This window comes from Lemur catta, chromosome 12, assembly GCF_020740605.2.
Source record: "Lemur catta isolate mLemCat1 chromosome 12, mLemCat1.pri, whole genome shotgun sequence".
NCBI classification, from domain to species: domain Eukaryota; kingdom Metazoa; phylum Chordata; class Mammalia; order Primates; family Lemuridae; genus Lemur; species Lemur catta.
The window spans coordinates 96,463,097-96,531,751 of NC_059139.1; positions in this window are offsets into that span (position 1 = coordinate 96,463,097).

Genomic DNA, 68,655 nt, shown 5'->3' on the forward strand with positions numbered 1-68,655 from the left:
GTTAGTGTTAGGGTTAGCATCAGCCCTAGGATAGTGTAAATGTTAGGGTTAGGGTTAGCATCAGGCCTAGGAGAGTGTTAGGGTTAGGGTTAGCATCAGCCCTAGGATAGTGTTAGGGTTAGGGTTAGCATTAGCCCTAGGATAGTGTTAGGGTTAGGGTTAGGGTTAGCATCAGGCCTAGGATAGTCTTAGTGTTAGGGTTAGCATCAGCCCTAGGATAGTGTTAGGGTTAGGGTTAGGGTTAGCATCAGCCCTAGGATAGTGTTAGGGTTAGGGTTAGCATCAGCCCTAGGATAGTGTTAGGGTTAGGGTTATGGTTAGCATCAGCCCTAGGATAGTGTTAGGGTTAGGGTTAGCATCAACCCTAGGATAGTGTTAGGGTTAGGGTTAGGGTTAGCATCAGCCCTAGGATAGTGTTAGGGTTAGGGTTAGCCTCAGCCCTAGGAGAGTGTTAGGGTTAGGGATAGGGTTAGCATCAGGCCTAGGATAGTGTTAGGGTTAGGGTTAGGGTTAGCATCAGCCCTAGGATAGTGTTAGGGTTAGGGTTAGCATCAGGCCTAGGATAGTGTTAGGGTTAGGGTTAGCATCAGCCCTAGGAGAGTCTTAGGGTTAGGGTTAGGGTTAGCATCAGCCCTAGGATAGTGTTAGGGTTAGGGTTAACATCAGCCCTAGGATAGTGTTAGGGTTAGGGTTAGGGTTAGCATCAGCGCTAGTATAGTGTTAGGTTTAGAGTTAGCATCAGACCTAGGATGGTGTTAGGGTTAGGGTTAGCATCAGGCCTAGGATAGTGTTAGGGTTATGGTTAGCATCAGCCCTAGGAGAGTGTTAGGGTTAGGGTTAAGGTTAGCATCAGCCCTAGGATAGTATTAGGGTTAGGGTTAACATCAGCCCTAGGATAGTGTTAAGGTTAGGGTTAGGGTTAGCATCAGCCCTAGGATAGTGTTAGGTTTAGGGTTAGCATCAGACCTAGGATAGTGTTAGGGTTGGGGTTAGGGTTAGCATCAGCCCTAGGATAGTGTAAATGTTAGGGTTAGGGTTAGCATCAGGCCTAGGAGAGTGTTAGGGTTAGGGTTAGCATCAGCCCTAGGATAGTGTTAGGGTTAGGGTTAGGGTTAGCATCAGCCCTAGGATAGTGTTAGGGTTAGGGTTAGCATCAGCCCTAGGATAGTGTTAGGGTTAGGGTTAGGGTTAGCATCAGGCCTAGGATAGTGTTAGGGTTAGGGTTAGCATTAGCCCTAGGATAGTGTTAGGGTTAGGGTTAGGGTTAGCATCAGCCGTTGGATAGTGTTAGGGTTAGGGTTAGCCTCAGCCCTAAGATAGTGTTAGAGTTAGGGTTAGGGTTAGCATCAGCCCTAGGATAGTGTTAGGGTTAGGGTTAGGGTTAGCATCAGCCCTAGGATAGTGTTAGGGTTATGGTTAGGTTTAGCATCAGCCCTAGGATAGTGTTAGGGTAAGGGTTAGGGTTAGCATCAGGCCTAGGATTGTGTTAGGGTTACGGTTAGAATCAGCCCTAGGATAGTGTTAGGGTTAGGATTAGGGTTAGCATCAGCCCTAGGATAGTGTTCGGTTTAGGGTTATGGATATCATCAGGCCTAGGATATTGTTAGTGTTAGGGTTAGCATCAGCCCTAGGACAGTGTTAGGGTTAGGGTTAGGGTTAGCATCAGCTCTAGGATAGTGTTACGGTTAGGGTTTGGGTTAGCATCAGCCCTAGGATAGTGTTAGGGTTAGGGTTAGGGTTAGCATCAGCCCTAGGATATTATTAGGGTTAGGGTTAGCATCAGCCCTAGAATAGTGTTAGGGATAGGGTTAGGGTTAGCACCAGGCCTAGGATAGTGTTAGTGTTAGGGTTAGCATTAGCCTTAGGATAGTGTTAGAGGTAGGGTTAGGGTTAGCATCAGCCGTAGGATACTGTTAGGGTTAGGGTTAGCCTCAGCCCTAGGATAGTGTTAGAGTTAGGGTTAGTGTTAGCATCAGCCCTAGGATAGTGTTAGGGTTAGGGTTTGGGTTAGCATCAGCCCTAGGATAGTGTTAGTGTTAGGGTTAGCATCAGCCCTAGGATAGTGTCAGCGTTAGGGTTAGGGTTAGCATCAGCCCTAGGATAGTGTTAGGTTTAGGGTTAGGGATATCATCAGGCCTATGATATTGTTAGGGTTAGGGTTAGCATCAGCCCTAGGATAGTGTTAGAGTTAGGGTTAGGGTTATCATCAGCCCTAGGATAGTGTTAGGGTTAGGGTTAGGGTTAGCATCAGCCCTAGGATAGTGTTAGGGTTAGGGTTAGGGTTAGCATCAGCCCTAGGATATTATGAGGGTTAGGGTTAGCATCAGCCCTAGAATAGTGTTAGGGATAGGGTTAGGGTTAGCACCAGGCCTAGGATACTGTTAGTGTTAGGGTTAGCATTAGCCTTAGGATAGTGTTAGGGTTAGGGTTAGGGTTAGCATCAGCCGTAGGATGGTGTTAGGGTTAGGGTTAGCCTCAGCGCTAGGATAGTGTTAGAGTTAGGGTTAGTGTTAGCATCAGCCCTAGGATAGTGTTAGGGTTAGGGTTTGCGTTAGCATCAGCCCTAGGATAGTGTTAGTGTTAGGGTTAGCATCAGCCCTAGGATAGTGTTAGCGTTAGGGTTAGGGTTAGCATCAGCCCTAGGATAGTGTTAGGTTTAGGGTTAGGGATATCATCAGGCCTATGATATTGTTAGGGTTAGGGTTAGCATCAGCCCTAGGATAGTGTTAGGGTTAGGCTTAGGGTTAGCACCAGGCCTAGGATAGTGTTAGTGTTAGGGTTAGCATCAGCCTTAGGATAGTGTAAGGGTTAGGGTTAGGGTTAGCATCAGCCGTAGGATAGTGTTAGGGTTAGGGTTAGCCTCAGCCCTAGGATAGTGTTAGAGTTAGGGTTAGGGTTAGCATCAGCCCTAGGACAGTGTTAGGGTTAGGGTTAGGGTTAGCATCAGCCGTAGGATAGTGTTAGTGTTAGGGTTAGCATCAGCCCTAGGATAGTGTTAGGGTTAGGGTTAGGGTTAGCGTCAGCCCTAGGATAGCATTAGGGTTAGGGGTAGGGTTAGGTTTAGCGTTAGCATCAGCTCTAGGATAGTGTTAGGGTTAGGGTTAGGGTTAGCATCAGCCCTAGGATAGTGTTAGGGTTAGGGTTAGGGTTAGCATCAGCCCTAGGATAGTGTTAGGGTTAGGGTTAGAATCAGCCCTAGGATAGTGTTAGGGTTAGGGTTAGGGTTAGCATCAGCCCTAGGATAGTGTTAGGGTTAGGGTTCGCATCAGCCCTAGGATAGTGTTACTGTTAGGTTTAGGGTTAACATCAGCCCTAGGATTGTGTTAGGGTTAGGGTTAGCATCAGCCCTAGGATAGTGTTAGGGTTAGGGTTAGGGTTAGCATCAGCCCTAGGATAGTGTTAGGGTTAGGGTTAGCATCAGCCCTAGGATAGCGTTAGGGTTAGGGTTATGGTTAGCATCAGCCCTAGGATAGTGTTAGGGTTAGGGTTAGCATCAACCCTAGGATAGTGTTAGGGTTAGGGTTACGGTTAGCATCAGCCCTAGGATAGTGTTAGGGTTAGGGTTAGCCTCAGCCCTAGGAGAGTGTTACGGTTAGGGATAGGGTTAGCATCAGGCCTAGGATAGTGTTAGGGTTAGGGTTAGGGTTAGCATCAGCCCTAGGATAGTGTTAGGGTAGGGTTAGCATCAGGCCTAGGATAGTGTTAGGGTTAGGGTTAGCATCAGCCCTAGGAGAGTCTTAGGGTTAGGGTTAGGGTTAGCTTCAGCCCTAGGATAGTGTTAGGGTTAGGGTTAACATCAGCCCTAGGATAGTGTTAGGGTTAGGGTTAGGGTTAGCATCAGCCCTAGTATAGTGTTAGGTTTAGAGTTAGCATCAGACCTAGGATGGTGTTAGTGTTAGGGTTAGCATCAGGCCTAGGATAGTGTTAGGGTTATGGTTAGCATCAGCCCTAGGAGAGTGTTAGGGTTAGGGTTAAGGTTAGCATCAGCCCTAGGATAGTATTAGGGTTAGGGTTAACATCAGCCCTAGGATATTGTTAAGGTTAGGGTTAGGGTTAGCATCAGCCCTAGGATAGTGTTAGGTTTAGGGTTAGCATCAGACCTAGGATAGTGTTAGGGTTAGGGTTAGGGTTAGCATCAGCCCTAGGATAGTGTAAATGTTAGGGTTAGGGTTAGCATCAGGCCTAGGAGAGTGTTAGGGTTAGGGTTAGCATCAGCCCTAGGATAGTGTTAGGGTTAGGGTTAGCATTAGCCCTAGGATAGTGTTAGGGTTAGTGTTAGGGTTAGCATCAGGCCTAGGATAGTCTTAGTGTTAGGGTTAGCATCAGCCCTAGGATAGTGTTAGGGTTAGGGTTAGGGTTAGCATCAGCCCTAGGATAGTGTTAGTGTTAGGGTTAGCATCAGCCCTAGGATAGTGTTAGCGTTAGGGTTAGGGTTAGCATCAGCCCTAGGATAGTGTTAGGTTTAGGGTTAGGGATATCATCAGGCCTATGATATTGTTAGGGTTAGGGTTAGCATCAGCCCTAGGATAGTGTTAGAGTTAGGGTTAGGGTTATCATCAGCCCTAGGATAGTGTTAGGGTTAGGGTTAGGGTTAGCATCAGCCCTAGGATAGTGTTAGGGTTAGGGTTAGGGTTAGCATCAACCCTAGGATATTATTAGGGTTAGGGTTAGCATCAGCCCTAGGATAGTGTTAGGGTTAGGCTTAGGGTTAGCACCAGGCCTAGGATAGTGTTAGTGTTAGGGTTAGCATCAGCCTTAGGATAGTGTTAGGGTTAGGGTTAGGGTTAGCATCAGCCGTAGGATAGTGTTAGGGTTAGGGTTAGCCTCAGCCCTAGGATAGTGTTAGAGTTAGGGTTAGAGTTAGCATCAGCCCTAGGACAGTGTTCGGGTTAGGGTTAGGGTTAGCATCAGCCCTAGGATAGTGTTAGTGTTAGGGTTAGCATCAGCCCTAGGATAGTGTTAGGGTTAGGGTTAGGGTTAGCGTCAGCCCTAGGATAGCATTAGGGTTAGGGTTAGGGTTAGGTTTAGCGTTAGCATCAGCTCTAGGATAGTGTTATGGTTAGGGTTAGGGTTAGCATCAGCCCTAGGATAGTGTTAGGGTTAGGGTTAGGGTTAGCATCAGCCCTAGGATAGTGTTAGGGTTAGGGTTAGCATCAGCCCTAGGATAGTGTTAGGGTTAGGGTTAGGGTTAGCATCAGCCCTAGGATAGTGTTAGGGTTAGGGTTAGCATCAGCCCTAGGATAGTGTTAGGGTTAGGGTTAGGGTTAACATCAGCCCTAGGATAGTGTTAGGGGTAGGGTTAGCATCAACCCTAGGATAGTGTTAGCGTTAGGGTTAGGGTTAGCATCAGCCCTTGGATAGTGTTAGGGATAGGGTTACGGTTAACATCAGCTCTAGGATAGTGTTAGGGTTAGGGTTAGGGTTAGCATCAGCCCTAGGATAGTGTTAAGGTTAGGGTTAGGGTTATCATCAGGCCTAGGATAGTGTGAGGGCTAGGGTTAGCATCAGACTTAGGATAGTGTTAGGGTTAGGGTTAGGGTTAGAATCAGCCCTAGGATAGTGTTAGGGTTAGGGTTAGGGTTAGCATCAGCCCTAGGATAGTGTTAGGTTTAGGGTTATGGATATCATCAGGCCTAGGATATTGTTAGTGTTACGGTTAGCATCAGCCCTTGGACAGTGTTAGGGTTAGGGTTAGGGTTAGCATCAGCCCTAGGATAGTGTTAGGGTTAGGGTTAGGGTTAGCATCAGCCCTAGGATAGTGTTAGGGTTAGGGTTAGGGTTAGCATCAGCCCTAGGATATTATTAGGGTTAGGGTTAGCATCAGCCCTAGAATAGTGTTAGGGATAGGGTTAGGGTTAGCACCAGGCCTAGGATAGTGTTAGTTCTAGGGTTAGCCTCAGCCCTAGGATAGTGTTAGAGTTAGGGTTAGTGTTAGCATCAGCCGTAGGATAGTGTTAGGGTTAGGGTTTGGGTTAGCATCAGCCCTAGGATATTATTAGGGTTAGGGTTAGCATCAGCCCTAGAATAGTGTTAGGGATAGGGTTAGGGTTAGCACCAGGCCTAGGATAGTGTTAGTGTTAGGGTTAGCATTAGCCTTAGGATAGTGTTAGGGTTAGGGTTAGGGTTAGCATCAGCCGTAGGATAGTGTTAGGGTTAGGGTTAGCCTCAGCCCTAGGATAGTGTTAGAGTTAGGGTTAGTGTTAGCATCAGCCCTAGGATAGTGTTAGGGTTATTGTTTGGGTTAGCATCAGCCCTAGGATAGTGTTAGTGTTAGGGTTAGCATCAGCCCTAGGATAGTGTTAGCTTTAGGGTTAGGGTTATCATCAGCCCTAGGATAGTGTTAGGTTTAGGGTTAGGGATATCATCAGGCCTAGGATATTGTTAGGGTTAGGGTTAGCATCAGCCCTAGGATAGTGTTAGGGTTACGGTTAGGGTTAGCATCAGCCCTAGGATAGTGTTATGGTTAGGGTTAGGGTTAGCATCAACCCTAGGATATTATTAGGGTTAGGGTTAGCATCAGCCCTAGGATAGTGTTAGGGTTAGGCTTAGGGTTAGCACCAGGCCTAGGATAGTGTTAGTGTTAGGGTTAGCATCAGCCTTAGGATAGTGTTAGGGTTAGGGTTAGGGTTAGCATCAGCCGTAGGATAGTGTTAGGGTTAGGGTTAGCCTCAGCCCTAGGATAGTGTTAGAGTTAGGGTTAGGGTTAGCATCAGCCCTAGGACAGTGTTAGGGTTAGGGTTAGGGTTAGCTTCAGCCCTAGGATAGTGTTAGTGTTAGGGTTAGCATCAGCCCTAGGATAGTGTTAGGGTTAGGGTTAGGGTTAGCGTCAGCCCTAGGATAGCATTAGCGGTAGGGTTAGGGTTAGGGTTAGCGTTAGCATCAGCTCTAGGATAGTGTTAGGGTTAGGGTTAGGGTTAGCATCAGCCCTAGGATAGTGTTAGGGTTAGGGTTAGGGTTAGCATCAGCCCTAGGATACTGTTAGGGTTAGGGTTAGCATCAGCCCTAGGATAGTGTTAGGGTTAGGGTTAGGGTTAGCATCAGCCCTAGGATACTGTTAGGGTTAGGGTTAGCATCAGCCCTAGGATAGTGTTAGGGTTAGGGTTAGGGTTATCATCAGCCCTAGGATAGTGTTAGGGTTAGGGTTAGCATCAGCCCTAGGATAGTGTTAGGGTTAGGGTTATAGTTAGCATCAGCCCTAGGATAGTGTTAGGGTTAGGGTTAGCATCAACCCTAGGATAGTGTTAGGGTTAGGGTTAGGGTTAGCATCACCCGTAGGATAGTGTTAGGGTTAGGGTTAGCCTCAGCACTAGGAGAGTGTACGGTTAGGGATAGGGTTAGCATCAGGCCTAGGATAGTGTTAGTGTTAGGGTTAGGGTTAGCATCAGCCCTAGGATAGTGTTAGGGTTAGGGTTAGCATCAGGCCTAGGATAGTGTTAGGGTTAGGGTTAGCATCAGCCCTAGGAGAGTGTTAGGGTTAGGGTTAGGGTTAGCATCAGCCCTAGGATAGTGTTAGTGTTAGGGTTAGCATCAGCCCTAGGATAGTGTTAGGGTTAGGGTTAGGGTTAGCATCAGGCCTACGATAGTGTTAGGGTTAGGGTTAGCATTAGCCCTAGGATAGTGTTAGGGTTATGGTTAGGGTTAGCATCAGCCGTAGGATAGTGTTAGGGTTAGGGTTAGCCTCAGCCCTAAGATAGTGTTAGAGTTAGGGTTAGGGTTAGCATCAGCCCTAGGATAGTGTTAGGGTTAGGGTTAGGGTTAGCATCAGCACTAGGATAGTGTTAGTGTTAGGGTTAGCATTAGCCCTAGGATAGTGTTAGGGTTAGGGTTAGGGTTAGCATCCGCCCTAGGATAGTGTTAGGGTTAGGGATAGGGTTAGCATCAGCCCTAGGATAGTGTTAGGGTTTTGGTTAGGTTTAGCATCAGCCCTAGGATAGTGTTAGGGTAAGGGTTAGGGTTAGCATCAGGCCTAGGATTGTGTTATGGTTACGGTTAGAATCAGCCCTAGGATAGTGTTAGGGTTAGGATTAGGGTTAGCATCAGCCCTAGGATAGTGTTAGGTTTAGGGTTAGCATCAGACCTAGGATAGTGTTAGGGTTAGGGTTAGGGTTAGCATCAGCCCTAGGATAGTGTTAGGGTTAGGGTTAGCATCAGCCCTAGGATAGTGTTAGGGTTAGGGTTAGGGTCAGCATCAGCCCTAGGATAGTGTTAGGGTTAGGGTTAGCATCAGCCCTAGGATAGTGTTAGGGTTAGGGTTATGGTTAGCATCAGCCCTAGGATAGTGTTAGGGTTAGGGTTAGTATCAACCCTAGGATAGTGTTAGGGTTTGGGTTAGGGTTAGCATCAGCCCTAGGATAGTGTTAGGGTTAGGGTTAGCCTGAGCCCTAGGAGAGTGTTAGGGTTAGGGATAGGGTTAGCATCAGGCCTAGGATAGTGTTAGGGTTAGGGTTAGGGTTAGCATCAGCCCTAGGATAGTGTTAGGGTTAGGGTTAGCATCAGGCCTAGGATAGTGTTAGGGTTAGGGTTAGCATCAGCCCTAGGAGAGTCTTAGGGTTAGGGTTAGGGTTAGCATCAGCCCTAGGATAGTGTTAGGGATAGGGGTAACATCAGCCCTAGGATAGTGTTAGGATTAGGATTAGGGTTAGCATCAGCCCTAGTATAGTGTTAGGTTTAGAGTTAGCATCAAACCTAGGATGGTGTTAGGGTTAGGGTTAGCATCAGGCCTAGGATAGTGTTAGGGTTATGGTTAGCATCAGCCCTAGGAGAGTGTTAGGGTTAGGGTTAAGGTTAGCATCAGCCCTAGGATAGTATTAGGGTTAGGGTTAACATCAGCCCTAGGATAGTGTTAAGGTTAGGGTTAGGGTTAGCATCAGCCCTAGGATAGTGTTAGGTTTAGGGTTAGCATCAGACCTAGGATAGTGTTAGGGTTAGGGTTAGGGTTAGCATCAGCCCTAGGATAGTGTAAATGTTAGGGTTAGGGTTAGCATCAGGCCTAGGAGAGTGTTAGGTTTAGGGTTAGCATCAGCCCTAGGATAGTGTTAGGGTTAGGGTTAGCATTAGCCCTAGGATAGTGTAAGTGTTACGGTTAGGGTTAGCATCAGCCCTAGGATAGTGTTAGTGTTAGGTTTAGCATCAGCCCTAGGATAGTGTTAGGGTTAGGGTTAGGGTTAGCATCAGCCCTAGGATAGTGTTAGGGTTAGGGTTAGCATCAGGCCTAGGATAATGTTAGGGTTAGGGTTAGCATCAGCCCTAGGAGAGTGTTAGGGTTAGGGTTAGGGTTAGCATCAGCCCTAGGATAGTGTTAGTGTTAGGGTTAGCATCAGCCCTAGGATAGTGTTAGGGTTAGGGTTAGGGTTAGCATCAGGCCTACGATAGTGTTAGGGTTAGGGTTAGCATTAGCCCTAGGATAGTGTTAGGGTTTTGGTTAGGGTTAGCATCAGCCGTAGGATAGTGTTAGGTTTAGGGTTAGCCTCAGCCCTAAGATATTGTTAGAGTTAGGGTTAGGGTTAGCATCAGCCCTAGGATAGTGTTAGGGTTAGGGTTAGGGTTAGCATCAGCCCTAGGATAGTGTTAGTGTTAGAGTTAGCTTTAGCCCTAGGATAGTGTTAGGGTTAGGGTTAGGGTTAGCATCCGCCCTAGGATAGTGTTAGTGTTAGGTATAGGGTTAGCATCAGCCCTAGGATAGTGTTAGGGTTATGGTTAGGTTTAGCATCAGCCCTAGGATAGTGTTAGGGTAAGGGTTAGGGTTAGCATCAGGCCTAGGATTGTGTTAGGGTTACGGTTAGAATCAGCCCTAGGATAGTGTTAGGGTTAGGATTAGGGTTAGCATCAGCCCTAGGATAGTGTTAGGGTTAGGGTTAGCATCAGGCCTAGGATAATGTTAGGGTTAGGGTTAGCATCAGCCCTAGGAGAGTGTTAGGGTTAGGGTTAGGGTTAGCATCAGCCCTAGGATGGTGTTAGTGTTAGGGTTAGCATCAGCCCTAGGATAGTGTTAGGGTTAGGGTTAGGGTTAGCATCAGGCCTAGGATAGTGTTAGGGTTAGGGTTAGCATTAGCCCTAGGATAGTGTTAGGGTTATGGTTAGGGTTAGCATCAGCCGTAGGATAGTGTTAGGGTTAGGGTTAGCCTCAGCCCTAAGATATTGTTAGAGTTAGGGTTAGGGTTAGCATCAGCCCTAGGATAGTGTTAGGGTTAGGGTTAGGGTTAGCATCAGCCCTAGGATAGTGTTAGTGTTAGGGTTAGCTTTAGCCCTAGGATAGTGTTAGGGTTAGGGTTAGTGTTAGCATCCGCCCTAGGATAGTGTTAGGGTTAGGGATAGGGTTAGCATCAGCCCTAGGATAGTGTTAGGGTTATGGTTAGGTTTAGCATCAGCCCTAGGATAGTGTTAGGGTAAGGGTTAGGGTTAGCATCAGGCCTAGGATTGTGTTAGGGTTACGGTTAGAATCAGCCCTAGGATAGTGTTAGGGTTAGGATTAGGGTTAGCATCAGCCCTAGGATATTGTTCGGTTTAGGGTTATGGATATCATCAGGCCGAGGATATTGTTAGTGTTAGGGTTAGCATCAGCCCTAGGACAGTGTTAGGGTTAGGGTTAGGGTTAGCATCAGCCCTAGGATAGTGTTAGGGTTAGGGTTAGGGTTAGCATCAGCCCTAGGATAGTGTTAGGGTTAGGGTTAGGGTTAGCATCAGCCCTAGGATATTATTAGGGTTAGGGTTAGCATCAGCCCTAGAATAGTGTTAGGGATAGGGTTAGGGTTAGCACCAGGCCTAGGATAGTGTTAGTGTTAGGGTTAGCATTAGCCTTAGGATAGTGTTAGGGTTAGGGTTAGGGTTAGCATCAGCCGTAGGATAGTGTTAGGGTTAGGGTTAGCCTCAGCCCTAGGATAGTGTTAGAGTTAGGGTTAGTGTTAGCATCAGCCCTAGGATAGTGTTAGGGTTAGGGTTTGGGTTAGCATCAGCCCTAGGATAGTGTTAGTGTTAGGGTTAGAATCAGCCCTAGGATAGTGTTAGCGTTAGGGTTAGGGTTAGCATCAGCCCTAGGATAGTGTTAGGTTTAGGGTTAGGGATATCATCAGGCCTGTGATATTGTTAGGGTTAGGGTTAGCATCAGCCCTAGGATAGTGTTAGAGTTAGGGTTAGGGTTATCATCAGCCCTAGGATAGTGTTAGGGTTAGGGTTAGGGTTAGCATCAGCCCTAGGATAGTGTTAGTGTTAGGGTTAGGGTTAGCATCAACCCTAGGATATTATTAGGGTTAGGGTTAGCATCAGCCCTAGGATAGTGTTAGGGTTAGGCTTAGGGTTAGCACCAGGCCTACGATAGTGTTAGTGTTAGGGTTAGCATCAGCCTTAGGATAGTGTTAGGGTTAGGGTTAGGGTTAGCATCAGCCCTAGGATAGTGTTAGTGTTATGGTTAGGCTTAGCATCAGCCCTAGGATAGTGTTAGGGTAAGGGCTAGGGTTAGCATCAGGCCTAGGATTGTGTTAGGGTTACGGTTAGAATCAGCCCTAGGATAGTGTTAGGGTTAGGATTAGGGTTAGCATCAGCCCTAGGATAGTGTTCGGTTTAGGGTTATGGATATCATCAGGCCTAGGATATTTTTAGTGTTAGGGTTAGCATCAGCACTAGGACAGTGTTAGGGTTAGGGTTAGGGTTAGCATCAGCCCTAGGATACTGTTAGGGTTAGGGTTAGCATCAGCCCTAGGATAGTGATAGGGTTAGGGTTAGGGTTAGCATCAGCCCTAGGATAGTGTTAGGGTTAGGGTTAGCATCAGCCCTAGGATAGTGTTAGGGTTAGGGTTAGGGTTAGCATCAGCCCTAGGATAGTGTTAGGGTTAGGGTTATGGTTAGCATCAGCCCTAGGATAGTGTTAAGGTTAGGGTTAGCATCAACCCTAGGATAGTGTTAGGGTTAGGGTTAGGGTTAGCATCAGCCCTAGGATAGTGTTAGGGTTAGGGTTAGCCTCAGCCCTAGGAGAGTGTTAGGGTTAGGGATAGGGTTAGCATCAGGCCTAGGATAGTGTTAGGGTTAGGGTTAGGGTTAGCATCAGCCCTAGGATAGTGTTAGGGTTAGGGTTAGCATCAGGCCTAGGATAGTGTTAGGGTTAGGGTTAGCATCAGCCCTAGGAGAGTCTTAGGGTTAGGGTTAGGGTTAGCATCAGCCCTAGGATAGTGTTAGGGTTAGGGTTAACATCAGCCCTAGGATAGTGTTAGGGTTAGGGTTAGGGTTAGCATCAGCCCTAGTATAGTTTTAGGTTTAGAGTTAGCATCAGACCTAGGATGGTGTTAGGGTTAGGGTTAGCATCAGGCCTAGGATAGTGTTAGGGTTATGGTTAGGATCAGCCCTAGGAGAGTGTTAGGGTTAGGGTTAAGGTTAGCATCAGCCCTAGGATAGTATTAGGGTTAGGGTTAACATCAGCCCTAGGATACTGTTAAGGTTAGGGTTAGGGTTAGCATCAGCCCTAGGATAGTGTTAGGTTTAGGGTTAGCATCAGACCTAGGATAGTGTTAGGGTTAGGGTTAGGGTTAGCATCAGCCCTAGGATAGTGTAAATGTTAGGGTTAGGGTTAGCATCAGGCCTAGGAGAGTGTTAGGGTTAGGGTTAGCATCAGCCCTAGGATAGTGTTAGGGTTAGGGTTAGGGTTAGCATCAGCCCTAGGATAGTGTTAGGGTTATGGTTAGGTTTAGCATCAGCCCTAGGATAGTGTTAGGGTAAGGGTTAGGGTAAGCATCAGGCCTAGGATTGTGTTAGGGTTACGGTTAGAATCAGCCCTAGGATAGTGTTAGGGTTAGGATTAGGGTAAGCATCAGCCCTAGGATAGTGTTCGGTTTAGGGTTATGGATATCATCAGGCCTAGGATATTGTTAGTGTTTTGGTTAGCATCAGCCCTAGGACAGTGTTAGGGTTAGGGTTAGGGTTAGCATCAGCCCTAGGATACTGTTAGGGTTAGGGTTAGCTTCAGCCCTAGGATAGTGATAGGGTTAGGGTTAGGGTTAGCATCAGCCCTAGGATAGTGTTAGGGTTAGGGTTAGCATCAGCCCTAGGATAGTGTTAGGGTTATGGTTAGCATCAGCCCTAGGAGAGTGTTAGGGTTAGAGTTAAGGTTAGCATCAGCCCTAGGATAGTATTAGGGTTAGGGTTAACATCAGCCCTAGGATACTGTTAAGGTTAGGGTTAGGGTTAGCATCAGCCCTAGGATAGTGTTAGGTTTAGGGTTAGCATCAGACCTAGGATAGTGTTAGGGTTAGGGTTAGGGTTAGCATCAGCCCTAGGATAGTGTAAATGTTAGGGTTAGGGTTAGCATCAGGCCTAGGAGAGTGTTAGGGTTAGGGTTAGCATCAGCCCTAGGATAGTGTTAGGGTTAGGGTTAGGGTTAGCATCAGCCCTAGGATAGTGTTAGGGTTATGGTTAGGTTTAGCATCAGCCCTAGGATAGTGTTAGGGTAAGGGTTAGGGTAAGCATCAGGCCTAGGATTGTGTTAGGGTTACGGTTAGAATCAGCCCTAGGATAGTGTTAGGGTTAGGATTAGGGTAAGCATCAGCCCTAGGATAGTGTTCGGTTTAGGGTTATGGATATCATCAGGCCTAGGATATTGTTAGTGTTTTGGTTAGCATCAGCCCTAGGACAGTGTTAGGGTTAGGGTTAGGGTTAGCATCAGCCCTAGGATACTGTTAGGGTTAGGGTTAGCTTCAGCCCTAGGATAGTGATAGGGTTAGGGTTAGGGTTAGCATCAGCCCTAGGATAGTGTTAGGGTTAGGGTTAGCATCAGCCCTAGGATAGTGTTAGGGTTAGGGTTAGGGTTAGCATCAGCCCTAGGATAGTGTTAGGGTTAGGGTTAGCATCAGCCCTAGGATAGTGTTAGGGTTAGGGTTATGGTTAGCATCAGCCCTAGGATAGTGTTAGGGTTAGGGTTAGGGTTAGCATCAGCCCTAGGATAGTGTTAGGGTTAGGGTTAGCATCAGGCCTAGGATAGTGTTAGGGTTAGGGTTAGCATCAGCCCTAGGAGAGTCTTAGGGTTAGGGTTAGGGTTAGCATCAGCCCTAGGATAGTGTTAGGGTTAGGGTTAACATCAGCCCTAGGATAGTGTTAGGGTTAGGGTTAGGGTTAGCATCAGCCCTAGTATAGTGTTAGGTTTAGAGTTAGCATCAGACCTAGGATGGTGTTAGGGTTAGGGTTAGCATCAGGCCTAGGATAGTGTTAGGGTTATGGTTAGCATCAGCCCTAGGAGAGTGTTAGGGTTAGGGTTAAGGTTAGCATCAGCCCTAGGATAGTATTAGGGTTAGGGTTAACATCAGCCCTAGGATAGTGTTAAGGTTAGGGTTAGGGTTAGCATCAGCCCTAGGATAGTGTTAGGTTTAGGGTTAGCATCAGACCTAGGATAGTGTTAGGGTTAGGGTTAGGGTTAGCATCAGCCCTAGGATAGTGTAAATGTTAGGGTTAGGGTTAGCATCAGGCCTAGGAGAGTGTTAGGGTTAGGGTTAGCATCAGCCCTAGGATAGTGTTAGGGTTAGGGTTAGCATTAGCCCTAGGATAGTGTTAGGGTTAGGGTTAGGGTTAGCATCAGGCCTAGGATAGTGTTAGTGTTAGGGTTAGCATCAGCCCTAGGATAGTGTTAGGGTTAGGTTTAGGGTTAGCATCAGCCCTAGGATAGTGTTAGGGTTAGGGTTAGCATCAGACCTAGGATAGTGTTAGGGTTAGGGTTAGGGTTAGCATCAGGCCTAGGATAGTGTTAGGGTTAGGGTTAGCATTAGTCCTAGGATAGTGTTAGGGTTAGGGTTAGGGTTAGCATCAGCCGTAGGATAGTGTTAGGGTTAGGGTTAGCCTCAGCCCTAAGATAGTGTTAGAGTTAGGGTTAGGGTTAGCATCAGCCCTAGGATAGTGTTAGGGTTAGGGTTAGGGTTAGCATCAGCCCTAGGATAGTGTTAGTGTTAGGGCTAGCATTAGCCCTAGGATAGTGTTAGGGTTAGGGTTAGGGTTAGCATCCGCCCTAGGATAGTGTTAGGGTAAGGGATAGGGTTAGCATCAGCCCTAGGATAGTGTTAGGGTTATGGTTATGTTTAGCATCAGCCCTAGGATAGTGTTAGGGTAAGGGTTAGGGTTAGCATCAGCCCTAGGACAGCGTTAGGGTTAGGGTTAGGGTTAGCATCAGCCCTAGGATAGTGTTAGGGTTAGGATTAGGGTTAGCATCAGCCCTAGGATAGTGTTCGGTTTAGGGTTATGGATATCATCAGGCCTAGGATATTGTTAGTGTTAGGGTTAGCATCAGCCCTAGGACAGTGTTAGGGTTAGGGTTAGGGTTAGCATCAGCCCTAGGATAGTGTTAGGGTTAGGGTTAGGGTTAGCATCAGCCCTAGGACAGTGTTAGGGTTAGGGTTAGGGTTAGCATCAGCCCTAGGATATTATTAGGGTTAGGGTTAGCATCAGCCCTAGAATAGTGTTAGGGAGAGGGTTAGGGTTAGCACCAGGCCTAGGATAGTGTTAGTGTTAGGGTTAGCATTAGCCTTAGGATAGTGTTAGGGTTAGGGTTAGGGTTAGCATCAGCCGTAGGATAGTGTTAGGGTTAGGGTTAGCCTCAGCCCTAGGATAGTGTTAGAGTTAGGGTTAGTGTTAGCATCAGCCCTAGGATAGTGTTAGGGTTAGGGTTTGGGTTAGCATCAGCCCTAGGATAGTGTTAGTGTTAGGGTTAGCATCAGCCCTAGGATAGTGTTAGCGTTAGGGTTAGGGTTAGCATCAGCCCTAGGATAGTGTTAGGTTTAGGGTTACGGATATCATCAGGCCTATGATATTGTTAGGGTTAGGGTTAGTATCAGCCCTAGGATAGTGTTAGAGTTAGGGTTAGGGTTATCATCAGCCCTAGGATAGTGTTAGGGTTAGGGTTAGGGTTAGCATCAGCCCTAGGATAGTGTTAGGGTTAGGGTTAGGGTTAGCATCAACCCTAGGATATTATTAGGGTTAGGGTTAGCATCAGCCCTAGGATAGTGTTAGGGTTAGGCTTAGGGTTAGTACCACGCCTACGATAGTGTTAGTGTTAGGGTTAGCATCAGCCTTAGGATAGTGTTAGGGTTAGGGTTAGGGTTAGCATCAGCCGTAGGATAGTGTTAGGGTTAGGGTTAGCCTCAGCCCTCGGATAGTGTTAGAGTTAGGGTTAGGGTTAGCATCAGCCCTAGGACAGTGTTAGGGTTAGGGTTAGGGTTAGCATCAGCCCTAGGATAGTGTTAGTGTTAGGGTTAGCATCAGCCCTAGGATAGTGTTAGGGTTAGGGTTAGGGTTAGCGTCAGCCCTAGGATAGCATTAGGGTTAGGGTTAGGGTTAGGTTTAGCGTTAGCATCAGCTCTAGGATAGTGTTAGGGTTAGGGTTTGGGTTAGCATCAGCCCTAGGATAGTGTTAGGGTTAGGGTTAGGGTTAGCATCAGCCCTAGGATACTGTTAGGGTTAGGGTTAGCATCAGCCCTAGGATAGTGTTAGGGTTAGGGTTAGGGTTAGCATCAGCCCTAGGATAGTGTTAGGGTTAGGGTTAGCATCTGCCCTAGGATAGTGTTATGGTTAGGGTTAGGGTTAGCATCAGCCCTAGGATAGTGTTAGGGTTAGGGTTAGCATCAGCCCTAGGATAGTGTAAGGGTTAGGGTTACGGTTAGCATCAGCCCTAGGATAGTGTTAGAGTTAGGGTTAGCATCAACCCTAGGATAGTGTTAGGGTTAGGGTTAGGGTTAGCATCAGCCCTAGGATAGTGTTAGGGTTAGGGTTAGCCTCAGCCCTAGGAGAGTGTTAGGGTTAGGGATAGGGTTAGCATCAGGCCTAGGATAGTGTTAGGGTTAGGGTTAGGGTTAGCATCAGCCCTAGGATAGTGTTAGGGTTAGGGTTAGCATCAGGCCTAGGATAGTGTTAGGGTTAGGGTTAGCATCAGCCCTAGGAGAGTGTTAGGGTTACGGTTAGGGTTAGCATCAGCCCTAGGATAGTGTTAGTGTTAGGGTTAACATCAGCCCTAGGATAGTGTTAGGGTTAGGGTTAGGGTTAGCATCAGCCCTAGTATAGTGTTAGGTTTAGAGTTAGCATCAGACCTAGGATGGTGTTAGGGTTAGGGTTAGCATCAGGCCTAGGATAGTGTTAGGGTTATGGTTAGCATCAGCCCTAGGAGAGTGTTAGGGTTAGGGTTAAGGTTAGCATCAACCCTAGGATAGTATTAGGGTTAGGGTTAACATCAGCCCTAGGATAGTGTTAAGGTTAGGGTTAGGGTTAGCATCAGCCCTAGGATAGTGTTAGGTTTAGGGTTAGCATCAGACCTAGGATAGTGTTAGGGTTAGGGTTAGGGTTAGCATCAGCCCTAGGATAGTGTAAGTGTTAGGGTTAGGGTTAGCATCAGGCCTAGGAGAGTGTTAGGGTTAGGGTTAGCATCAGCCCTAGGATAGTGTTAGGGTTAGGGTTAAGGTTAGCATCAGCCCTAGGATAGTGTTAGGGTTAGGGTTAGGGTTAGCACCAGGCCCAGGATAGTGTTAGTGTTAGGGTTAGCATCAGCCTTAGGATAGTGTTAGGGTTAGGGTTATGGTTAGCATCAGCCGTATTATAGTGTTTGGGTTAGGGTTAGCCTCAGCCCTAAGATAGTGTTAGAGTTAGGGTTAGGGTTAGCATCAGCCCTAGGATAGTGTTAGGGTTACGGTTAGGGTTAGCATCAGCCCTAGGATAGTGTTAGTGTTAGGGTTAGCATCAGCCCTAGGATAGTGTTAGGGTTAGGGTTAACATAAACCCTAGGATAGTGTTAGGGTTAGGGTTAGGGTTATCATCATTCCTAGGATATTGTTAGGGTTAGGGTTAGCATCAGCTCTAGGATAGTGTTAGGGTTAGGGTTAGGGTTAGCATCAGCCCTAGGATAGTGTTAAGGTTAGGGTCAGGGTTATCATCAGGCCTAGGATAGTGTGAGGGCTAGGGTTAGCATCAGACTTAGGATAGTGTTAGGGTTAGGGTTAGGGTTAGAATCAGCCCTAGGATAGTGTTAGGGTTAGGGTTAGGGTTAGCATCAGCCCTAGGATAGTGTTAGGTTTAGGGTTATGGATATCATCAGGCCTAGGATATTGTTAGTGTTAGGGTTAGCATCAGCCCTAGGACAGTGTTAGGGTTAGGGTTAGGGTTAGCATCAGCCCTAGGATAGTGTTAGGGTTAGGGTTAGGGTTAGCATCAGCCCTAGGATAGTGTTAGGGTTAGGGTTAGCATCAGCCCTAGGATATTATTAGGGTTAGGGTTAGCATCAGCCCTAGAATAGTGTTAGGGATAGGGTTAGGGTTAGCACCAGGCCTAGGATAGTGTTAGTGTTAGGGTTAGCATTAGCCTTAGGATAGTGTTAGGGTTAGGGTTAGGGTTAGCATCAGCCGTAGGATAGTGTTAGGGTTAGGGTTAGCCTCAGCCCTAGGATAGTGTTAGAGTTAGGTTTAGTGTTAGCATCAGCCCTAGGATAGTGTTAGGGTTAGGGTTTGGGTTAGCATCAGCCCTAGGATAGTGTTAGTGTTAGGGTTAGCATCAGCCCTAGGATAGTGTTAGCGTTAGGGTTAGGGTTAGCATCAGCCCTAGGATAGTGTTAGGTTTAGGGTTAGGGATATCATCAGGCCTAGGATATTGTTAGGGTTAGGGTTAGCATCAGCCCTAGGATAGTGTTAGAGTTAGGGTTAGGGTTATCATCAGCCCTAGGATAGTGTTAGGGTTAGGGTTAGGGTTAGCATCAGCCCTAGGATAGTGTTAGGGTTAGGGTTAGGGTTAGCATCAACCCTAGGATATTATTAGGGTTAGGGTTAGCATCAGCCCTAGGATAGTGTTAGGGTTAGGCTTAGGGTTAGCACCAGGCCTAGGATAGTGTTAGTGTTAGGGTTAGCATCAGCCTTAGGATAGTGTTAGGGTTAGGGTTAGGGTTAGCATCAGCCGTAGGATAGTGTTAGAGTTAGGGTTAGGGTTAGCATCAGCCCTAGGACAGTGTTAGGGTTAGGGTTAGGGTTAGCATCAGCCCTAGGATAGTGTTAGTGTTAGGGTTAGCATCAGCCCAAGGATAGTGTTAGGGTTAGGGTTAGGGTTAGCGTGAGCCCTACGATAGCATTAGGGTTAGGGTTAGGGTTAGGGTTAGCGTTAGCATCAGCCCTAGGATAGTGTTATGGTTAGGGTTAGGGTTAGCATCAGCCCTAGGATAGTGTTAGGGTTAGGGTTGGGGTTAGCATCAGCCCAAGGATACTGTTAGGGTTAGGGTTAGCATCAGCCCTAGGATAGTGTTAAGGTTAGGGTTAGCATCAGCCCTAGGATAGTGTTAGGGTTAGGGTTAGGGTTAGCATCAGCCCTAGGATAGTGTTAGGGTTAGGGTTAGCATCAGCCCTAGGATAGTGTTAGGGTTAGGGTTAGGGTTAGCATCAGCCCTAGGATAGTGTTAGGGTTAGGGTTAGCATCAGCCCTAGGATAGTGTTAGGGTTAGGGTTATGGTTAGCATCAGCCCTAGGATAGTGTTAGGGTTAGGGTTAGCATCAACCCTAGGATAGTGTTAGGGTTAGGGTTAGGGTTAGCATCAGCCCTAGGATAGTGTTAGGGTTAGGGTTAGCCTCAGCCCTAGGAGAGTGTAGGGTTAGGGATAGGGTTAGCATCAGGCCTAGGATAGTGTTAGGGTTAGGGTTAGGGTTAGCATCAGCCCTAGGATAGTGTTAGGGTTAGGGTTAGCATCAGGCCTAGGATAGTGTTAGGGTTAGGGTTAGCATCAGCCCTAGGAGAGTGTTAGGGTTAGGGTTAGGGTTAGCATCAGCCCTAGGATAGTGTTAGTGTTAGGGTTAACATCAGCCCTAGGATAGAGTTAGGGTTAGGGTTAGGGTTAGCATAAGCCCTAGTATAGTGTTAGGTTTAGAGTTAGCATCAGACCTAGGATGGTGTTAGGGTTAGGGTTAGCATCAGGCCTAGGATAGTGTTAGGGTTATGGTTAGCATCAGCCCTAGGAGAGTGTTAGGGTTAGGGTTAAGGTTAGCATCAGCCCTAGGATAGTATTAGGGTTAGGGTTAACATCAGCCCTAGGATAGTGTTAAGGTTAGGGTTAGGGTTAGCATCAGCCCTAGGATAGTGTTAGGGTTAGGGTTAGGGTTAGCATCAGCCCTAGGATAGTGTTAGGGTTAGGGTTAGCCTCAGCCCTAGGAGAGTGTAGGGTTAGGGATAGGGTTAGCATCAGGCCTAGGATAGTGTTAGGGTTAGGGTTAGGGTTAGCATCAGCCCTAGGATAGTGTTAGGGTTAGGGTTAGCATCAGGCCTAGGATAGTGTTAGGGTTAGGGTTAGCATCAGCGCTAGGAGAGTGTTAGGGTTAGGGTTAGGGTTAGCATCAGCCCTAGGATAGTGTTAGGGTTAGGGTTAACATCAGCCCTAGGATAGTGTTAGGGTTAGGGTTAGGGTTAGCATCAGTCCTAGTATAGTGTTAGGTTTAGAGTTAGCATCAGACCTAGGATGGTGTTAGGGTTAGGGTTAGCATCAGGCCTAGGATAGTGTTAGGGTTATGGTTAGCATCAGCCCTAGGAGAGTGTTAGGGTTAGGGTTAAGGTTAGCATCAGCCCTAGGATAGTATTAGGGTTAGGGTTAACATCAGCCCTAGGATAGTGTTAAGGTTAGGGTTAGGGTTAGCATCAGCCCTAGGATAGTGTTAGGTTTAGGGTTAGCATCAGACCTAGGATAGTGTTAGGGTTAGTGTTAGGGTTAGCATCAGCCCTAGGATAGTGTAAGTGTTAGGGTTAGGGTTAGCATCAGGCCTAGGAGAGTGTTAGGGTTAGGGTTAGCATCAGCCCTAGGATAGTGGTAGGGTTAGGGTTAGGGTTAGCATCAGCCCTAGGATAGTGTTAGGGTTTGGGTTAGGGTTAGCACCAGGCCCAGGATAGTGTTAGTGTTAGGGTTAGCATCAGCCTTAGGATAGTGTTAGGGTTAGGGTTAGGGTTAGCATCAGCCGTAGGATAGTGTTTGGGTTAGGGTTAGCCTCAGCCCTAAGATAGTGTTAGAGTTAGGGTTAGGGTTAGCATCAGCCCTAGGATAGTGTTAGGGTTAGGGTTAGGGTTAGCATCAGCCCTAGGATAGTGTTAGTGTTAGGGTTAGCATCAGCCCTAGGATAGTGTTAGGGTTAGGGTTAACATAAACCCTAGGATAGTGTTAGGGTTAGGGTTAGGGTTATCATCATTCCTAGGATATTGTTAGGGTTAGGGTTAGCATCAGCTCTAGGATAGTGTTAGGGTTAGCGTTAGGGTTAGCATCAGCCCTAGGATAGTTTTAAGGTTAGGGTTAGGGTTATCATCAGGCCTAGGATAGTGTGAGGGCTAGGGTTAGCATCAGACTTAGGATAGTGTTAGGGTTAGGGTTAGGGTTAGAATCAGCCCTAGGATAGTGTTAGGGTTAGGGTTAGGGTTAGCATCAGCCCTAGGATAGTGTTAGGTTTAGGGTTATGGATATCATCAGGCCTAGGATATTGTTAGTGTTAGGGTTAGCATCAGCCCTAGGACAGTGTTAGGGTTAGGGTTAGGGTTAGCATCAGCCCTAGGATAGTGTTAGGGTTAGGGTTAGGGTTAGCATCAGCCCTAGGATAGTGTTAGGGTTAGGGTTAGGGTTAGCATCAGCCCTAGGATATTATTAGGGTTAGGGTTAGCATCAGCCCTAGAATAGTGTTAGGGATAGGGTTAGGGTTAGCACTAGGCCTAGGATAGTGTTCGTGTTAGGGTAAGCCTCAGCCCTAGGATAGTGTTAGAGTTAGGGTTAGTGTTAGCATCAGCCCTAGGATAGTGTTAGGGTTAGGGTTAGGGTTAGCATCAGCCCTAGGATATTATTAGGGTTAGGGTTAGCATCAGCCCTAGAATAGTGTTAGGGATAGGGTTAGGGTTAGCACCAGGCCTAGGATAGTGTTAGTGTTAGGGTTAGCATTAGCCTTAGGATAGTGTTAGGGTTAGGGTTAGGGTTAGCATCAGCCGTAGGATAGTGTTAGGGTTAGGGTTAGCCTCAGCCCTAGGATAGTGTTAGAGTTAGGGTTAGTGTTAGCATCAGCCCTAGGATAGTGTTAGGGTTAGGGTTTGGGTTAGCATCAGCCCTAGGATAGTGTTAGTGTTAGGGTTAGCATCAGCCCTAGGATAGTGTTAGCGTTAGGGTTAGGGTTAGCATCAGCCCTAGGATAGTGTTAGGTTTACGGTTAGGGATATCATCAGGCCTAGGATATTGTTAGGGTTAGGGTTAGCATCAGCCCTAGGATAGTGTTAGAGTTAGGGTTAGGGTTATCATCAGCCCTAGGATAGTGTTAGGGTTAGGGTTGGGGTTAGCATCAGCCCTAGGATAGAGTTAGGGTTAGGGTTAGGGTTAGCATCAACCCTAGGATATTATTAGGGTTAGGGTTAGCATCAGCCCTAGGATAGTGTTAGGGTTAGGCTTAGGGTTAGCACCAGGCCTATGATAGTGTTAGTGTTAGGGTTATCATCAGCCTTAGGATAGTGTTAGGGTTAGGGTTAGGGTTAGCATCAGCCGTAGGATAGTGTTAGGTTAGGGTTAGCCTCAGCCCTAGGATAGTGTTAGAGTTAGGGTTAGGGTTAGCATCAGCCCTAGGACAGTGTTAGGGTTAGGGTTAGGGTTAGCATCAGCCCTAGGATAGTGTTAGTGTTAGGGTTAGCATCAGCCCTAGGATAGTGTTAGGGTTAGGGTTAGGGTTAGCGTCAGCCCTAGGATAGCATTAGGGTTAGGTTTAGGGTTAGGGTTAGCGTTAGCATCAGCTCTAGGATAGTGTTAGGGTTAGGGTTCGGGTTAGCATCAGCCATAGGATAGTTTTAGGGTTAGGGTTAGGGTTAGCATCAGCCCTAGGATACTGTTAGGGTTACGGTTAGCATCAGCCCTAGGATAGTGTTAGGGTTAGGGTTAGGGTTAGCATCAGCCCTAGGATAGTGTTAGGGTTAGGGTTAGCATCAGCCCTAGGATAGTGTTAGGGTTAGGGTTAGGGTTAGCATCAGCCCTAGGATAGTGTTAGGGTTAGGGTTAGCATCAGACCTAGGATAGTGTTAGGGTTAGGGTTATGGTTATCATCAGCCATAGGATAGTGTTAGGGTTAGGGTTAGCATCAACCCTAGGATAGTGTTAGGGTTAGGGTTAGGGTTAGCATCAGCCCTACGATAGTGTTAGGGTTTGGGTTAGCCTCAGCCCTAGGAGAGTGTTATGGTTAGGGATAGGGTTAGCATCAGGCCTAGGATAGTGTTAGGGTTAGGGTTAGGGATAGCATCAGCCCTAGGATAGTGTTAGGGTTAGGGTTAGCATCAGGCCTAGGATAGTGTTAGGGTTAGGGTTAGCATCAGCCCTAGGAGAGTGTTAGGGTTAGGGTTAGGGTTAGCATCAGCCCTAGGATAGTGTTAGGGTTAGGGTTAACATCAGCCCTACGATAGTGTTAGGGTTAGGGTTAGGGTTAGCATCAGCCCTAGTATAGTGTTAGGTTTAGAGTTAGCATCAGACCTAGGATGGTGTTAGGGTTAGGGTTAGCATCAGGCCTAGGATAGTGTTAGGGTTATGGTTAGCATCAGCCCTAGGAGAGTGTTAGGGTTAGGGTTAAGGTTAGCATCAGCCCTAGGATAGTATTAGGGTTAGGGTTAACATCAGCCCTAGGATAGTGTTAAGGTTAGGGTTAGGGTTAGCATCAGCCTTAGGATAGTGTTAGGTTAGGGTTAGCATCAGACCTAGGATAGTGTTAGGGTTAGTGTTAGGGTTAGCATCAGCCCTAGGATAGTGTAAGTGTTAGGGTTAGGGTTAGCATCAGGCCTAGGAGAGTGTTAGGGTTAGGGTTAGCATCAGCCCTAGGATAGTGTTAGGGTTAGGGTTAGCATTAGCCCTAGGATAGTGTTAGGGTTAGGGTTAGGGTTAGCATCAGGCCTAGGATAGTGTTAGTGTTAGGGTTAGCACCAGCCCTAGGATAGTGTTAGGGTTAGGGTTAGGGTTAGCATCAGCCCCAGGATAGTGTTACGTTTAGGGTTAGCATCAGACCTAGGATAGTGTTAGGGTTACGGTTAGGGTTAGCATCAGGCCTAGGGTAGTGTTAGGGTTAGGGTTAGCATCAGCCCTAGGATAGTGTTAGGGTTAGCGTTAGGGTTAGCATCAGCCCTAGGATAGTGTTAGGGTTAGGGTTAGGGTTAGCATCAGCCCTAGGATAGTGTTAGGGTTAGGGTTAGCATCAGCCCTAGGATAGTGTTAGGGTTAGGGTTAGGGTTAGCTTCAGGCCTAGGATAGTGTTAGGGTTAGGGTTAGCATTAGCCCTAGGATAGTGTTAGGGTTATGGTTAGGGTGAGCATCAGCCGTAGGATAGTGTTAGGGTTAGGGTTAGCCTCAGCCCTAAGATAGTGTTAGAGTTATTGTTAGGGTTAGCATCAGCCCTAGGATAGTGTTAGGGTTAGGGTTAGGGTTAGCATCAGCCCTAGGATAGTGTTAGTGTTAGGGTTAGCATTAGCCCTAGGATAGTGTTAGGGTTAGGGTTAGGGTTAGCATCCGCCCTAGGATAGTGTTAGGGTTAGGGATAGGGTTAGCATCAGCCCTAGGATAGTGTTAGGGTTATGGTTAGGTTTAGCATCAGCCCTAGGATAGTGTTAGGGTAAAGGTTAGGGTTAGCATCAGGCCTACGATAGTGTTAGGGTTAGGGTTAGGGTTAGCATCAGCCCTAGGATAGTGTTCGGTTTAGGGTTATGGATATCATCAGGCCTAGGATATTGTTAGTGTTAGGGTTAGCATCAGCCCTAGGACAGTGTTAGGGTTAGGGTTAGGGTTAGCATCAGCCCTAGGATAGTGTTAGGGTTAGGGTTAGGGTTAGCATCAGCCCTAGGATAGTGTTAGGGTTAGGGTTAGGGTTAGCATCAGGCCTAGGATAGTGTTAGGGTTAGGGTTAGCATTAGCCCTAGGATAGTGTTAGGGTTATGGTTAGGGTTAGCATCAGCCATAGGATAGTGTTAGTGTTAGGGTTAGCCTCAGCCCTAAGATATTGTTAGAGTTAGGGTTAGGGTTAGCATCAGCCCTAGGATAGTGTTAGGGTTAGGGTTAGGGTTAGCATCAGCCCTAGGATAGTGTTAGTGTTAGGGTTAGCTTTAGCCCTAGGATAGTGTTAGGGTTAGGGTTAGGGTTAGCATCCGCCCTAGGATAGTGTTAGGGTTAGGGATAGGGTTAGCATCAGCCCTAGGATAGTGTTAGGGTTATGGTTAGGTTTAGCATCAGCCCTAGGATAGTGTTAGGGTAAGGGTTAGGGTTAGCATCAGGCCTAGGATTTTGTTAGGGTTACGGTTAGAATCAGCCCTAGGATAGTGTTAGGGTTAGGATTAGGGTTAGCATCAGCCCTAGGATAGTGTTCGGTTTAGGGTAACGGATATCATCAGGCCTAGGATATTGTTAGGGTTAGGGTTAGCATCAGCCCTAGGATAGTGTTAGAGTTAGGGTTAGGGTTATCATCAGCCCTAGGATAGTGTTATTGTTAGGGTTAGGGTTAGCATCAGCCCTAGGATAGTGTTAGGGTTAGGGTTAGGGTTAGCATCAACCCTAGGATATTATTAGGGTTAGGGTTAGCACCAGCCCTAGGATAGTGTTAGGGTTAGGCTTAGGGTTACCACCAGGCCTAGGATAGTGTTAGTGTTAGGGTTAGCATCAGCCTTAGGATAGTGTTAGGGTTAGGGTTAGGGTTAGCATCAGCCGTAGGATAGTGTTAGGGTTAGGGTTCGCCTCAGCCCTAGGATAGTGTTAGAGTTAGGGTTAGGGTTAGCATCAGCCCTAGGACAGTGTTAGGGTTAGGGATAGGGTTAGCATCAGCCCTAGGATAGTGTTAGTGTTAGGGTTAGCATCAGCCCTAGGATAGTGTTAGGGTTAGGGTTAGCGTTAGCGTCAGCCCTAGGATAGCATTAGGGTTAGTGGTAGGGTTAGGTTTAGCGTTAGCATCAGCTCTAGGATAGTGTTAGGGTTAGGGTTAGGGTTAGCATCAGCCCTAGGATAGTGTTAGGGTTAGGGTTAGTGTTAGCATCAGCCCTAGGATAGTGTTAGGGTTAGGGTTAGCATCAGCCCTAGGATAGTGTTAGGGTTAGGGTTATGGTTAGCATCAGCCCTAGGATAGTGTTACGGTTAGGGTTAGCATCAGCCCTAGGATAGTGTTAGGGTTAGGGTTATGGTTAGCATCAGCCCTAGGATAGTGTTAGGGTTAGGGTTAGCATCAACCCTAGGATAGTGTTAGGGTTAGGGTTAGGGTTAGCATCAGCCCTAGGATAGTGTTAGGGTTAGGGTTAGCCTCAGCCCTAGGAGAGTGTTAGGGTTAGGGATAGGGTTAGCATCAGGCCTAGGATAGTGTTAGGGTTAGGGTTAGGGTTAGCATCAGCCCTAGGATAGTGTTAGCGTTAGGGTTAGCATCAGGCCTAGGATAGTGTTAGGGTTAGGGTTAGCATCAGCCCTAGGAGAGTCTTAGGGTTAGGGTTAGGGTTAGCATCAGCCCTAGGATAGTGTTAGGGTTAGGGTTAACATCAGCCCTAGGATAGTGTTAGGGTTAGGGTTAGGGTTAGCATCAGCCCTAGTATAGTGTTAGGTTTAGAGTTAGCATCAGACCTAGGATGGTGTTAGGGTTAGGGTTAGCATCAGGCCTAGGATAGTGTTAGGGTTATGGTTAGAATCAGCCCTAGGAGAGTGTTAGGGTTAGGGTTAAGGTTAGCATCAGCCCTAGGATACTATTAGTGTTAGGGTTAACATCAGCCCTAGGATAGTGTTAAGGTTAGGGTTAGGGTTAGCATCAGCCCTAGGATAGTGTTAGGTTTAGGGTTAGCATCAGACCTAGGATAGTGTAAGTGTTAGGGTTAGGGTTAGCATCAGCCCTAGGATAGTGTAAATGTTAGGGTTAGGGTTACCATCAGGCCTAGGAGAGTGTTAGGGTTAGGGTTAGCATCAGCCCTAGGATAGTGTTAGGGTTAGGGTTAGCATTAGCCCTAGGATAGTGTTAGGGTTAGGGTTAGGGTTAGCATCAGGCCTAGGATAGTCTTAGTGTTAGGGTTAGCATCAGCCCTAGGATAGTGTTAGGGTTAGGGTTAGGGTTAGCATCAGCCCTAGGATAGTGTTAGGGTTAGGGTTAGCATCAGCCCTAGGATAGTGTTAGGGTTAGGGTTAGGGTTAGCATCAGGCCTAGGATAGTGTTAGGGTTAGGGTTATCATTAGCCCTAGGATAGTGTTAGGGTTAGGGTTAGGGTTAGCATCAGCCGTAAGATAGTGTTAGGGTTAGGGTTAGCCTCAGCCCTAAGATAGTGTTAGAGTTAGGGTTAGGGTTAGAATCAGCCCTAGGATAGTGTTAGGGTTAGGGTTAGGGTTAGCATCAGCCCTAGGATAGTGTGAGTGTTAGGGTTAGCATTAGCCCTAGGATAGTGTTAGGGTTAGGGTTAGGGTTAGCATCCGCCCTAGGATAGTGTTAGGGTAAGGGATAGGGTTAGCATCAGCCCTAGGATAGTGTTAGGGTTATGGGTAGGTTTAGCATCAGCCCTAGGATAGTGTTAGGGTAAGGGTTAGGGTTAGCATCAGGCCTAGGATTGTGTTAGGGTTACGGTTAGAATCAGCCCTAGGATAGTGTTAGGGTTAGGATTAGGGTTAGCATCAGCCCTAGGATAGTGTTCGGTTTAGGGTTATGGATATCATCAGGCCTAGGATATTGTTAGTGTTAGGGTTAGCATCAGCCCTAGGACAGTGTTAGGGTTAGGGTTAGGGTTAGCATCAGCCCTAGGATAGTGTTAGGGTTAGGGTTAGGGTTAGCATCAGCTCTAGGATAGTGTTAGGGTTAGGGTTAGGGTTAGCATCAGCCCTAGGATATTATTAGGTTTAGGGTTAGCATCAGCCCTAGAATAGTGTTAGGGATAGGGTTAGGGTTAGCACCAGTCCTAGGATAGTGTTACTGTTAGGGTTAGCATTAGCCTTAGGATAGTGTTAGAGTTAGGGTTAGGGTTAGCATCAGCCGTAGGATAGTGTTAGGGTTAGGGTTAGCCTCAGCCCTAGGATAGTGTTAGAGTTAGGGTTAGTGTTAGCATCAGCCCTAGGATAGTGTTAGGGTTAGGGTTTGGGTTAGCATCAGCCCTAGGATAGTGTTAGTGTTAGGGTTAGCATCAGCCCTAGGATAGTGTCAGCGTTAGGGTTAGGGTTAGCATCAGCCCTAGGATAGTGTTAGGTTTAGGGTTAGGGATATCATCAGGCCTATGATATTGTTAGGGTTAGGGTTAGCATCAGCCCTAGGATAGTGTTAGAGTTAGGGTTAGGGTTATCATCAGCCCTAGGATAGTGTTAGGGTTAGGGTTAGGGTTAGCATCAGCCCTAGGATAGTGTTAGGGTTAGGGTTAGGGTTAGCATCAGCCCTAGGATATTATTAGGGTTAGGGTTAGCATCAGCCCTAGAATAATGTTAGGGATAGGGTTAGGGTTAGCACCAGGCCTAGGATAGTGTTAGTGTTAGGGTTAGCATTAGCCTTAGGATAGTGTTAGGGTTAGGGTTAGGGTTAGCATCAGCCGTAGGATAGTGTTAGGGTTAGGGTTAGCCTCAGCGCTAGGATAGTGTTAGAGTTAGGGTTAGTGTTAGCATCAGCCCTAGGATAGTGTTAGGGTTAGGGTTTGCGTTAGCATCAGCCCTAGGATAGTGTTAGTGTTAGGGTTAGCATCAGCCCTAGGATAGTGTTAGCGTTAGGGTTAGGGTTAGCATCAGCCCTAGGATAGTGTTAGGTTTAGGGTTAGGGATATCATCAGGCCTATGATATTGTTAGGGTTTGGGTTAGCATCAGCCCTAGGATAGTGTTAGAGTTAGGGTTAGGGTTATCATCAGCCCTAGGATAGTGTTAGGGTTAGGGTTAGGGTTAGCATTAGCCCTAGGATAGTGTTAGGGTTAGGGTTAGGGTTAGCATCAACCCTAGGATATTATTAGGGTTAGGGTTAGCATCAGCCCTAGGATAGTGTTAGGGTTAGGCTTAGGGTTAGCACCAGGCCTAGGATAGTGTTAGTGTTAGGGTTAGCATCAGCCTTAGGATAGTGTTAGGGTTAGGGTTAGGGTTAGCATCAGCCCTAGGATAGTGTTAGGGTTAGGGTTAGCATCAGCCCTAGGATAGTGTTAGGGTTAGGGTTAGGGTTAGCATCAGCCCTAGGATAGTGTTAGGGTTAGGGTTAGCATCAGCCCTAGGATAGTGTTAGGGTTAGGGTTAGGGTTAGCATCAGCCCTAGGATAGTGTTAGGGTTAGTGTTAGCATCAGCCCTAGGATAGTGTTAGGGTTAGGGTTAGGGTTAGCATCAGCCCTAGGATAGTGTTAGGGTTAGGGTTAGCATCAGCCCTAGGATAGTGTTAGGGTTAGGGTTATGGTTAGCATCAACCCTAGGATAGTGTTAGGGTTAGGGTTAGCCTCAGCCCTAGGATAGTGTTAGGGTTAGGGTTAGGGTTAGCATCAGCCCTAGGATAGTGTTAGGGTTAGGGTTAGCCTCAGCCCTAGGAGAGTGTTAGGGTTAGGGATAGGGTTAGCATCAGGCCTAGGATAGTGTTAGGGTTAGGGTTAGGGTTAGCATCAGCCCTAGGATAGTGTTAGGGTTAGGGTTAGCATCAGGCCTAGGATAGTGTTAGGGTTAGGGTTAGCATCAGCCCTAGGAGAGTCTTAGGGTTAGGGTTAGGGTTAGCATCAGCCCTAGGATAGTGTTAGGGTTAGGGTTAACATCAGCCCTAGGATAGTGTTAGGGTTAGGGTTAGGGTTAGCATCAGCCCTAGTATAGTGTTAGGTTTAGAGTTAGCATCAGACCTAGGATGGTGTTAGGGTTAGGGTTAGCATCAGGCCTAGGATAGTGTTAGGTTTATGGTTAGCATCAGCCCTACGAGAGTGTTAGGGTTAGGGTTAAGGTTAGCATCAGCCCTAGGATAGTATTAGGGTTAGGGTTAACATCAGCCCTAGGATAGTGTTAAGGTTAGGGTTAGGGTTAGCATCAGCCCTAGGATAGTGTTAGGTTTAGGGTTAGCATCAGACCTAGGATAGTGTTAGGTTTAGGGTTAGGGTTAGCATCAGCCCTAGGATAGTGTAAATGTTAGGGTTAGGGTTAGCATCAGGCCTAGGAGAGTGTTAGGGTTAGGGTTAGCATCAGCCCTAGGATAGTGTTAGGGTTAGGGTTAGCATTAGCCCTAGGATAGTGTTAGGGTTAGGGTTAGGGTTAGCATCAGGCCTAGGATAGTCTTAGTGTTAGGGTTAGCATCAGCCCTAGGATAGTGTTAGGGTTAGGGTTAGGGTTAGCATCAGCCCTAGGATAGTGTTAGGGTTAGGGTTAGCATCAGCCCTAGGATAGTGTTAGGGTTAGGGTTAGGGTTAGCATCAGGCCTAGGATAGTGTTAGGGTTAGGGTTAGCATTAGCCCAAGGATAGTGTTAGGGTTAGGGTTAGGGTTAGCATCAGCCGTATGATAGTGTTAGGGTTAGGGTTAGCCTCAGCCCTAAGATAGTGTTAGAGTTAGGGTTAGGGTTAGCATCAGCCCTAGGATAGTGTTAGGGTTAGGGTTAGGGTTAGCATCAGCCCTAGGATAGTGTTAGTGTTAGGGTTAGCATTAGCCCTAGGATAGTGTTAGGGTTAGGGTTATGGTTAGCATCCGCCCTAGGATAGTGTTAGGGTAAGGGATAGGGTTAGCATCAGCCCTAGGATAGTGTTAGGGTTATGGTTAGGTTTAGCATCAGCCCTAGGATAGTGTTAGGGTAAGGGTTAGGGTTAGCATCAGGCCTAGGATTGTGTTAGGGTTACGGTTAGAATCAGCCCTAGGATAGTGTTAGGGTTAGGATTAGGGTTAGCATCAGCCCTAGGATAGTGTTCGGTTTAGGGTTATGGATATCATCAGGCCTAGGATATTGTTAGTGTTAGGGTTAGCATCAGCCCTAGGACAGTGTTAGGGTTAGGGTTAGGGTTAGCATCAGCCCTAGGATAGTGTTAGGGTTAGGGTTAGTGTTAGCATCAGCCCTAGGATAGTGTTAGGGTTAGGGTTAGGGTTAGCATCAGCCCTAGGATATTATTAGGGTTAGGGTTAGCATCAGCCCTAGAATAGTGTTAGGGATAGGGTTAGGGTTAGCACCAGGCCTAGGATAGTGTTAGTGTTAGGGTTAGCATTAGCCTTAGGATAGTGTTAGGGTTAGGGTTAGGGTTAGCATCAGCCGTAGGATAGTGTTAGGGTTAGGGTTAGCCTCAGCCCTAGGATAGTGTTAGAGTTAGGGTTAGTGTTAGCATCAGCCCTAGGATAGTGTTAGGGTTAGGGTTTGGGTTAGCATCAGCCCTAGGATAGTGTTAGTGTTAGGGTTAGCATCAGCCCTAGGATAGTGTTAGCGTTAGGGTTAGGGTTAGCATCAGCCCTAGGAAAGTGTTAGGTTTAGGGTTAGGGATATCATCAGTCCTATGATATTGTTAGGGTTAGGGTTAGCATCAGCCCTAGGATAGTGTTAGAGTTAGGGTTAGGGTTATCATCAGCCCTAGGATAGTGTTAGGGTTAGGGTTAGGGTTAGCATCAGCCCTAGGATAGTGTTAGGGTTAGGGTTAGGGTTAGCATCAACCCTAGGATATTATTAGGGTTAGGGTTAGCATCAGCCCTAGGATAGTGTTAGGGTTAGGCTTAGGGTTACCACCAGGCCTAGGATAGTGTTAGTGTTAGGGTTAGCATCAGCCTTAGGATAGTGTTAGGGTTATGGTTAGGGTTAGCATCAGCCGTAGGATAGTGTTAGGGTTAGGGTTCGCCTCAGCCCTAGGATAGTGTTAGAGTTAGGGTTAGGGTTAGCATCAGCCCTAGGACAGTGTTAGGGTTAGGGATAGGGTTAGCATCAGCCCTAGGATAGTGTTAGTGTTAGGGTTAGCATCAGCCCTAGGATAGTGTTAGGGTTAGGGTTAGCGTTAGCGTCAGCCCTAGGATAGCATTAGGGTTAGGGGTAGGGTTAGGTTTAGCGTTAGCATCAGCTCTAGGATAGTGTTAGGGTTAGGGTTAGGGTTAGCATCAGCCCTAGGATAGTGTTAGGGTTAGGGTTAGTGTTAGCATCAGCCCTAGGATAGTGTTAGGGTTAGGGTTAGCATCAGCCATAGGATAGTGTTAGGGTTAGGGTTAGGGTTAGCATCAGCCCTAGGATAGTGTTACGGTTAGGGTTAGCATCAGCCCTAGGATAGTGTTAGGGTTAGGGTTATGGTTAGCATCAGCCCTAGGATAGTGTTAGGGTTAGGGTTAGCATCAACCCTAGGATAGTGTTAGGGTTAGGGTTAGGGTTAGCATCAGCCCTAGGATAGTGTTAGGGTTAGGGTTAGCCTCAGCCCTAGGAGAGTGTTAGGGTTAGGGATAGGGTTAGCATCAGGCCTAGGATAGTGTTAGGGTTAGGGTTAGGGTTAGCATCAGCCCTAGGATAGTGTTAGCGTTAGGGTTAGCATCAGGCCTAGGATAGTGTTAGGGTTAGGGTTAGCATCAGCCCTAGGAGAGTCTTAGGGTTAGGGTTAGGGTTAGCATCAGCCCTAGGATAGTGTTAGGGTTAGGGTTAACATCAGCCCTAGGATAGTGTTAGGGTTAGGGTTAGGGTTAGCATCAGCCCTAGTATAGTGTTAGGTTTAGAGTTAGCATCAGACCTAGGATGGTGTTAGGGTTAGGGTTAGCATCAGGCCTAGGATAGTGTTAGGGTTATGGTTAGAATCAGCCCTAGGAGAGTGTTAGGGTTAGGGTTAAGGTTAGCATCAGCCCTAGGATACTATTAGTGTTAGGGTTAACATCAGCCCTAGGATAGTGTTAAGGTTAGGGTTAGGGTTAGCATCAGCCCTAGGATAGTGTTAGGTTTAGGGTTAGCATCAGACCTAGGATAGTGTAAGTGTTAGGGTTAGGGTTAGCATCAGCCCTAGGATAGTGTAAATGTTAGGGTTAGGGTTACCATCAGGCCTAGGAGAGTGTTAGGGTTAGGGTTAGCATCAGCCCTAGGATAGTGTTAGGGTTAGGGTTAGCATTAGCCCTAGGATAGTGTTAGGGTTAGGGTTAGGGTTAGCATCAGGCCTAGGATAGTCTTAGTGTTAGGGTTAGCATCAGCCCTAGGATAGTGTTAGGGTTAGGGTTAGGGTTAGCATCAGCCCTAGGATAGTGTTAGGGTTAGGGTTAGCATCAGCCCTAGGATAGTGTTAGGGTTAGGGTTAGGGTTAGCATCAGGCCTAGGATAGTGTTAGGGTTAGGGTTATCATTAGCCCTAGGATAGTGTTAGGGTTAGGGTTAGGGTTAGCATCAGCCGTAAGATAGTGTTAGGGTTAGGGTTAGCCTCAGCCCTAAGATAGTGTTAGAGTTAGGGTTAGGGTTAGCATCAGCCCTAGGATAGTGTTAGGGTTAGGGTTAGGGTTAGCATCAGCCCTAGGATAGTGTGTGTGTTAGGGTTAGCATTAGCCCTAGGATAGTGTTAGGGTTAGGGTTAGGGTTAGCATCCGCCCTAGGATAGTGTTAGGGTAAGGGATAGGGTTAGCATCAGCCCTAGGATAGTGTTAGGGTTATGGTTAGGTTTAGCATCAGCCCTAGGATAGTGTTAGGGTAAGGGTTAGGGTTAGCATCAGGCCTAGGATTGTGTTAGGGTTACGGTTAGAATCAGCCCTAGGATAGTGTTAGGGTTAGGATTAGGGTTAGCATCAGCCCTAGGATAGTGTTCGGTTTAGGGTTATGGATATCATCAGGCCTAGGATATTGTTAGTGTTAGGGTTAGCATCAGCCCTAGGACAGTGTTAGGGTTAGGGTTAGGGTTAGCATCAGCCCTAGGATAGTGTTAGGGTTAGGGTTAGGGTTAGCATCAGCCCTAGGATAGTGTTAGGGTTAGGGTTAGGGTTAGCATCAGCCCTAGGATATTATTAGGGTTAGGGTTAGCATCAGCCCTAGAATAGTGTTAGGGATAGGGTTAGGGTTAGCACCAGTCCTAGGATAGTGTTAGTGTTAGGGTTAGCATTAGCCTTAGGATAGTGTTAGAGTTAGGGTTAGGGTTAGCATCAGCCGTAGGATAGTGTTAGGGTTAGGGTTAGCCTCAGCCCTAGGATAGTGTTAGAGTTAGGGTTAGTGTTAGCATCAGCCCTAGGATAGTGTTAGGGTTAGGGTTTGGGTTAGCATCAGCCCTAGGATAGTGTTAGTGTTAGGGTTAGCATCAGCCCTAGGATAGTGTCAGCGTTAGGGTTAGGGTTAGCATCAGCCCTAGGATAGTGTTAGGTTTAGGGTTAGGGATATCATCAGGCCTATGATATTGTTAGGGTTAGGGTTAGCATCAGCCCTAGGATAGTGTTAGAGTTAGGGTTAGGGTTATCATCAGCCCTAGGATAGTGTTAGGGTTAGGGTTAGGGTTAGCATCAGCCCTAGGATAGTGTTAGGGATAGGGTTAGGGTTAGCATCAGCCCTAGGATATTATTAGGGTTAGGGTTAGCATCAGCCCTAGAATAATGTTAGGGATAGGGTTAGGGTTAGCACCAGGCCTAGGATAGTGTTAGTGTTAGGGTTAGCATTAGCCTTAGGATAGTGTTAGGGTTAGGGTTAGGGTTAGCATCAGCCGTAGGATAGTGTTAGGGTTAGGGTTAGCCTCAGCGCTAGGATAGTGTTAGAGTTAGGGTTAGTGTTAGCATCAGCCCTAGGATAGTGTTAGGGTAAGGGTTTGCGTTAGCATCAGCCCTAGGATAGTGTTAGTGTTAGGGTTAGCATCAGCCCTAGGATAGTGTTAGCGTTAGGGTTAGGGTTAGCATCAGCCCTAGGATAGTGTTAGGTTTAGGGTTAGGGATATCATCAGGCCTATGATATTGTTAGGGTTTGGGTTAGCATCAGCCCTAGGATAGTGTTAGAGTTAGGGTTAGGGTTATCATCAGCCCTAGGATAGTGTTAGGGTTAGGGTTAGGGTTAGCATCAGCCCTAGGATAGTGTTAGGGTTAGGGTTAGGGTTAGCATCAACCCTAGGATATTATTAGGGTTAGGGTTAGCATCAGCCCTAGGATAGTGTTAGGGTTAGGCTTAGGGTTAGCACCAGGCCTAGGATAGTGTTAGTGTTAGGGTTAGCATCAGCCTTAGGATAGTGTTAGGGTTAGGGTTAGGGTTAGCATCAGCCGTAGGATAGTGTTAGGGTTAGAGTTAGCCTCAGCCCTAGGATAGTGTTAGAGTTAGGGTTAGGGTTAGCATCAGCCCTAGGACAGTGTTAGGGTTAGGGTTAGGGTTAGCATCAGCCCTAGGATAGTGTTAGTGTTAGGGTTAGCATCAGCCCTAGGATAGTGTTAGGGTTAGGGTTAGGGTTAGCGTCAGCCCTAGGATAGCATTAGGGTTAGGGGTAGGGTTAGGTTTAGCGTTAGCATCAGCTCTAGGATAGTGTTAGGGTTAGGGTTAGGGTTAGCATCAGCCCTAGGATAGTGTTAGGGTTAGGGTTAGGGTTAGCATCAGCCGTAGGATAGTGTTAGGTTTAGGGTTAGAATCAGCCCTAGGATAGTGTTAGGGTTAGGGTTAGGGTTAGCATCAGCCCTAGGATAGTGTTAGGGTTAGGGTTCGCATCAGCCCTAGGATAGTGTTAGGGTTAGGCTTAGGGTTAACATCAGCCCTAGGATAGTGTTAGGGTTAGGGTTAGCATCAGCCCTAGGATAGTGTTAGGGTTAGGGTTAGGGTTAGCATCAGCCCTAGGATAGTGTTAGGGTTAGGGTTAGCATCAGCCCTAGGATAGTGTTAGGGTTAGGGTTATGGTTAGCTTCAGCCCTAGGATAGTGTTAGGGTTAGGGTTAGCATCAACCCTAGGATAGTGTTAGGGTTAGGGTTAGGGTTAGCATCAGCCCTAGGATAGTGTTAGGGTTAGGGTTAGCCTCAGCCCTAGGAGAGTGTTAGGGTTAGGGATAGGGTTAGCATCAGGCCTAGGATAGTGTTAGGGTTAGGGTTAGGGTTAGCATCAGCCCTAGGATAGTGTTAGGGTTAGGGTTAGCATCAGCCCTAGGAGAGTCTTAGGGTTAGGGTTAGGGTTAGCATCAGCCCTAGGATAGTGTTAGGGTTAGGGTTAACATCAGCCCTAGGATAGTGTTAGGGTTAGGGTTAGGGTTAGCATCAGCCCTAGTATAGTGTTAGGTTTAGAGTTAGCATCAGACCTAGGATGGTGTTAGGGTTAGGGTTAGCATCAGGCCTAGGATAGTGTTAGGGTTATGGTTAGCATCAGCCCTAGGAGAGTGTTAGGTTTAGGGTTAAGGTTAGCATCAGCCCTAGGATAGTATTAGGGTTAGGGTTAACATCAGCCCTAGGATAGTGTTAAGGTTAGGGTTAGGGTTATCATCAGCCCTAGGATAGTGTTAGGTTTAGGGTTAGCATCAGACCTAGGATAGTGTTAGGGTTAGGGTTAGGGTTAGCATCAGCCCTAGGATAGTGTAAATGTTAGGGTTAGGGTTAGCATCAGGCCTAGGAGAGTGTTAGGGTTAGGGTTAGCATCAGCCATAGGATAGTGTTAGGGTTAGGGTTAGGGTTAGCATCAGCCCTAGGATAGTGTTAGGGTTAGGGTTAGCATCAGGCCTAGGATAGTGTTAGGGTTAGGGTTAGGGTTAGCATCAGGCCTAGGATAGTGTTAGGGTTAGGGTTAGCATTAGCCCTAGGATAGTGTTAGGGTTAGTGTTAGGGTTAGCATCAGCCGTTGGATAGTGTTAGGGTTAGGGTTAGCCTCAGCCCTAAGATAGTGTTAGAGTTAGGGTTAGGGTTAGCATCAGCCCTAGGATAGTGTTAGGGTTAGGGTTAGGGTTAGCATCAGCCCTAGGATAGTGTTAGGGTTATGGTTAGGTTTAGCATCAGCCCTAGGATAGTGTTAGGGTAAGGGTTAGGGTTAGCATCAGGCCTAGGATTGTGTTAGGGTTACGGTTAGAATCAGCCCTAGGATAGTGTTAGGGTTAGGATTAGGGTTAGCATCAGCCCTAGGATAGTGTTCGGTTTAGGGTTATGGATATCATCAGGCCTAGGATATTGTTAGTGTTAGGGTTAGCATCAGCCCTAGGACAGTGTTAGGGTTAGGGTTAGGGTTAGCATCAGCCCTAGGATAGTGTTAGGGTTAGGGTTAGGGTTAGCATCAGCCCTAGGATAGTGTTAGGGTTAGGGTTAGGGTTAGCATCAGCCCTAGGATATTATTAGGGTTAGGGTTAGCATCAGCCCTAGAATAGTGTTAGGGATAGGGTTAGGGTTAGCACCAGGCCTAGGATAGTGTTAGTGTTAGGGTTATCATTAGCCTTAGGATAGTGTTAGAGGTAGGGTTAGGGTTAGCATCAGCCGTAGGATAGTGTTAGGGTTAGGGTTAGCCTCAGCCCTAGGATAGTGTTAGAGTTAGGGTTAGTGTTAGCATCAGCCCTAGGATAGTGTTAGGGTTAGGGTTTGGGTTAGCATCAGCCCTAGGATAGTGTTAGTGTTAGGGTTAGCATCAGCCCTAGGATAGTGTCAGCGTTAGGGTTAGGGTTAGCATCAGCCGTAGGATAGTGTTAGGGTTAGGGTTCGCCTCAGCCCTAGGATAGTGTTAGAGTTAGGGTTAGGGTTAGCATCAGCCCTAGGACAGTGTTAGGGTTAGGGATAGGGTTAGCATCAGCCCTAGGATAGTGTTAGTGTTAGGGTTAGCATCAGCCCTAGGATAGTGTTAGGGTTAGGGTTAGCGTTAGCGTCAGCCCTAGGATAGCATTAGGGTTAGGGGTAGGGTTAGGTTTAGCGTTAGCATCAGCTCTAGGATAGTGTTAGGGTTAGGGTTAGGGTTAGCATCAGCCCTAGGATAGTGTTAGGGTTAGGGTTAGTGTTAGCATCAGCCCTAGGATAGTGTTAGGGTTAGGGTTAGCATCAGCCATAGGATAGTGTTAGGGTTAGGGTTAGGGTTAGCATCAGCCCTAGGATAGTGTTACGGTTAGGGTTAGCATCAGCCCTAGGATAGTGTTAGGGTTAGGGTTATGGTTAGCATCAGCCCTAGGATAGTGTTAGGGTTAGGGTTAGCATCAACCCTAGGATAGTGTTAGGGTTAGGGTTAGGGTTAGCATCAGCCCTAGGATAGTGTTAGGGTTAGGGTTAGCCTCAGCCCTAGGAGAGTGTTAGGGTTAGGGATAGGGTTAGCATCAGGCCTAGGATAGTGTTAGGGTTAGGGTTAGGGTTAGCATCAGCCCTAGGATAGTGTTAGCGTTAGGGTTAGCATCAGGCCTAGGATAGTGTTAGGGTTAGGGTTAGCATCAGCCCTAGGAGAGTCTTAGGGTTAGGGTTAGGGTTAGCATCAGCCCTAGGATAGTGTTAGGGTTAGGGTTAACATCAGCCCTAGGATAGTGTTAGGGTTAGGGTTAGGGTTAGCATCAGCCCTAGTATAGTGTTAGGTTTAGAGTTAGCATCAGACCTAGGATGGTGTTAGGGTTAGGGTTAGCATCAGGCCTAGGATAGTGTTAGGGTTATGGTTAGAATCAGCCCTAGGAGAGTGTTAGGGTTAGGGTTAAGGTTAGCATCAGCCCTAGGATACTATTAGTGTTAGGGTTAACATCAGCCCTAGGATAGTGTTAAGGTTAGGGTTAGGGTTAGCATCAGCCCTAGGATAGTGTTAGGTTTAGGGTTAGCATCAGACCTAGGATAGTGTAAGTGTTAGGGTTAGGGTTAGCATCAGCCCTAGGATAGTGTAAATGTTAGGGTTAGGGTTACCATCAGGCCTAGGAGAGTGTTAGGGTTAGGGTTAGCATCAGCCCTAGGATAGTGTTAGGGTTAGGGTTAGCATTAGCCCTAGGATAGTGTTAGGGTTAGGGTTAGGGTTAGCATCAGGCCTAGGATAGTCTTAGTGTTAGGGTTAGCATCAGCCCTAGGATAGTGTTAGGGTTAGGGTTAGGGTTAGCATCAGCCCTAGGATAGTGTTAGGGTTAGGGTTAGCATCAGCCCTAGGATAGTGTTAGGGTTAGGGTTAGGGTTAGCATCAGGCCTAGGATAGTGTTAGGGTTAGGGTTATCATTAGCCCTAGGATAGTGTTAGGGTTAGGGTTAGGGTTAGCATCAGCCGTAAGATAGTGTTAGGGTTAGGGTTAGCCTCAGCCCTAAGATAGTGTTAGAGTTAGGGTTAGGGTTAGCATCAGCCCTAGGATAGTGTTAGGGTTAGGGTTAGGGTTAGCATCAGCCCTAGGATAGTGTGAGTGTTAGGGTTAGCATTAGCCCTAGGATAGTGTTAGGGTTAGGGTTAGGGTTAGCATCCGCCCTAGGATAGTGTTAGGGTAAGGGATAGGGTTAGCATCAGCCCTAGGATAGTGTTAGGGTTATGGTTAGGTTTAGCATCAGCCCTAGGATAGTGTTAGGGTAAGGGTTAGGGTTAGCATCAGGCCTAGGATTGTGTTAGGGTTACGGTTAGAATCAGCCCTAGGATAGTGTTAGGGTTAGGATTAGGGTTAGCATCAGCCCTAGGATAGTGTTCGGTTTAGGGTTATGGATATCATCAGGCCTAGGATATTGTTAGTGTTAGGGTTAGCATCAGCCCTAGGACAGTGTTAGGGTTAGGGTTAGGGTTAGCATCAGCCCTAGGATAGTGTTAGGGTTAGGGTTAGGGTTAGCATCAGCCCTAGGATAGTGTTAGGGTTAGGGTTAGGGTTAGCATCAGCCCTAGGATATTATTAGGGTTAGGGTTAGCATCAGCCCTAGAATAGTGTTAGGGATAGGGTTAGGGTTAGCACCAGTCCTAGGATAGTGTTAGTGTTAGGGTTAGCATTAGCCTTAGGATAGTGTTAGAGTTAGGGTTAGGGTTAGCATCAGCCGTAGGATAGTGTTAGGGTTAGGGTTAGCCTCAGCCCTAGGATAGTGTTAGAGTTAGGGTTAGTGTTAGCATCAGCCCTAGGATAGTGTTAGGGTTAGGGTTTGGGTTAGCATCAGCCCTAGGATAGTGTTAGTGTTAGGGTTAGCATCAGCCCTAGGACAGTGTCAGCGTTAGGGTTAGGGTTAGCATCAGCCCTAGGATAGTGTTAGGTTTAGGGTTAGGGATATCATCAGGCCTATGATATTGTTAGGGTTAGGGTTAGCATCAGCCCTAGGATAGTGTTAGAGTTAGGGTTAGGGTTATCATCAGCCCTAGGATAGTGTTAGGGTTAGGGTTAGGGTTAGCATCAGCCCTAGGATAGTGTTAGGGATAGGGTTAGGGTTAGCATCAGCCCTAGGATATTATTAGGGTTAGGGTTAGCATCAGCCCTAGAATAATGTTAGGGATAGGGTTAGGGTTAGCACCAGGCCTAGGATAGTGTTAGTGTTAGGGTTAGCATTAGCCTTAGGATAGTGTTAGGGTTAGGGTTAGGGTTAGCATCAGCCGTAGGATAGTGTTAGGGTTAGGGTTAGCCTCAGCGCTAGGATAGTGTTAGAGTTAGGGTTAGTGTTAGCATCAGCCCTAGGATAGTGTTAGGGTAAGGGTTTGCGTTAGCATCAGCCCTAGGATAGTGTTAGTGTTAGGGTTAGCATCAGCCCTAGGATAGTGTTAGCGTTAGGGTTAGGGTTAGCATCAGCCCTAGGATAGTGTTAGGTTTAGGGTTAGGGATATCATCAGGCCTATGATATTGTTAGGGTTTGGGTTAGCATCAGCCCTAGGATAGTGTTAGAGTTAGGGTTAGGGTTATCATCAGCCCTAGGATAGTGTTAGGGTTAGGGTTAGGGTTAGCATCAGCCCTAGGATAGTGTTAGGGTTAGGGTTAGGGTTAGCATCAACCCTAGGATATTATTAGGGTTAGGGTTAGCATCAGCCCTAGGATAGTGTTAGGGTTAGGCTTAGGGTTAGCACCAGGCCTAGGATAGTGTTAGTGTTAGGGTTAGCATCAGCCTTAGGATAGTGTTAGGGTTAGGGTTAGGGTTAGCATCAGCCGTAGGATAGTGTTAGGGTTAGGGTTAGCCTCAGCCCTAGGATAGTGTTAGAGTTAGGGTTAGGGTTAGCATCAGCCCTAGGACAGTGTTAGGGTTAGGGTTAGGGTTAGCATCAGCCCTAGGATAGTGTTAGTGTTAGGGTTAGCATCAGCCCTAGGATAGTGTTAGGGTTAGGGTTAGGGTTAGCGTCAGCCCTAGGATAGCATTAGGGTTAGGGGTAGGGTTAGGTTTAGCGTTAGCATCAGCTCTAGGATAGTGTTAGGGTTAGGGTTAGGGTTAGCATCAGCCCTAGGATAGTGTTAGGGTTAGGGTTAGGGTTAGCATCAGCCGTAGGATAGTGTTAGGTTTAGGGTTAGAATCAGCCCTAGGATAGTGTTAGGGTTAGGGTTAGGGTTAGCATCAGCCCTAGGATAGTGTTAGGGTTAGGGTTCGCATCAGCCCTAGGATAGTGTTAGGGTTAGGCTTAGGGTTAACATCAGCCCTAGGATAGTGTTAGGGTTAGGGTTAGCATCAGCCCTAGGATAGTGTTAGGGTTAGGGTTAGGGTTAGCATCAGCCCTAGGATAGTGTTAGGGTTAGGGTTAGCATCAGCCCTAGGATAGTGTTAGGGTTAGGGTTATGGTTAGCTTCAGCCCTAGGATAGTGTTAGGGTTAGGGTTAGCATCAACCCTAGGATAGTGTTAGGGTTAGGGTTAGCATCAGCCCTAGGATAGTGTTAGGGTTAGGGTTAGCCTCAGCCCTAGGAGAGTGTTAGGGTTAGGGATAGGGTTAGCATCAGGCCTAGGATAGTGTTAGGGTTAGGGTTAGGGTTAGCATCAGCCCTAGGATAGTGTTAGGGTTAGGGTTAGCATCAGCCCTAGGAGAGTCTTAGGGTTAGGGTTAGGGTTAGCATCAGCCCTAGGATAGTGTTAGGGTTAGGGTTAACATCAGCCCTAGGATAGTGTTAGGGTTAGGGTTAGGGTTAGCATCAGCCCTAGTATAGTGTTAGGTTTAGAGTTAGCATCAGACCTAGGATGGTGTTAGGGTTAGGGTTAGCATCAGGCCTAGGATAGTGTTAGGGTTAGGGTTAACATCAGCCCTAGGATAGTGTTAGGGTTAGGGTTAGGGTTAGCATCAGCCCTAGTATAGTGTTAGGTTTAGAGTTAGCATCAGACCTAGGATGGTGTTAGGGTTAGGGTTAGCATCAGGCCTAGGATAGTGTTAGGGTTATGGTTAGAATCAGCCCTAGGAGAGTGTTAGGGTTAGGGTTAAGGTTAGCATCAGCCCTAGGATACTATTAGTGTTAGGGTTAACATCAGCCCTAGGATAGTGTTAAGGTTAGGGTTAGGGTTAGCATCAGCCCTAGGATAGTGTTAGGTTTAGGGTTAGCATCAGACCTAGGATAGTGTAAGTGTTAGGGTTAGGGTTAGCATCAGCCCTAGGATAGTGTAAATGTTAGGGTTAGGGTTACCATCAGGCCTAGGAGAGTGTTAGGGTTAGGGTTAGCATCAGCCCTAGGATAGTGTTAGGGTTAGGGTTAGCATTAGCCCTAGGATAGTGTTAGGGTTAGGGTTAGGGTTAGCATCAGGCCTAGGATAGTCTTAGTGTTAGGGTTAGCATCAGCCCTAGGATAGTGTTAGGGTTAGGGTTAGGGTTAGCATCAGCCCTAGGATAGTGTTAGGGTTAGGGTTAGCATCAGCCCTAGGATAGTGTTAGGGTTAGGGTTAGGGTTAGCATCAGGCCTAGGATAGTGTTAGGGTTAGGGTTATCATTAGCCCTAGGATAGTGTTAGGGTTAGGGTTAGGGTTAGCATCAGCCGTAAGATAGTGTTAGGGTTAGGGTTAGCCTCAGCCCTAAGATAGTGTTAGAGTTAGGGTTAGGGTTAGCATCAGCCCTAGGATAGTGTTAGGGTTAGGGTTAGGGTTAGCATCAGCCCTAGGATAGTGTGAGTGTTAGGGTTAGCATTAGCCCTAGGATAGTGTTAGGGTTAGGGTTAGGGTTAGCATCCGCCCTAGGATAGTGTTAGGGTAAGGGATAGGGTTAGCATCAGCCCTAGGATAGTGTTAGGGTTATGGTTAGGTTTAGCATCAGCCCTAGGATAGTGTTAGGGTAAGGGTTAGGGTTAGCATCAGGCCTAGGATTGTGTTAGGGTTACGGTTAGAATCAGCCCTAGGATAGTGTTAGGGTTAGGATTAGGGTTAGCATCAGCCCTAGGATAGTGTTCGGTTTAGGGTTATGGATATCATCAGGCCTAGGATATTGTTAGTGTTAGGGTTAGCATCAGCCCTAGGACAGTGTTAGGGTTAGGGTTAGGGTTAGCATCAGCCCTAGGATAGTGTTAGGGTTAGGGTTAGGGTTAGCATCAGCCCTAGGATAGTGTTAGGGTTAGGGTTAGGGTTAGCATCAGCCCTAGGATATTATTAGGGTTAGGGTTAGCATCAGCCCTAGAATAGTGTTAGGGATAGGGTTAGGGTTAGCACCAGTCCTAGGATAGTGTTAGTGTTAGGGTTAGCATTAGCCTTAGGATAGTGTTAGAGTTAGGGTTAGGGTTAGCATCAGCCGTAGGATAGTGTTAGGGTTAGGGTTAGCCTCAGCCCTAGGATAGTGTTAGAGTTAGGGTTAGTGTTAGCATCAGCCCTAGGATAGTGTTAGGGTTAGGGTTTGGGTTAGCATCAGCCCTAGGATAGTGTTAGTGTTAGGGTTAGCATCAGCCCTAGGACAGTGTCAGCGTTAGGGTTAGGGTTAGCATCAGCCCTAGGATAGTGTTAGGTTTAGGGTTAGGGATATCATCAGGCCTATGATATTGTTAGGGTTAGGGTTAGCATCAGCCCTAGGATAGTGTTAGAGTTAGGGTTAGGGTTATCATCAGCCCTAGGATAGTGTTAGGGTTAGGGTTAGGGTTAGCATCAGCCCTAGGATAGTGTTAGGGATAGGGTTAGGGTTAGCATCAGCCCTAGGATATTATTAGGGTTAGGGTTAGCATCAGCCCTAGAATAATGTTAGGGATAGGGTTAGGGTTAGCACCAGGCCTAGGATAGTGTTAGTGTTAGGGTTAGCATTAGCCTTAGGATAGTGTTAGGGTTAGGGTTAGGGTTAGCATCAGCCGTAGGATAGTGTTAGGGTTAGGGTTAGCCTCAGCGCTAGGATAGTGTTAGAGTTAGGGTTAGTGTTAGCATCAGCCCTAGGATAGTGTTAGGGTAAGGGTTTGCGTTAGCATCAGCCCTAGGATAGTGTTAGTGTTAGGGTTAGCATCAGCCCTAGGATAGTGTTAGCGTTAGGGTTAGGGTTAGCATCAGCCCTAGGATAGTGTTAGGTTTAGGGTTAGGGATATCATCAGGCCTATGATATTGTTAGGGTTTGGGTTAGCATCAGCCCTAGGATAGTGTTAGAGTTAGGGTTAGGGTTATCATCAGCCCTAGGATAGTGTTAGGGTTAGGGTTAGGGTTAGCATCAGCCCTAGGATAGTGTTAGGGTTAGGGTTAGGGTTAGCATCAACCCTAGGATATTATTAGGGTTAGGGTTAGCATCAGCCCTAGGATAGTGTTAGGGTTAGGCTTAGGGTTAGCACCAGGCCTAGGATAGTGTTAGTGTTAGGGTTAGCATCAGCCTTAGGATAGTGTTAGGGTTAGGGTTAGGGTTAGCATCAGCCGTAGGATAGTGTTAGGGTTAGGGTTAGCCTCAGCCCTAGGATAGTGTTAGAGTTAGGGTTAGGGTTAGCATCAGCCCTAGGACAGTGTTAGGGTTAGGGTTAGGGTTAGCATCAGCCCTAGGATAGTGTTAGTGTTAGGGTTAGCATCAGCCCTAGGATAGTGTTAGGGTTAGGGTTAGGGTTAGCGTCAGCCCTAGGATAGCATTAGGGTTAGGGGTAGGGTTAGGTTTAGCGTTAGCATCAGCTCTAGGATAGTGTTAGGGTTAGGGTTAGGGTTAGCATCAGCCCTAGGATAGTGTTAGGGTTAGGGTTAGGGTTAGCATCAGCCGTAGGATAGTGTTAGGTTTAGGGTTAGAATCAGCCCTAGGATAGTGTTAGGGTTAGGGTTAGGGTTAGCATCAGCCCTAGGATAGTGTTAGGGTTAGGGTTCGCATCAGCCCTAGGATAGTGTTAGGGTTAGGCTTAGGGTTAACATCAGCCCTAGGATAGTGTTAGGGTTAGGGTTAGCATCAGCCCTAGGATAGTGTTAGGGTTAGGGTTAGGGTTAGCATCAGCCCTAGGATAGTGTTAGGGTTAGGGTTAGCATCAGCCCTAGGATAGTGTTAGGGTTAGGGTTATGGTTAGCTTCAGCCCTAGGATAGTGTTAGGGTTAGGGTTAGCATCAACCCTAGGATAGTGTTAGGGTTAGGGTTAGCATCAGCCCTAGGATAGTGTTAGGGTTAGGGTTAGCCTCAGCCCTAGGAGAGTGTTAGGGTTAGGGATAGGGTTAGCATCAGGCCTAGGATAGTGTTAGGGTTAGGGTTAGGGTTAGCATCAGCCCTAGGATAGTGTTAGGGTTAGGGTTAGCATCAGCCCTAGGAGAGTCTTAGGGTTAGGGTTAGGGTTAGCATCAGCCCTAGGATAGTGTTAGGGTTAGGGTTAACATCAGCCCTAGGATAGTGTTAGGGTTAGGGTTAGGGTTAGCATCAGCCCTAGTATAGTGTTAGGTTTAGAGTTAGCATCAGACCTAGGATGGTGTTAGGGTTAGGGTTAGCATCAGGCCTAGGATAGTGTTAGGGTTATGGTTAGCATCAGCCCTAGGAGAGTGTTAGGTTTAGGGTTAAGGTTAGCATCAGCCCTAGGATAGTATTAGGGTTAGGGTTAACATCAGCCCTAGGATAGTGTTAAGGTTAGGGTTAGGGTTATCATCAGCCCTAGGATAGTGTTAGGTTTAGGGTTAGCATCAGACCTAGGATAGTGTTAGGGTTAGGGTTAGGGTTAGCATCAGCCCTAGGATAGTGTAAATGTTAGGGTTAGGGTTAGCATCAGGCCTAGGAGAGTGTTAGGGTTAGGGTTAGCATCAGCCATAGGATAGTGTTAGGGTTAGGGTTAGGGTTAGCATCAGCCCTAGGATAGTGTTAGGGTTAGGGTTAGCATCAGCCCTAGGATAGTGTTAGGGTTAGGGTTAGGGTTAGCATCAGGCCTAGGATAGTGTTAGGGTTAGGGTTAGCATTAGCCCTAGGATAGTGTTAGGGTTAGGGTTAGGGTTAGCATCAGCCGTTGGATAGTGTTAGGGTTAGGGTTAGCCTCAGCCCTAAGATAGTGTTAGAGTTAGGGTTAGGGTTAGCATCAGCCCTAGGATAGTGTTAGGGTTAGGGTTAGGGTTAGCATCAGCCCTAGGATAGTGTTAGGGTTATGGTTAGGTTTAGCATCAGCCCTAGGATAGTGTTAGGGTAAGGGTTAGGGTTAGCATCAGGCCTAGGATTGTGTTAGGGTTACGGTTAGAATCAGCCCTAGGATAGTGTTAGGGTTAGGATTAGGGTTAGCATCAGCCCTAGGATAGTGTTCGGTTTAGGGTTATGGATATCATCAGGCCTAGGATATTGTTAGTGTTAGGGTTAGCATCAGCCCTAGGACAGTGTTAGGGTTAGGGTTAGGGTTAGCATCAGCCCTAGGATAGTGTTAGGGTTAGGGTTAGGGTTAGCATCAGCCCTAGGATAGTGTTAGGGTTAGGGTTAGGGTTAGCATCAGCCCTAGGATATTATTAGGGTTAGGGTTAGCATCAGCCCTAGAATAGTGTTAGGGATAGGGTTAGGGTTAGCACCAGGCCTAGGATAGTGTTAGTGTTAGGGTTATCATTAGCCTTAGGATAGTGTTAGAGGTAGGGTTAGGGTTAGCATCAGCCGTAGGATAGTGTTAGGGTTAGGGTTAGCCTCAGCCCTAGGATAGTGTTAGGGTTAGGGTTTGGGTTAGCATCAGCCCTAGGATAGTGTTAGTGTTAGGGTTAGCATCAGCCCTAGGATAGTGTCAGCGTTAGGGTTAGGGTTAGCATCAGCCCTAGGATAGTGTTAGGTTTAGGGTTAGGGATATCATCAGTCCTATGATATTGTTAGGGTTAGGGTTAGCATCAGCCCTAGGATAGTGTTAGAGTTAGGGTTAGGGTTATCATCAGCCCTAGGATAGTGTTAGGGTTAGGGTTAGGGTTAGCATCAGCCCTAGGATAGTGTTAGGGTTAGGGTTCGCCTCAGCCCTAGGATAGTGTTAGAGTTAGGGTTAGGGTTAGCATCAGCCCTAGGACAGTGTTAGGGTTAGGGATAGGGTTAGCATCAGCCCTAGGATAGTGTTAGTGTTAGGGTTAGCATCAGCCCTAGGATAGTGTTAGGGTTAGGGTTAGGGTTAGCGTCAGCCCTAGGATAGCATTAGGGTTAGGGGTAGGGTTAGGTTTAGCGTTAGCATCAGCTCTAGGATAGTGTTAGGGTTAGGGTTAGGGTTAGCATCAGCCCTAGGATAGTGTTAGGTTTAGGGTTAGTGTTAGCATCAGCCCTAGGATAGTGTTAGGGTTAGGGTTAGCATCAGCCCTAGGATAGTGTTAGGGTTAGGGTTAGGGTTAGCATCAGCCCTAGGATAGTGTTAGGGTTAGGGTTAGCATCAGCCCTAGGATAGTGTTAGGGTTAGGGTTAGGGTTAGCATCAGCCCTAGGATAGTGTTAGGGTTAGAGTTAGCATCAGCCCTAGGATAGTGTTAGGGTTAGGGTTAGGGTTAGCATCAGCCCTAGGATAGTGTTAGGGTTAGGGTTAGCATCAGCCCTAGGATAGTGTTAGGGTTAGGGTTATGGTTAGCATCAGCCCTAGGATAGTGTTAGGGTTAGGGTTAGCATCAACCCTAGGATAGTTTTAGGGTTAGGGTTAGGGTTAGCATCAGCCCTAGGATAGTGTTAGGGTTAGGGTTAGCCTCAGCCCTAGGAGAGTGTTAGGGTTAGGGATAGGGTTAGCATCAGGCCTAGGATAGTGTTAGGGTTAGGGTTAGGGTTAGCATCAGCCCTAGGATAGTGTTAGCGTTAGGGTTAGCATCAGGCCTAGGATAGTGTTAGGGTTAGGGTTAGCATCAGCCCTAGGAGAGTCTTAGGGTTAGGGTTAGGGTTAGCATCAGCCCTAGGATAGTGTTAGGGTTAGGGTTAACATCAGCCCTAGGATAGTGTTAGGGTTAGGGTTAGGGTTAGCATGAGCCCTAGTATAGTGTTAGGTTTAGAGTTAGCATCAGACCTAGGATGGTGTTAGGGTTAGGGTTAGCATCAGGCCTAGGATAGTGTTAGGGTTATGGTTAGCATCAGCCCTAGGAGAGTGTTAGGGTTAGGTTTAAGGTTAGCATCAGCCCTAGGATAGTATTAGTGTTAGGGTTAACATCAGCCCTAGGATAGTGTTAAGGTTAGGGTTAGGGTTAGCATCAGCCCTAGGATAGTGTTAGGTTTAGGGTTAGCATCAGACCTAGGATAGTGTTAGTGTTAGGGTTAGGGTTAGCATCAGCCCTAGGATAGTGTAAATGTTAGGGTTAGGGTTAGCATCAGGCCTAGGAGAGTGTTAGGGTTAGGGTTAGCATTAGCCCTAGGATAGTGTTAGGGTTAGGGTTAGGGTTAGCATCAGGCCTAGGATAGTCTTAGTGTTAGGGTTAGCATCAGCCCTAGGATAGTGTTAGGGTTAGGGTTAGGGTTAGCATCAGCCCTAGGATAGTGTTAGGGTTAGGGTTAGCATCAGCCCTAGGATAGTGTTAGGGTTAGGGTTAGGGTTAGCATCAGGCCTAGGATAGTGTTAGGGTTAGGGTTATCATTAGCCCTAGGATAGTGTTAGGGTTAGGGTTAGGGTTAGCATCAGCCGTAAGATAGTGTTAGGGTTAGGGTTAGCCTCAGCCCTAAGATAGTGTTAGAGTTAGGGTTAGGGTTAGCATCAGCCCTAGGATAGTGTTAGGGTTAGGGTTAGGGTTAGCATCAGCCCTAGGATATTGTTAGTGTTAGGGTTAGCATCAGCCCTAGGATAGTGTTAGGGTTAGGGTTAGGGTTAGCATCCTCCCTAGGATAGTGTTAGGGTAAGGGATAGGGTTAGCATCAGCCCTAGGATAGTGTTAGGGTTATGGTTAGGTTTAGCATCAGCCCTAGGATAGTGTTAGGGTAAGGGTTAGGGTTAGCATCAGGCCTAGGATTGTGTTAGGGTTACGGTTAGAATCAGCCCTAGGATAGTGTTAGGGTTAGGATTAGGGTTAGCATCAGCCCTAGGATAGTGTTCGGTTTAGGGTTATGGATATCATCAGGCCTAGGATATTGTTAGTGTTAGGGTTAGCATCAGCCCTAGGACAGTGTTAGGGTTAGGGTTAGGGTTAGCATCAGCCCTAGGATAGTGTTAGGGTTAGGGTTAGGGTTAGCATCAGCCCTAGGATAGTGTTAGGGTTAGGGTTAGGGTTAGCATCAGCCCTAGGATATTATTAGGGTTAGGGTTAGCATCAGCCCTAGAATAGTGTTAGGGATAGGGTTAGGGTTAGCACCAGTCCTAGGATAGTGTTAGTGTTAGGGTTAGCATCAGCCTTAGGATAGTGTTAGAGTTAGGGTTAGGGTTAGCATCAGCCGTAGGATAGTGTTAGGGTTAGGGTTAGCCTCAGCCCTAGGATAGTGTTAGAGTTAGGGTTAGTGTTAGCATCAGCCCTAGGATAGTGTTAGGGTTAGGGTTTGGGTTAGCATCAGCCCTAGGATAGTGTTAGTGTTAGGGTTAGCATCAGCCCTAGGATAGTGTCAGCGTTAGGGTTAGGGTTAGCATCAGCCCTAGGATAGTGTTAGGTTTAGGGTTAGGGATATCATCAGGCCTATGATATTGTTAGGGTTAGGGTTAGCATCAGCCCTAGGATAGTGTTAGAGTTAGGGTTAGGGTTATCATCAGCCCTAGGATAGTGTTAGGGTTAGGGTTAGGGTTATCATCAGCCCTAGGATAGTGTTAGGGTTAGGGTTAGGGTTAGCATCAACCCTAGGATATTATTAGGGTTAGGGTTAGCATCAGCCCTAAGATAGTGTTAGGGTTAGGCTTAGGGTTAGCACCAGGCCTAGGATAGTGTTAGTGTTAGGGTTAGCATCAGCCTTAGGATAGTGTTAGGGTTAGGGTTAGGGTTAGAATCAGCCGTAGGATAGTGTTAGGGTTAGGGTTAGCCTCAGCCCTAGGATAGTGTTAGAGTTAGGGTTAGGGTTAGCATCAGCCCTAGGACAGTGTTAGGGTTAGGGTTAGGGTTAGCATCAACCCTAGGATAGTGTTAGTGTTAGGGTTAGCATCAGCCCTAGGATAGTGTTAGGGTTAGGGTTAGGGTTAGCGTCAGCCCTAGGATAGCATTAGGGTTAGGGGTAGGGTTAGGTTTAGCGTTAGCATCAGCTCTAGGATAGTGTTAGGGTTAGGGTTAGGGTTATCATCAGCCCTAGGATAGTGTTAGGGTTAGGGTTAGGGTTAGCATCAGCCGTAGGATTGTGTTAGGTTTAGGGTTAGAATCAGCCCTAGGATAGTGTTAGGTTTAGGGTTAGGGTTAGCATCAGCCCTAGGATAGTGTTAGGGTTAGGGTTCGCATCAGCCCTAGGATAGTGTTAGGGTTAGGCTTAGGGTTAACATCAGCCCTAGGATAGTGTTAGGGTTAGGGTTAGCATCAGCCCTAGTATAGTGTTAGGGTTAGGGTTAGGGTTAGCATCAGCCCTAGGATAGTGTTAGGATTAGGGTTAGCATCAGCCCTAGGATAGTGTTAGGGTTAGGGTTATGGTTAGCATCAGCCCTAGGATAGTGTTAGGGTTAGGGTTAGCATCAACCCTAGGATAGTGTTAGGGTTAGGGTTAGGGTTAGCATCAGCCCTAGGATAGTGTTAGGGTTAGGGTTAGCCTCAGCCCTAGGAGAGTGTTAGGGTTAGGGATAGGGTTAGCATCAGGCCTAGGATAGTGTTAGGGTTAGGGTTAGGGTTAGCATCAGCCCTAGGATAGTGTTAGGGTTAGGGTTAGCATCAGGCCTAGGATAGTGTTAGGGTTAGGGTTAGCATCAGCCCTAGGAGAGTCTTAGGGTTAGGGTTAGGGTTAGCATCAGCCCTAGGATAGTGTTAGGGTTAGGGTTAACATCAGCCCTAGGATAGTGTTAGGGTTAGGGTTAGGGTTAGCATCAGCCCTAGTATAGTGTTAGGTTTAGAGTTAGCATCAGACCTAGGATGGTGTTAGGGTTAGGGTTAGCATCAGGCCTAGGATAGTGTTAGGGTTATGGTTAGCATCAGCCCTAGGAGAGTGTTAGGGTTAGGGTTAAGGTTAGCATCAGCCCTAGGATAGTATTAGGGTTAGGGTTAACATCAGCCCTAGGATAGTGTTAAGGTTAGGGTTAGGGTTAGCATCAGCCCTAGGATATTGTTAGGTTTAGGGTTAGCATCAGACCTAGGATAGTGTTAGGGTTAGGGTTAGGGTTAGCATCACCCCTAGGATAGTGTAAATGTTAGGGTTAGGGTTAGCATCAGGCCTAGGAGAGTGTTAGGGTTAGGGTTAGCATCAGCCCTAGGATAGTGTTAGGGTTAGGGTTAGGGTTACCATCAGCCCTAGGACAGTGTTAGGGTTAGGGATAGGGTTAGCATCAGCCCTAGGATAGTGTTAGTGTTAGGGTTAGCATCAGCCCTAGGATAGTGTTAGGGTTAGGGTTAGGGTTAGCGTCAGCCCTAGGATAGCATTAGGGTTAGGGGTAGGGTTAGGTTTAGCGTTAGCATCAGCTCTAGGATAGTGTTAGGGTTAGGGTTAGGGTTAGCATCAGCCCTAGGATAGTGTTAGGGTTAGGGTTAGTGTTAGCATCAGCCCTAGGATAGTGTTAGGGTTAGGGTTAGCATCAGCCCTAGGATAGTGTTAGGGTTAGGGTTAGGGTTAGCATCAGCCCTAGGATAGTGTTAGGGTTAGGGTTAGCATCAGCCCTAGGATAGTGTTAGGGTTAGGGTTAGGGTTAGCATCAGCCCTAGGATAGTGTTAGGGTTAGGGTTAGCATCAGCCCTAGGATAGTGTTAGGGGTAGGGTTAGGGTTAGCATCAGCCCTAGGATAGTGTTAGGGTTAGGGTTAGCATCAGCCCTAGGATAGTGTTAGGGTTAGGGTTATGGTTAGCATCAGCCCTAGGATAGTGTTAGGGTTAGGGTTAGCATCAACCCTAGGATAGTGTTAGGGTTAGGGTTAGGGTTAGCATCAGCCCTAGGATAGTGTTAGGGTTAGGGTTAGCCTCAGCCCTAGGAGAGTGTTAGGGTTAGGGATAGGGTTAGCATCAGGCCTAGGATAGTGTTAGGGTTAGGGTTAGGGTTAGCATCAGCCCTAGGATAGTGTTATCGTTAGGGTTAGCATCAGGCCTAGGATAGTGTTAGGGTTAGGGTTAGCATCAGCCCTAGGAGAGTCTTAGGGTTAGGGTTAGGGTTAGCATCAGCCCTAGGATAGTGTTAGGGTTAGGGTTAACATCAGCCCTAGGATAGTGTTAGGGTTAGGGTTAGGGTTAGCATCAGCCCTAGTATAGTGTTCGGTTTAGAGTTAGCATCAGACCTAGGATGGTGTTAGGGTTAGGGTTAGCATCAGGCCTAGGATAGTGTTAGGGTTATGGTTAGCATCAGCCCTAGGAGAGTGTTAGGGTTAGGGTTAAGGTTAGCATCAGCCCTAGGATAGTATTAGTGTTAGGGTTAACATCAGCCCTAGGATAGTGTTAAGGTTAGGGTTAGGGTTAGCATCAGCCCTAGGATAGTGTTAGGTTTAGGGTTAGCATCAGACCTAGGATAGTGTTAGTGTTAGTGTTAGGGTTAGCATCAGCCCTAGGATAGTGTAAATGTTAGGGTTAGGGTTAGCATCAGGCCTAGGAGAGTGTTAGGGTTAGGGTTAGCATCAGCCCTAGGATAGTGTTAGGGTTAGGGTTAGCATTAGCCCTAGGATAGTGTTAGGGTTAGGGTTAGGGTTAGCATCAGGCCTAGGATAGTCTTAGTGTTAGGGTTAGCATCAGCCCTAGGATAGTGTTAGGGTTAGGGTTAGGGTTAGCATCAGCCCTAGGATAGTGTTAGGGTTAGGGTTAGCATCAGCCCTAGGATAGTGTTAGGGTTAGGGTTATGGTTAGCATCAGCCCTAGGATAGTGTTAGGGTTAGGGTTAGCATCAACCCTAGGATAGTGTTAGGGTTAGGGTTAGGGTTAGCATCAGCCCTAGGATAGTGTTAGGGTTAGGGTTAGCCTCAGCCCTAGGAGAGTGTTAGGGTTAGGGATAGGGTTAGCATCAGGCCTAGGATAGTGTTAGGGTTAGGGTTAGGGTTAGCATCAGCCCTAGGATAGTGTTAGGGTTAGGGTTAGCATCAGGCCTAGGATAGTGTTAGGGTTAGGGTTAGCATCAGCCCTAGGAGAGTCTTAGGGTTAGGGTTAGGGTTAGCATCAGCCCTAGGATAGTGTTAGGGTTAGGGTTAACATCAGCCCTAGGATAGTGTTAGGGTTAGGGTTAGGGTTAGCATCAGCGCTAGTATAGTGTTAGGTTTAGAGTTAGCATCAGACCTAGGATGGTGTTAGGGTTAGGGTTAGCATCAGGCCTAGGATAGTGTTAGGGTTATGGTTAGCATCAGCCCTAGGAGAGTGTTAGGGTTAGGGTTAAGGTTAGCATCAGCCCTAGGATAGTATTAGGGTTAGGGTTAACATCAGCCCTAGGATAGTGTTAAGGTTAGGGTTAGGGTTAGCATCAGCCCTAGGATAGTGTTAGGTTTAGGGTTAGCATCAGACCTAGGATAGTGTTAGGGTTGGGGTTAGGGTTAGCATCAGCCCTAGGATAGTGTAAATGTTAGGGTTAGGGTTAGCATCAGGCCTAGGAGAGTGTTAGGGTTAGGGTTAGCATCAGCCCTAGGATAGTGTTAGGGTTAGGGTTAGGGTTAGCATCAGCCCTAGGATAGTGTTAGGGTTAGGGTTAGCATCAGCCCTAGGATAGTGTTAGGGTTAGGGTTAGGGTTAGCATCAGGCCTAGGATAGTGTTAGGGTTAGGGTTAGCATTAGCCCTAGGATAGTGTTAGGGTTAGGGTTAGGGTTAGCATCAGCCGTTGGATAGTGTTAGGGTTAGGGTTAGCCTCAGCCCTAAGATAGTGTTAGAGTTAGGGTTAGGGTTAGCATCAGCCCTAGGATAGTGTTAGGGTTAGGGTTAGGGTTAGCATCAGCCCTAGGATAGTGTTAGGGTTATGGTTAGGTTTAGCATCAGCCCTAGGATAGTGTTAGGGTAAGGGTTAGGGTTAGCATCAGGCCTAGGATTGTGTTAGGGTTACGGTTAGAATCAGCCCTAGGATAGTGTTAGGGTTAGGATTAGGGTTAGCATCAGCCCTAGGATAGTGTTCGGTTTAGGGTTATGGATATCATCAGGCCTAGGATATTGTTAGTGTTAGGGTTAGCATCAGCCCTAGGACAGTGTTAGGGTTAGGGTTAGGGTTAGCATCAGCTCTAGGATAGTGTTACGGTTAGGGTTTGGGTTAGCATCAGCCCTAGGATAGTGTTAGGGTTAGGGTTAGGGTTAGCATCAGCCCTAGGATATTATTAGGGTTAGGGTTAGCATCAGCCCTAGAATAGTGTTAGGGATAGGGTTAGGGTTAGCACCAGGCCTAGGATAGTGTTAGTGTTAGGGTTAGCATTAGCCTTAGGATAGTGTTAGAGGTAGGGTTAGGGTTAGCATCAGCCGTAGGATACTGTTAGGGTTAGGGTTAGCCTCAGCCCTAGGATAGTGTTAGAGTTAGGGTTAGTGTTAGCATCAGCCCTAGGATAGTGTTAGGGTTAGGGTTTGGGTTAGCATCAGCCCTAGGATAGTGTTAGTGTTAGGGTTAGCATCAGCCCTAGGATAGTGTCAGCGTTAGGGTTAGGGTTAGCATCAGCCCTAGGATAGTGTTAGGTTTAGGGTTAGGGATATCATCAGGCCTATGATATTGTTAGGGTTAGGGTTAGCATCAGCCCTAGGATAGTGTTAGAGTTAGGGTTAGGGTTATCATCAGCCCTAGGATAGTGTTAGGGTTAGGGTTAGGGTTAGCATCAGCCCTAGGATAGTGTTAGGGTTAGGGTTAGGGTTAGCATCAGCCCTAGGATATTATGAGGGTTAGGGTTAGCATCAGCCCTAGAATAGTGTTAGGGATAGGGTTAGGGTTAGCACCAGGCCTAGGATACTGTTAGTGTTAGGGTTAGCATTAGCCTTAGGATAGTGTTAGGGTTAGGGTTAGGGTTAGCATCAGCCGTAGGATGGTGTTAGGGTTAGGGTTAGCCTCAGCGCTAGGATAGTGTTAGAGTTAGGGTTAGTGTTAGCATCAGCCCTAGGATAGTGTTAGGGTTAGGGTTTGCGTTAGCATCAGCCCTAGGATAGTGTTAGTGTTAGGGTTAGCATCAGCCCTAGGATAGTGTTAGCGTTAGGGTTAGGGTTAGCATCAGCCCTAGGATAGTGTTAGGTTTAGGGTTAGGGATATCATCAGGCCTATGATATTGTTAGGGTTAGGGTTAGCATCAGCCCTAGGATAGTGTTAGGGTTAGGCTTAGGGTTAGCACCAGGCCTAGGATAGTGTTAGTGTTAGGGTTAGCATCAGCCTTAGGATAGTGTAAGGGTTAGGGTTAGGGTTAGCATCAGCCGTAGGATAGTGTTAGGGTTAGGGTTAGCCTCAGCCCTAGGATAGTGTTAGAGTTAGGGTTAGGGTTAGCATCAGCCCTAGGACAGTGTTAGGGTTAGGGTTAGGGTTAGCATCAGCCGTAGGATAGTGTTAGTGTTAGGGTTAGCATCAGCCCTAGGATAGTGTTAGGGTTAGGGTTAGGGTTAGCGTCAGCCCTAGGATAGCATTAGGGTTAGGGGTAGGGTTAGGTTTAGCGTTAGCATCAGCTCTAGGATAGTGTTAGGGTTAGGGTTAGGGTTAGCATCAGCCCTAGGATAGTGTTAGGGTTAGGGTTAGGGTTAGCATCAGCCCTAGGATAGTGTTAGGGTTAGGGTTAGAATCAGCCCTAGGATAGTGTTAGGGTTAGGGTTAGGGTTAGCATCAGCCCTAGGATAGTGTTAGGGTTAGGGTTCGCATCAGCCCTAGGATAGTGTTACTGTTAGGTTTAGGGTTAACATCAGCCCTAGGATTGTGTTAGGGTTAGGGTTAGCATCAGCCCTAGGATAGTGTTAGGGTTAGGGTTAGGGTTAGCATCAGCCCTAGGATAGTGTTAGGGTTAGGGTTAGCATCAGCCCTAGGATAGCGTTAGGGTTAGGGTTATGGTTAGCATCAGCCCTAGGATAGTGTTAGGGTTAGGGTTAGCATCAACCCTAGGATAGTGTTAGGGTTAGGGTTACGGTTAGCATCAGCCCTAGGATAGTGTTAGGGTTAGGGTTAGCCTCAGCCCTAGGAGAGTGTTACGGTTAGGGATAGGGTTAGCATCAGGCCTAGGATAGTGTTAGGGTTAGGGTTAGGGTTAGCATCAGCCCTAGGATAGTGTTAGGGTAGGGTTAGCATCAGGCCTAGGATAGTGTTAGGGTTAGGGTTAGCATCAGCCCTAGGAGAGTCTTAGGGTTAGGGTTAGGGTTAGCATCAGCCCTAGGATAGTGTTAGGGTTAGGGTTAACATCAGCCCTAGGATAGTGTTAGGGTTAGGGTTAGGGTTAGCATCAGCCCTAGTATAGTGTTAGGTTTAGAGTTAGCATCAGACCTAGGATGGTGTTAGTGTTAGGGTTAGCATCAGGCCTAGGATAGTGTTAGGGTTATGGTTAGCATCAGCCCTAGGAGAGTGTTAGGGTTAGGGTTAAGGTTAGCATCAGCCCTAGGATAGTATTAGGGTTAGGGTTAACATCAGCCCTAGGATATTGTTAAGGTTAGGGTTAGGGTTAGCATCAGCCCTAGGATAGTGTTAGGTTTAGGGTTAGCATCAGACCTAGGATAGTGTTAGGGTTAGGGTTAGGGTTAGCATCAGCCCTAGGATAGTGTAAATGTTAGGGTTAGGGTTAGCATCAGGCCTAGGAGAGTGTTAGGGTTAGGGTTAGCATCAGCCCTAGGATAGTGTTAGGGTTAGGGTTAGCATTAGCCCTAGGATAGTGTTAGGGTTAGTGTTAGGGTTAGCATCAGGCCTAGGATAGTCTTAGTGTTAGGGTTAGCATCAGCCCTAGGATAGTGTTAGGGTTAGGGTTAGGGTTAGCATCAGCCCTAGGATAGTGTTAGTGTTAGGGTTAGCATCAGCCCTAGGATAGTGTTAGCGTTAGGGTTAGGGTTAGCATCAGCCCTAGGATAGTGTTAGGTTTAGGGTTAGGGATATCATCAGGCCTATGATATTGTTAGGGTTAGGGTTAGCATCAGCCCTAGGATAGTGTTAGAGTTAGGGTTAGGGTTATCATCAGCCCTAGGATAGTGTTAGGGTTAGGGTTAGGGTTAGCATCAGCCCTAGGATAGTGTTAGGGTTAGGGTTAGGGTTAGCATCAACCCTAGGATATTATTAGGGTTAGGGTTAGCATCAGCCCTAGGATAGTGTTAGGGTTAGGCTTAGGGTTAGCACCAGGCCTAGGATAGTGTTAGTGTTAGGGTTAGCATCAGCCTTAGGATAGTGTTAGGGTTAGGGTTAGGGTTAGCATCAGCCGTAGGATAGTGTTAGGGTTAGGGTTAGCCTCAGCCCTAGGATAGTGTTAGAGTTAGGGTTAGAGTTAGCATCAGCCCTAGGACAGTGTTCGGGTTAGGGTTAGGGTTAGCATCAGCCCTAGGATAGTGTTAGTGTTAGGGTTAGCATCAGCCCTAGGATAGTGTTAGGGTTAGGGTTAGGGTTAGCGTCAGCCCTAGGATAGCATTAGGGTTAGGGTTAGGGTTAGGTTTAGCGTTAGCATCAGCTCTAGGATAGTGTTATGGTTAGGGTTAGGGTTAGCATCAGCCCTAGGATAGTGTTAGGGTTAGGGTTAGGGTTAGCATCAGCCCTAGGATAGTGTTAGGGTTAGGGTTAGCATCAGCCCTAGGATAGTGTTAGGGTTAGGGTTAGGGTTAGCATCAGCCCTAGGATAGTGTTAGGGTTAGGGTTAGCATCAGCCCTAGGATAGTGTTAGGGTTAGGGTTAGGGTTAACATCAGCCCTAGGATAGTGTTAGGGGTAGGGTTAGCATCAACCCTAGGATAGTGTTAGCGTTAGGGTTAGGGTTAGCATCAGCCCTTGGATAGTGTTAGGGATAGGGTTACGGTTAACATCAGCTCTAGGATAGTGTTAGGGTTAGGGTTAGGGTTAGCATCAGCCCTAGGATAGTGTTAAGGTTAGGGTTAGGGTTATCATCAGGCCTAGGATAGTGTGAGGGCTAGGGTTAGCATCAGACTTAGGATAGTGTTAGGGTTAGGGTTAGGGTTAGAATCAGCCCTAGGATAGTGTTAGGGTTAGGGTTAGGGTTAGCATCAGCCCTAGGATAGTGTTAGGTTTAGGGTTATGGATATCATCAGGCCTAGGATATTGTTAGTGTTACGGTTAGCATCAGCCCTTGGACAGTGTTAGGGTTAGGGTTAGGGTTAGCATCAGCCCTAGGATAGTGTTAGGGTTAGGGTTAGGGTTAGCATCAGCCCTAGGATAGTGTTAGGGTTAGGGTTAGGGTTAGCATCAGCCCTAGGATATTATTAGGGTTAGGGTTAGCATCAGCCCTAGAATAGTGTTAGGGATAGGGTTAGGGTTAGCACCAGGCCTAGGATAGTGTTAGTTCTAGGGTTAGCCTCAGCCCTAGGATAGTGTTAGAGTTAGGGTTAGTGTTAGCATCAGCCGTAGGATAGTGTTAGGGTTAGGGTTTGGGTTAGCATCAGCCCTAGGATATTATTAGGGTTAGGGTTAGCATCAGCCCTAGAATAGTGTTAGGGATAGGGTTAGGGTTAGCACCAGGCCTAGGATAGTGTTAGTGTTAGGGTTAGCATTAGCCTTAGGATAGTGTTAGGGTTAGGGTTAGGGTTAGCATCAGCCGTAGGATAGTGTTAGGGTTAGGGTTAGCCTCAGCCCTAGGATAGTGTTAGAGTTAGGGTTAGTGTTAGCATCAGCCCTAGGATAGTGTTAGGGTTATTGTTTGGGTTAGCATCAGCCCTAGGATAGTGTTAGTGTTAGGGTTAGCATCAGCCCTAGGATAGTGTTAGCTTTAGGGTTAGGGTTATCATCAGCCCTAGGATAGTGTTAGGTTTAGGGTTAGGGATATCATCAGGCCTAGGATATTGTTAGGGTTAGGGTTAGCATCAGCCCTAGGATAGTGTTAGGGTTACGGTTAGGGTTAGCATCAGCCCTAGGATAGTGTTATGGTTAGGGTTAGGGTTAGCATCAACCCTAGGATATTATTAGGGTTAGGGTTAGCATCAGCCCTAGGATAGTGTTAGGGTTAGGCTTAGGGTTAGCACCAGGCCTAGGATAGTGTTAGTGTTAGGGTTAGCATCAGCCTTAGGATAGTGTTAGGGTTAGGGTTAGGGTTAGCATCAGCCGTAGGATAGTGTTAGGGTTAGGGTTAGCCTCAGCCCTAGGATAGTGTTAGAGTTAGGGTTAGGGTTAGCATCAGCCCTAGGACAGTGTTAGGGTTAGGGTTAGGGTTAGCTTCAGCCCTAGGATAGTGTTAGTGTTAGGGTTAGCATCAGCCCTAGGATAGTGTTAGGGTTAGGGTTAGGGTTAGCGTCAGCCCTAGGATAGCATTAGCGGTAGGGTTAGGGTTAGGGTTAGCGTTAGCATCAGCTCTAGGATAGTGTTAGGGTTAGGGTTAGGGTTAGCATCAGCCCTAGGATAGTGTTAGGGTTAGGGTTAGGGTTAGCATCAGCCCTAGGATACTGTTAGGGTTAGGGTTAGCATCAGCCCTAGGATAGTGTTAGGGTTAGGGTTAGGGTTAGCATCAGCCCTAGGATACTGTTAGGGTTAGGGTTAGCATCAGCCCTAGGATAGTGTTAGGGTTAGGGTTAGGGTTATCATCAGCCCTAGGATAGTGTTAGGGTTAGGGTTAGCATCAGCCCTAGGATAGTGTTAGGGTTAGGGTTATAGTTAGCATCAGCCCTAGGATAGTGTTAGGGTTAGGGTTAGCATCAACCCTAGGATAGTGTTAGGGTTAGGGTTAGGGTTAGCATCACCCGTAGGATAGTGTTAGGGTTAGGGTTAGCCTCAGCACTAGGAGAGTGTACGGTTAGGGATAGGGTTAGCATCAGGCCTAGGATAGTGTTAGTGTTAGGGTTAGGGTTAGCATCAGCCCTAGGATAGTGTTAGGGTTAGGGTTAGCATCAGGCCTAGGATAGTGTTAGGGTTAGGGTTAGCATCAGCCCTAGGAGAGTGTTAGGGTTAGGGTTAGGGTTAGCATCAGCCCTAGGATAGTGTTAGTGTTAGGGTTAGCATCAGCCCTAGGATAGTGTTAGGGTTAGGGTTAGGGTTAGCATCAGGCCTACGATAGTGTTAGGGTTAGGGTTAGCATTAGCCCTAGGATAGTGTTAGGGTTATGGTTAGGGTTAGCATCAGCCGTAGGATAGTGTTAGGGTTAGGGTTAGCCTCAGCCCTAAGATAGTGTTAGAGTTAGGGTTAGGGTTAGCATCAGCCCTAGGATAGTGTTAGGGTTAGGGTTAGGGTTAGCATCAGCACTAGGATAGTGTTAGTGTTAGGGTTAGCATTAGCCCTAGGATAGTGTTAGGGTTAGGGTTAGGGTTAGCATCCGCCCTAGGATAGTGTTAGGGTTAGGGATAGGGTTAGCATCAGCCCTAGGATAGTGTTAGGGTTTTGGTTAGGTTTAGCATCAGCCCTAGGATAGTGTTAGGGTAAGGGTTAGGGTTAGCATCAGGCCTAGGATTGTGTTATGGTTACGGTTAGAATCAGCCCTAGGATAGTGTTAGGGTTAGGATTAGGGTTAGCATCAGCCCTAGGATAGTGTTAGGTTTAGGGTTAGCATCAGACCTAGGATAGTGTTAGGGTTAGGGTTAGGGTTAGCATCAGCCCTAGGATAGTGTTAGGGTTAGGGTTAGCATCAGCCCTAGGATAGTGTTAGGGTTAGGGTTAGGGTCAGCATCAGCCCTAGGATAGTGTTAGGGTTAGGGTTAGCATCAGCCCTAGGATAGTGTTAGGGTTAGGGTTATGGTTAGCATCAGCCCTAGGATAGTGTTAGGGTTAGGGTTAGTATCAACCCTAGGATAGTGTTAGGGTTTGGGTTAGGGTTAGCATCAGCCCTAGGATAGTGTTAGGGTTAGGGTTAGCCTGAGCCCTAGGAGAGTGTTAGGGTTAGGGATAGGGTTAGCATCAGGCCTAGGATAGTGTTAGGGTTAGGGTTAGGGTTAGCATCAGCCCTAGGATAGTGTTAGGGTTAGGGTTAGCATCAGGCCTAGGATAGTGTTAGGGTTAGGGTTAGCATCAGCCCTAGGAGAGTCTTAGGGTTAGGGTTAGGGTTAGCATCAGCCCTAGGATAGTGTTAGGGATAGGGGTAACATCAGCCCTAGGATAGTGTTAGGATTAGGATTAGGGTTAGCATCAGCCCTAGTATAGTGTTAGGTTTAGAGTTAGCATCAAACCTAGGATGGTGTTAGGGTTAGGGTTAGCATCAGGCCTAGGATAGTGTTAGGGTTATGGTTAGCATCAGCCCTAGGAGAGTGTTAGGGTTAGGGTTAAGGTTAGCATCAGCCCTAGGATAGTATTAGGGTTAGGGTTAACATCAGCCCTAGGATAGTGTTAAGGTTAGGGTTAGGGTTAGCATCAGCCCTAGGATAGTGTTAGGTTTAGGGTTAGCATCAGACCTAGGATAGTGTTAGGGTTAGGGTTAGGGTTAGCATCAGCCCTAGGATAGTGTAAATGTTAGGGTTAGGGTTAGCATCAGGCCTAGGAGAGTGTTAGGTTTAGGGTTAGCATCAGCCCTAGGATAGTGTTAGGGTTAGGGTTAGCATTAGCCCTAGGATAGTGTAAGTGTTACGGTTAGGGTTAGCATCAGCCCTAGGATAGTGTTAGTGTTAGGTTTAGCATCAGCCCTAGGATAGTGTTAGGGTTAGGGTTAGGGTTAGCATCAGCCCTAGGATAGTGTTAGGGTTAGGGTTAGCATCAGGCCTAGGATAATGTTAGGGTTAGGGTTAGCATCAGCCCTAGGAGAGTGTTAGGGTTAGGGTTAGGGTTAGCATCAGCCCTAGGATAGTGTTAGTGTTAGGGTTAGCATCAGCCCTAGGATAGTGTTAGGGTTAGGGTTAGGGTTAGCATCAGGCCTACGATAGTGTTAGGGTTAGGGTTAGCATTAGCCCTAGGATAGTGTTAGGGTTTTGGTTAGGGTTAGCATCAGCCGTAGGATAGTGTTAGGTTTAGGGTTAGCCTCAGCCCTAAGATATTGTTAGAGTTAGGGTTAGGGTTAGCATCAGCCCTAGGATAGTGTTAGGGTTAGGGTTAGGGTTAGCATCAGCCCTAGGATAGTGTTAGTGTTAGAGTTAGCTTTAGCCCTAGGATAGTGTTAGGGTTAGGGTTAGGGTTAGCATCCGCCCTAGGATAGTGTTAGTGTTAGGTATAGGGTTAGCATCAGCCCTAGGATAGTGTTAGGGTTATGGTTAGGTTTAGCATCAGCCCTAGGATAGTGTTAGGGTAAGGGTTAGGGTTAGCATCAGGCCTAGGATTGTGTTAGGGTTACGGTTAGAATCAGCCCTAGGATAGTGTTAGGGTTAGGATTAGGGTTAGCATCAGCCCTAGGATAGTGTTAGGGTTAGGGTTAGCATCAGGCCTAGGATAATGTTAGGGTTAGGGTTAGCATCAGCCCTAGGAGAGTGTTAGGGTTAGGGTTAGGGTAGGATCAGCCCTAGGATGGTGTTAGTGTTAGGGTTAGCATCAGCCCTAGGATAGTGTTAGGGTTAGGGTTAGGGTTAGCATCAGGCCTAGGATAGTGTTAGGGTTAGGGTTAGCATTAGCCCTAGGATAGTGTTAGGGTTATGGTTAGGGTTAGCATCAGCCGTAGGATAGTGTTAGGGTTAGGGTTAGCCTCAGCCCTAAGATATTGTTAGAGTTAGGGTTAGGGTTAGCATCAGCCCTAGGATAGTGTTAGGGTTAGGGTTAGGGTTAGCATCAGCCCTAGGATAGTGTTAGTGTTAGGGTTAGCTTTAGCCCTAGGATAGTGTTAGGGTTAGGGTTAGTGTTAGCATCCGCCCTAGGATAGTGTTAGGGTTAGGGATAGGGTTAGCATCAGCCCTAGGATAGTGTTAGGGTTATGGTTAGGTTTAGCATCAGCCCTAGGATAGTGTTAGGGTAAGGGTTAGGGTTAGCATCAGGCCTAGGATTGTGTTAGGGTTACGGTTAGAATCAGCCCTAGGATAGTGTTAGGGTTAGGATTAGGGTTAGCATCAGCCCTAGGATATTGTTCGGTTTAGGGTTATGGATATCATCAGGCCGAGGATATTGTTAGTGTTAGGGTTAGCATCAGCCCTAGGACAGTGTTAGGGTTAGGGTTAGGGTTAGCATCAGCCCTAGGATAGTGTTAGGGTTAGGGTTAGGGTTAGCATCAGCCCTAGGATAGTGTTAGGGTTAGGGTTAGGGTTAGCATCAGCCCTAGGATATTATTAGGGTTAGGGTTAGCATCAGCCCTAGAATAGTGTTAGGGATAGGGTTAGGGTTAGCACCAGGCCTAGGATAGTGTTAGTGTTAGGGTTAGCATTAGCCTTAGGATAGTGTTAGGGTTAGGGTTAGGGTTAGCATCAGCCGTAGGATAGTGTTAGGGTTAGGGTTAGCCTCAGCCCTAGGATAGTGTTAGAGTTAGGGTTAGTGTTAGCATCAGCCCTAGGATAGTGTTAGGGTTAGGGTTTGGGTTAGCATCAGCCCTAGGATAGTGTTAGTGTTAGGGTTAGAATCAGCCCTAGGATAGTGTTAGCGTTAGGGTTAGGGTTAGCATCAGCCCTAGGATAGTGTTAGGTTTAGGGTTAGGGATATCATCAGGCCTGTGATATTGTTAGGGTTAGGGTTAGCATCAGCCCTAGGATAGTGTTAGAGTTAGGGTTAGGGTTATCATCAGCCCTAGGATAGTGTTAGGGTTAGGGTTAGGGTTAGCATCAGCCCTAGGATAGTGTTAGTGTTAGGGTTAGGGTTAGCATCAACCCTAGGATATTATTAGGGTTAGGGTTAGCATCAGCCCTAGGATAGTGTTAGGGTTAGGCTTAGGGTTAGCACCAGGCCTACGATAGTGTTAGTGTTAGGGTTAGCATCAGCCTTAGGATAGTGTTAGGGTTAGGGTTAGGGTTAGCATCAGCCCTAGGATAGTGTTAGTGTTATGGTTAGGCTTAGCATCAGCCCTAGGATAGTGTTAGGGTAAGGGCTAGGGTTAGCATCAGGCCTAGGATTGTGTTAGGGTTACGGTTAGAATCAGCCCTAGGATAGTGTTAGGGTTAGGATTAGGGTTAGCATCAGCCCTAGGATAGTGTTCGGTTTAGGGTTATGGATATCATCAGGCCTAGGATATTTTTAGTGTTAGGGTTAGCATCAGCACTAGGACAGTGTTAGGGTTAGGGTTAGGGTTAGCATCAGCCCTAGGATACTGTTAGGGTTAGGGTTAGCATCAGCCCTAGGATAGTGATAGGGTTAGGGTTAGGGTTAGCATCAGCCCTAGGATAGTGTTAGGGTTAGGGTTAGCATCAGCCCTAGGATAGTGTTAGGGTTAGGGTTAGGGTTAGCATCAGCCCTAGGATAGTGTTAGGGTTAGGGTTATGGTTAGCATCAGCCCTAGGATAGTGTTAAGTTTAGGGTTAGCATCAACCCTAGGATAGTGTTAGGGTTAGGGTTAGGGTTAGCATCAGCCCTAGGATAGTGTTAGGGTTAGGGTTAGCCTCAGCCCTAGGAGAGTGTTAGGGTTAGGGATAGGGTTAGCATCAGGCCTAGGATAGTGTTAGGGTTAGGGTTAGGGTTAGCATCAGCCCTAGGATAGTGTTAGGGTTAGGGTTAGCATCAGGCCTAGGATAGTGTTAGGGTTAGGGTTAGCATCAGCCCTAGGAGAGTCTTAGGGTTAGGGTTAGGGTTAGCATCAGCCCTAGGATAGTGTTAGGGTTAGGGTTAACATCAGCCCTAGGATAGTGTTAGGGTTAGGGTTAGGGTTAGCATCAGCCCTAGTATAGTTTTAGGTTTAGAGTTAGCATCAGACCTAGGATGGTGTTAGGGTTAGGGTTAGCATCAGGCCTAGGATAGTGTTAGGGTTATGGTTAGGATCAGCCCTAGGAGAGTGTTAGGGTTAGGGTTAAGGTTAGCATCAGCCCTAGGATAGTATTAGGGTTAGGGTTAACATCAGCCCTAGGATACTGTTAAGGTTAGGGTTAGGGTTAGCATCAGCCCTAGGATAGTGTTAGGTTTAGGGTTAGCATCAGACCTAGGATAGTGTTAGGGTTAGGGTTAGGGTTAGCATCAGCCCTAGGATAGTGTAAATGTTAGGGTTAGGGTTAGCATCAGGCCTAGGAGAGTGTTAGGGTTAGGGTTAGCATCAGCCCTAGGATAGTGTTAGGGTTAGGGTTAGGGTTAGCATCAGCCCTAGGATAGTGTTAGGGTTATGGTTAGGTTTAGCATCAGCCCTAGGATAGTGTTAGGGTAAGGGTTAGGGTAAGCATCAGGCCTAGGATTGTGTTAGGGTTACGGTTAGAATCAGCCCTAGGATAGTGTTAGGGTTAGGATTAGGGTAAGCATCAGCCCTAGGATAGTGTTCGGTTTAGGGTTATGGATATCATCAGGCCTAGGATATTGTTAGTGTTTTGGTTAGCATCAGCCCTAGGACAGTGTTAGGGTTAGGGTTAGGGTTAGCATCAGCCCTAGGATACTGTTAGGGTTAGGGTTAGCTTCAGCCCTAGGATAGTGATAGGGTTAGGGTTAGGGTTAGCATCAGCCCTAGGATAGTGTTAGGGTTAGGGTTAGCATCAGCCCTAGGATAGTGTTAGGGTTATGGTTAGCATCAGCCCTAGGAGAGTGTTAGGGTTAGGGTTAAGGTTAGCATCAGCCCTAGGATAGTATTAGGGTTAGGGTTAACATCAGCCCTAGGATACTGTTAAGGTTAGGGTTAGGGTTAGCATCAGCCCTAGGATAGTGTTAGGTTTAGGGTTAGCATCAGACCTAGGATAGTGTTAGGGTTAGGGTTAGGGTTAGCATCAGCCCTAGGATAGTGTAAATGTTAGGGTTAGGGTTAGCATCAGGCCTAGGAGAGTGTTAGGGTTAGGGTTAGCATCAGCCCTAGGATAGTGTTAGGGTTAGGGTTAGGGTTAGCATCAGCCCTAGGATAGTGTTAGGGTTATGGTTAGGTTTAGCATCAGCCCTAGGATAGTGTTAGGGTAAGGGTTAGGGTAAGCATCAGGCCTAGGATTGTGTTAGGGTTACGGTTAGAATCAGCCCTAGGATAGTGTTAGGGTTAGGATTAGGGTAAGCATCAGCCCTAGGATAGTGTTCGGTTTAGGGTTATGGATATCATCAGGCCTAGGATATTGTTAGTGTTTTGGTTAGCATCAGCCCTAGGACAGTGTTAGGGTTAGGGTTAGGGTTAGCATCAGCCCTAGGATACTGTTAGGGTTAGGGTTAGCTTCAGCCCTAGGATAGTGATAGGGTTAGGGTTAGGGTTAGCATCAGCCCTAGGATAGTGTTAGGGTTAGGGTTAGCATCAGCCCTAGGATAGTGTTAGGGTTAGGGTTAGGGTTAGCATCAGCCCTAGGATAGTGTTAGGGTTAGGGTTAGCATCAGCCCTAGGATAGTGTTAGGGTTAGGGTTATGGTTAGCATCAGCCCTAGGATAGTGTTAAGGTTAGGGTTAGCATAAACCCAAGGATAGTGTTAGGGTTAGGGTTAGGGTTAGCATCAGCCCTAGGATAGTGTTAGGGTTAGGGTTAGCCTCAGCCCTAGGAGACTGTTAGGGTTAGGGATAGGGTTAGCATCAGGCCTAGGATAGTGTTAGGGTTAGGGTTAGGGTTAGCATCAGCCCTAGGATAGTGTTAGGGTTAGGGTTAGCATCAGGCCTAGGATAGTGTTAGGGTTAGGGTTAGCATCAGCCCTAGGAGAGTCTTAGGGTTAGGGTTAGGGTTAGCATCAGCCCTAGGATAGTGTTAGGGTTAGGGTTAACATCAGCCCTAGGATAGTGTTAGGGTTAGGGTTAGGGTTAGCATCAGCCCTAGTATAGTGTTAGGTTTAGAGTTAGCATCAGACCTAGGATGGTGTTAGGGTTAGGGTTAGCATCAGGCCTAGGATAGTGTTAGGGTTATGGTTAGCATCAGCCCTAGGAGAGTGTTAGGGTTAGGGTTAAGGTTAGCATCAGCCCTAGGATAGTATTAGGGTTAGGGTTAACATCAGCCCTAGGATAGTGTTAAGGTTAGGGTTAGGGTTAGCATCAGCCCTAGGATAGTGTTAGGTTTAGGGTTAGCATCAGACCTAGGATAGTGTTAGGGTTAGGGTTAGGGTTAGCATCAGCCCTAGGATAGTGTAAATGTTAGGGTTAGGGTTAGCATCAGGCCTAGGAGAGTGTTAGGGTTAGGGTTAGCATCAGCCCTAGGATAGTGTTAGGGTTAGGGTTAGCATTAGCCCTAGGATAGTGTTAGGGTTAGGGTTAGGGTTAGCATCAGGCCTAGGATAGTGTTAGTGTTAGGGTTAGCATCAGCCCTAGGATAGTGTTAGGGTTAGGTTTAGGGTTAGCATCAGCCCTAGGATAGTGTTAGGGTTAGGGTTAGCATCAGACCTAGGATAGTGTTAGGGTTAGGGTTAGGGTTAGCATCAGGCCTAGGATAGTGTTAGGGTTAGGGTTAGCATTAGTCCTAGGATAGTGTTAGGGTTAGGGTTAGGGTTAGCATCAGCCGTAGGATAGTGTTAGGGTTAGGGTTAGCCTCAGCCCTAAGATAGTGTTAGAGTTAGGGTTAGGGTTAGCATCAGCCCTAGGATAGTGTTAGGGTTAGGGTTAGGGTTAGCATCAGCCCTAGGATAGTGTTAGTGTTAGGGCTAGCATTAGCCCTAGGATAGTGTTAGGGTTAGGGTTAGGGTTAGCATCCGCCCTAGGATAGTGTTAGGGTAAGGGATAGGGTTAGCATCAGCCCTAGGATAGTGTTAGGGTTATGGTTATGTTTAGCATCAGCCCTAGGATAGTGTTAGGGTAAGGGTTAGGGTTAGCATCAGCCCTAGGACAGTGTTAGGGTTAGGGTTAGGGTTAGCATCAGCCCTAGGATAGTGTTAGGGTTAGGATTAGGGTTAGCATCAGCCCTAGGATAGTGTTCGGTTTAGGGTTATGGATATCATCAGGCCTAGGATATTGTTAGTGTTAGGGTTAGCATCAGCCCTAGGACAGTGTTAGGGTTAGGGTTAGGGTTAGCATCAGCCCTAGGATAGTGTTAGGGTTAGGGTTAGGGTTAGCATCAGCCCTAGGACAGTGTTAGGGTTAGGGTTAGGGTTAGCATCAGCCCTAGGATATTATTAGGGTTAGGGTTAGCATCAGCCCTAGAATAGTGTTAGGGAGAGGGTTAGGGTTAGCACCAGGCCTAGGATAGTGTTAGTGTTAGGGTTAGCATTAGCCTTAGGATAGTGTTAGGGTTAGGGTTAGGGTTAGCATCAGCCGTAGGATAGTGTTAGGGTTAGGGTTAGCCTCAGCCCTAGGATAGTGTTAGAGTTAGGGTTAGTGTTAGCATCAGCCCTAGGATAGTGTTAGGGTTAGGGTTTGGGTTAGCATCAGCCCTAGGATAGTGTTAGTGTTAGGGTTAGCATCAGCCCTAGGATAGTGTTAGCGTTAGGGTTAGGGTTAGCATCAGCCCTAGGATAGTGTTAGGTTTAGGGTTACGGATATCATCAGGCCTATGATATTGTTAGGGTTAGGGTTAGTATCAGCCCTAGGATAGTGTTAGAGTTAGGGTTAGGGTTATCATCAGCCCTAGGATAGTGTTAGGGTTAGGGTTAGGGTTAGCATCAGCCCTAGGATAGTGTTAGGGTTAGGGTTAGGGTTAGCATCAACCCTAGGATATTATTAGGGTTAGGGTTAGCATCAGCCCTAGGATAGTGTTAGGGTTAGGCTTAGGGTTAGTACCACGCCTACGATAGTGTTAGTGTTAGGGTTAGCATCAGCCTTAGGATAGTGT